The sequence below is a fragment of the Hyaena hyaena genome, unplaced genomic scaffold (assembly GCF_003009895.1).
Source record: "Hyaena hyaena isolate Hyena2069 unplaced genomic scaffold, ASM300989v1 scaffold_41, whole genome shotgun sequence".
Lineage (NCBI taxonomy): Eukaryota > Metazoa > Chordata > Mammalia > Carnivora > Hyaenidae > Hyaena > Hyaena hyaena.
In genome coordinates this window covers 1,589,783-1,646,551 of record NW_024080673.1, presented here as the reverse complement: position 1 = coordinate 1,646,551, position 56,769 = coordinate 1,589,783, and the positions used below count along the sequence as shown (strand labels likewise).

The following is a 56,769-nucleotide window of genomic DNA, read 5'->3' as shown; positions in this document are numbered from 1 at the left end:
CAGTCAGAATATAGAGTTGGGTGTTTAAGCGACTGAGCCCCCAGGCGCCTCTGCCTTGGGTACTTTCAAGTTGACAGAATCCCCTGGAAAGCTGTTTATTGAGCAAGGTTCTACATTACATAACTGCTTTAAGCTGAATTGCAAATGCAACAAGTGTGAGGACTGAAGATGGCCCTGTAGGTGATGGAGGCTTTCGACTGCTTATTGAGCAGATTATGTGACTTTTATCTTGGAGCTATTCATTACTTTATAGAAGGCCCAGGACTGCTGTAGTGGTCATGCAGGAGGAAATGGATAATGGAATACTGTACTCTCCCCAACCCCATACTCCATAGCTTGCTCTTTTCCACTGTGGCATCTCTCCTCAGCCACTGAGAAGACGTCTGCTGTGTGAGGGCTGAAATAGGTCACATGTAGGAAAGTGCTGTAGAGTTGGAACTACTCTTAGAATTTTACCTGAGGAGTTAACATTTCCTTTGGTGGAGCTTGGGGCCCAGGGCATACAGGAAGATTTAGTACATAATGACATATATTTTTGAATATGATTAAAAACTTAGGGGCGCCTGGGTGGCTCAGTCGGTTAAGCGTCCGACTTCGGCTTAGGTCATGATCTCCTAGTTCGTGGGTTTGAGCCCTGCGTCGGGCTCTATGCTGACAGCTAGCTCAGAGCCTGGAGCCTGCTTCAGATTCTGTGTCTTCCTCTCTCTGACCCTCCCTCACTCACATTTTCTCTCTCTCTATCTTAGAAATAAATAAAACTTTAAAAAAATAAATGAAACTTGCATTATGTGTGGTGAAAAGGGAGATGGTCATAGAGAGGAAGGCAATACTGTTGGTAAGTGAAAAATGAAAAGCTTTTCACACCATTAAAGTAACCAGATTCACTAACCAGACTGGTGGAATTTGTTATCAGCCTCCCAGTGGGGTTTTCTCTGAGTAAAACTTGATGTAATTTTACTTATAAACCACACATCAGGGAAAGGACTGTAAAGTCACACAAATCTAGGTGGCTGTCTCAACTTCCACCTACAAGTAGGATGGCCTTGAGAAAGTCACTTAGTTCTCAACCCTATCTCACTAATAAAATGAGAATGATACTACAAACCCAAAAGGCAACCAGAGCTTTTTTATATTAAGAGCTCAGTAAAGGCCCTTCCAGCCACTACCTGTCTGCACTCCCAATCTCCTCAGACCTTCCTCCTCCCAAAGGAACATAATAAAGGGAGCAAACATCTGGGCAATAATAGCATAATCCGACCAGGTATGTCTTAAGCACAGAAGACGTTAACAAAATGATATTTTAGGCTATGTTAATATACAAGAGAATAAGGGACCTATCTCTTAAATTCTTACCAAATATGAGAAAAGAACTGTCCAAATTGGAAAGAAGGAAGGCATACCCACAAAGATCTATCTAAACATGTTGACTAAAGTAAAATCTTATCTCCACTTTGACTGCATTTCAGTTACTTCTCAAAAACTTCTGAAGAACCAGCTTCATTTTGACAGTCTGACAGTTGGTGTTGGAATACACCTAAAGTTAGTTTGTAATTGTTCCACTTTAAAATGATAGCCAGGGGCGCCTGGGTGGCTTAGTCGGTTAAGCGTCCGACTTTCGCTTAGGTCATGATCTCGCGGTTCGTGGGTTCGAGCCCCGCGTCNGAAACTGCAGCCAATTAGTTTGCCTTGGTAAACTTGACGATTCATACGTTTATCTCATTTGTTTAAAAAGAATTCATATGGGGGCGCCTGGGTGGCTTAGTCGGTTAAGCGTCCGACTTTCGCTTGGGTCAGGATCTCGTGGTTCGTGGGTTCGAGCCCTGCGTCGGGCTCTGTGCTGACTGCCAGCTCAGAGCCTGGAGCCTATTTCAGAGTCTGTCACTCCCTCTCTCTCTGACCCTCCCCTGCTCACGCTGTCTCTCCTAGAAATAAATAAAAAATAAAATGATAGCCAATACAAAGATTATTCTATAGAGAGCTTCCACCAACAGCTCTAAACTAAAAATGTTTAGTCCACCAACTTAAAACAAAGCCTTCTAATAATTTGGACAAGTTGTCCTCTCTTTCTGGTGAGGTTTACTGTTGTTCTGAAGATGGAAATGAATGACCTCAGTGGAAATGTCCATTCAAGTGAAGTTGATATGCTGACCCACACTCCCCCTTACCAGATCCAGCTTTTATTCTACTAGCTGGCTTAGGTTTGGCTAGTTCTAGATGTGGCTGTAACTTAATTGACTCTACAAATAAGTGAAGTCTTCAAGTCATACTAGAAATTTCAGGGGAATCAACCTGAGGTTTATGGGGCCACCATGAATAGTTATAGCTTTTTACAGGTAGAAACTTAGTAGGAATTAGGGGACTCTCTGGGAATGAAATGCCAAGCTCTTCCTGTTAACTTTGAGGCTCCTGTAATCTACAAAGATTATGGCTAAAGTAAACAGAATCTAACATCTCTCCAGTCTTAATTTATCACTTTCCTCTAGTTTCCAAGAATTGTCTTTACCTGCCAAGCAAAAAATACACAATTTTCTTTTTACAATTTATTTTACAGACATTAAAATTGACAGGCCAAAAGTAAAAGGAAGGATAACAGAAGGCAATAGAGAATGTATTCCTGGATAGTCAAAACTGTAAACACTGCAATAGGTTTTTTGTTTTTACTGTTTAAGAAAATGTTCTCATATACATGGGTAACCATACCTGAAGCTTAAGACTAACATTTAACTAAAACATTTTAGTTAGTGACACTGCAGGATCTGGTTAAATTGGGTTGAGTTGTTTTAACAGTAAGAAAACAAAAGTCCTTTAACCATCATTCCCACAATGAAGCAATCACGGTGTATATCTATAATGGAGCTGGAACGAAAAGTTGATGTATATTCAGTGACTTCTCATCAAGAAAGAGTGCTTCAGGAGCTGGGCAGCAGAAGGTCGCTCGTGCTGGTCTCTAAGAAGGGAATAATATGTTAGAAACAGCACCCGATAAGTGCCTCCCAACTGGACCTACTTGATTCAAAATGCCAACTTAAAAATGGAAGTACAAGGGTGCCTGGGTGACTCAGTTGGCTCAGTGTCCAACTCTTGATTTCAGCTCAGGTCGATATAGCCCTGCATGGGGCTCGGCACCTGTTAGCTCTTGGGATTCTCTCTCTCTCTCTCTGCCCTTGCTCTGCTCACCCACACACTCTTTCAAAATAAATAAAGAAATGGATCCACTTACAAGTGCTCAGGGAAATAAAAATAGAAGCACAGTCTTGGCCAAACAGACTTGAGGTGAGTCCACACTTCAGTTTTGGTCCATATGATCTTACATAAGTGACACAAGGTCTTCTCATTAGTAAGATGGAGATAATAAAACCTAACTCATTGGGAGAGTTAGATAATGTACATACAGGTTTTGAACAGTGTCTGGTACATAGCAATAGCTCAAAAAGTAACTAGGCCCTACTTTTCCATTTTACTTTTGTTCAATTTGGGGTATAACTTACACAGTAAAATTCACACTTTTGGATGTACAGTTTAATGCACTCTTAATTTGCATTAAATTTACATTTAAAGTGTAGAGGCATTGGAATCCAGAATTGAAAAGCCTTTAAAAAGGAGGGATGCCTGGGTGGCTCAGTCAGTTAAGCATCTGACTCTGGCTCAGGACATGACCTCACAATTCATGAGTTTGAGCCCCACGTGCATCGGTCTCTCTGCTGTCAGTACAGAGCCCTCTTTGGATCCTCTGTCCCCTTCTTTCTCGGCCCTTTCCCTACTCGCTTTCTCTTTCTCAAAAATAAACATTAAAAAAAAAGCTATTTTTAAATGTTTATTTACTTCTTGAGAGAGAGAAAGAGTGTGAGTGGAGGAGGGACAGAGAGAGAAGTAGATGCCGAATCTGAAGCAGGCTCCAGGCTCTGAGCTGTCCGCACAGAGCCCGATGTAGGGCCTGAACCCACATACTGAGATGATGACCTGAGCTGAAGTCAGATGCTTAACTGACTGAGCCACCCAGGTGCCCCTAAAAACAAAATAGCTTTTAAGAAGTAGACATTTAAATGTGTTTTGGTTTAGGGGCACCTGGGTGGCTCAGTCGGTTAAGCATCCGACTTCAGCTCAGGTCATCGTTCTCACTGTTCGTGAGTTCTAACCCCGCGTTGAGCTCTTGAGCTGAAAGCTCAGAGCCTGAAGCTTGCTTCCGAATCTGTGATTCCCTCTCTCTCTGCCCCTCTACTGCTTATACTCTTTGTCTCTCAAAAAATGTTTGAAAAAAATGTTTTAATGTGTTTTGATGTTTAATTGAAATAATCCCATTGGGGCACTCTTGGATGAACATAAAATAACGGGAGACAGACACTTAGTACTATTTTGATTTAGGTTAGTTTTGGGGCGCCTGGGTGGCTTAGTTGGTTAAGCGTCCGACTTTCACTTAGGTCATGATCCTGCGGTTCGTGGGTTCAAGCCCCGCGTCGGGCTCTGTGCTGACTGCCAGCTCAGAGCCTGGAGCCTGTTTCAGTCTGTGACTCCCTCTCTCTCTGACCCTCCCCTGCTCACGCTGTCTCTCTCTCCTAGAAATAAATAAAACATTAAAAAAAAATTTTAGGTTAGTTTTCCTCAAGAAATTAAGCTTTTGCCAATGAACTAGTCAATGAACCAGTGAACCAGTCAATAGTTATCTGCAAGGACCTATTAGGCATTATTTTGGCTAAATTGGTTATCTTTTGATAATCTATGCGAGGGGGATTACTACCAGGAGTAGCCCAGGTGAAAATGGACATAAAAATAAAGTAACTATAAATCATTTTGAAATAAAAGCCCCCCCCCCCCGCCTTTTGGTGGCCCTTTCTCTTATCTTGAAAATATGCAGAAATCTCCCCTCTCTCCAAAGATTCTTTCCTTTACATGGCCAAACCCAGTGACTTTTTTCAACCTTTATTATTCTAACGCCTTACTCTCTGTCCCACTGCTCTCTAGAAATTGCCCTCTTAAAATTTACCGTGATCTTCTCATTACCAAGTTCAATGAGTTCATCCTCCTATCACCTCTAATAACATTTGAAGTGTTCACTACCCTCTCCTTTCAAAACAATCTCTGCATAGACTTAGGGGAAACTTCTCTTGGTTCTCCTGCCTTGGGTCAACTCCCTTCCCTCTTTCTTTCCTTCAGCCATGTGCTAGGCATAATGCCATGAAGGTTGTTACTTCTCCCCTGAGTATTTTCAAAAACGTTTTCCTGAGCCCTCTTAAATTGTTCACAACTATAGCTACCAACCTTAGGATTTCTAAACGTGTACTTCCAATCTTCCTTGCTTTCCTGAACTCCAATTCCATAGCTTCGAATGTTTCCTTAAATGGTGGATCCTCTGGGGCACCTGGGTGGCTCAGCCGGTTAAGCATCTGACTCTTGATCCTGGCTCAGGTCATGATCTCAGTTCCTGAGACGGAGCCCCACCTGGGCTTCAGCACTGAGCATGGCCCTGCTTGGGATACTCTTTCTCCCAATCTCTCTCCTTTGCCACACACCCGCATGCCTCTTCTCTTTCTCTCTCTCTCAAAATAAACATTTTTTTAAGTGGTGGATCATCTTCAATCCCCTCCCCTGCTCCTCTTTCACAACTTTCTACTATTTCTTCATTATCCCTACTCAAAACTATGCAGCCTTATCATGCCCCATCACTAAGTCCTGATTCCCCTTCCCCTGGAATGTTTTGGAACTCTTCTCTTCACAGTTCACACTGCTCCTACCACAAAGCTCTTGATTCCTGCATGGCCTTCTAGTCTCAAACAGCCTCCATTTGAGGTCCTTTGGTACACTGCCGTCTGACCTCCCTTCCCAAAGTCCATTTTCTTTATGGCATGATCTTTCCCAAATTCATTGCAGTCCCCTGCTCTTTGCTGCATGTTGCAACAAAGCTAAACTCCTTGGCCAACTTCCCCAAACTTTCAACCTGCCCATAGGAATACCCCCTCTGCTCCCCAAAGTTCATTTCTGTTCTATTCAGGCCTTGTTCCTTCTGAAAACCTAGTCATCTATACTTCCGGATCTTTAAGAATGCCTTCTCCCCACTTTATTTCTGACTATGCACACCTCCAAGGAATACTGTCACAGGGCAAGATTCTAGAATCTTTAGGGTCTTTTCCATAGAATTTCAAAAGATAATTTTATGCTTGTATGTGACACTAATTCGGTAAGATGTATTAGTAGTCTCCCAAATAGTTATTAACTATGGAGCCCTAATTATGTACCCCATACTCTGCTAAGTAATTTACATATACCAGTTCTGTTAACCCTCACAACAGCCCTATTAACTGATCCTTTGTGGTGTGAGTTGTTTATTTCTTAGTTTATGAAGCAATGGTTCAAAAGAAGAGTCATAAAAAAGATTTCACCCTTTCTCTTTAAATCTGTGTGTGTGTGTGTGTGTGTGTGTGTGTGAGTAATGATGACTTGAAAGAAAATGAAAATAGCATGTAGTTTCAGTGGCTCAATAATAGAGAACTGTTCAATTCAGAACAAAGCAACTATAGTAGTCTTAAGAGCTAAGACCAATCCTAAAACTAGTACTGGTTCCTATGACCTTTCTAACAGCTTTACATTTCTTTTGTGAGGTTTATTTTGGGTGAGCAAGGGGGTAGCTCTGTGCCTGGGGCTCTGTCCATACAATCCATGCTGGAACATGTCTACATCCAGGAATGCCCAGAACTGGAGTATGAAGTATGTATTCCTGCCTTGGCCTATACAATCCCCTGATATGAACCAGAACACTCTGACCCATGTGCTGGGAGAGAGAGAGTCTGCAGAGAGAGGCACATCTTTCAGCAGACAGGGAGAACTGTGGGTCCTGAGATTCATTAAAAAAGAGAAAAACCCATTTTGCAAGCTGGGAGGCACTAGAATTTTTTCATCTAGGAATAAGAAAGCACACGTCTCAGAAAGCAAGAAATTATTTTATGTCTCAGGCCGTCCTCACCCTGTACATATGACTAAATGTTGAGCCTCACCAGGGGCACAGAGGCCAGGTGGGTGGGCCCCAGCCCCTCCCTCTACTCTTTAGCTATCTCCCTCATCATACACATACAGTCATACTTTAACCAGAGCCATCCCTCCGCTTCTATGTTTTATTCTTTTCATTACAATTTCATGTGAGTAAAGAGTGTCTGGTCAAGTTGAAAACCACATGAGTGGGTAATCTCTAAGGTCCCTTTTAACATTTTACCCAAAATTTTATTCCATATATACTAGGGAGCATCAGAACAGGAAAAAACAAGCAACTTTCCGGGGGTTTTCTGCTTCCCCAAATACTCCACACACATGATGCATGAAAAGCTTCAATTAGATATTTGTTCCTTTGACTCAAAATGTTTCCTTTCATTTTAAATGCAAGTATTTTGGGGGCAGGGGGACCAAAACATTAAATTTGCCAGTCATCGATCAATTAATTCACATCAATCCCTCACTATGAATGAATTTCTCACATACCTTCCCGAGAGCTGGTTTTAGGAAGGAAATGAGACACTGGTTCTCGGATAGGGAAGGCAGCTCAGGAAAGGGAAATTTAAGGACAGGCAATGTCATTTCACCATGACCAGTACCTGGGAAGATGTCCCTCTCATAGCCATGTTCATACCCCCATTGATTTGGGGAAGTATTGTCTGTCTCTGATAAGTACTGTCAAACATTTAATTAAGGCACTTCCTACTTGAAGCATTACTCCCATACCCTGATGCAACGAGGAGCACAATCACCCAATATGGCTAATTATCAAAATCACTCCCTACTTGCCTTCTTTGTGGGCCATAAATTTCAGGGGAAATGTCAGCAATCTTGGAATCTCTGGGGATTTCTCTTCCTCCTGTTTTCAGTTTCTTTTCTTTTTAATTTTTAAAATATTTTGTTTATTTTTGAGAGAGAGAGAGAGAGAGAGAGCGTGAGCAGGGGAGGGTCAGAGAGACAGGGAGACACAGAATCTGAAGACAGGCTCCAGGCTCAGAGCTGGCTGTCAGCACAGAGCCCAATGTGGGGTTCGAACCCACAAACTGCGAGATCATGACCTGAGCCGAAGCTGGAGGCTCAACCGACTAAGCCACCCAGGCGCCCCTGTTTTCAGTTTCTTACCTGGTCAGGCACACACGCACAAAGTCCACTGCATTTTCTGAGAAGTGTTCTGGCAAAGGAGGCATCAGCCCTCGGTGTGCTCCAATGTAAAACATGGCTGCCATCCTGTCCATGGAAGCCAGTGGAGGCTTCCCTGTGGCCATCTCAAACACAGTGCAGCCAATGCTCCAGACGTCCGACTTCCTTCCATATCCAGACTCATTGATGACTTCCGGGGCCATCCAATATGGAGTCCCATGCATGGACTTAAGCATGTCACTGTGGGTGCCATTTAAGCCAGCCCAAGCCAAACGCTTGGCACAGCCAAAGTCAATTAGCTTTATTATTCCAGTTGGCATGAGCATAACATTATTTCCTTTGATATCTCGATGCACCACACAGTTCTCATGGAGATAAGCAACACCTTGCAAAATTTGTCTTGTATATTTACAGAACACCATCTCAGGCAATGGCCCAAAACGGTTTATAATACTAGAAATTGAGCCACCAGGAACAAACTCCATGAAAATGCTTACGATGTTCTCTTCCAAGCATGTCCCCAAATAGGCCACAATGTTAACATGTTTCAGTGCTTTGAGCAAATCTACTTCTTCCTGTAGTTTCTGGTATTCTTTTTCAGTAGCTAATTTATCAGAGGTATCCAAAGCCACCTGTTTTACAGCTATTAGTTGTCCTTGGCTAGTAAGACCGCAATATACCTAGAAGCAAACCTTATTATCAAACATAAGTGATAGAACTTGTTCACAAAATCCCTTAGGTGACACTTGTCTTTCCCTTCTCCTCCCAAACCCTGTCTTTCTCTAAGTTGATTCGTCCCTATCTAAATGCAAAGTACTTAAGCAAAGTCAATGAGCAAAGTTTCAGTGAGGCCAAAATGGGGATGAGAAGCATGGTCAATGGATATCATGATGGCTTGGAGTCTAGTGGCCTGGATTGGCTAGAATCCGGGCTTTACCATTCCCCAGCTATGTAACTTTGGGTAAGCTGTATAATTGGCTTGACTTCAGTTTTTCTCATCTATAAAACAGGAGTAATAATCCCTCACAGATATCTACATGACTACACTGGCAAAATCCCTCACCAAATAAATGAAACAGGGCTGTTTCAATGCCAAAGCTCTAAGGAGAGAAAGGAAGTCAGGTCCTCGGGCAACTTGTCAGTGATCCCATCATGTGTTTTCAGTGGTTTCATGTTTTCCCACCTTCTCGCTGATATGTCCCCAGCTAGAAACATAACCTATCTTCTCTGGGGATCAGTCTTCTTTTTACTGATCCATGTAAATACTATCTAATGTGCTAGGACCTTAGATGGTCTTTCATGCAATTCAAAAAATGTAAGGAACAGCTTTTGTTATGGCCACTCAGCAATGAGTCTCCCAACTTCTGGTAACATCCTAAGCTGTTGAACAATTAGACATCTTTCCCACCGGACTCAGACCCAGGAGAATGAAAGACTAGAAATACAATGGTCATTGTACCACCACATGAACCCTGAGAATAAGACCTATTAGGAGAGATACAAAGAGGCCAGACCCTGGTAACATGTCTGAAATCATGAAATCACCTCTGCCCAGAGCCAGACCTACTCCAGACCCTTCAGTTACATGATGCAGTGAACATCCTTTTCCCTGAGCCAGTTTGGGTTGGGTTTCCTGTTACTTCCAACTGAAAGAGTTCCAAGTAAAAGAGCATAGAGGGTGGGAAGGGTGCACAAGAGGATTAGGGAGGAAAAGGCAGGTCAAGGAGGAGTAGGGATTTGGGATTTCATCATGTTTCCCATTTAACTTACTGTGCCATAGGCTCCCTTCCCAAGGACCTCTCCCTTAGTCCACAGGATAGATTCTTCATACTTTAAGCTATTTTCAGAAAATGTCTTCTTTTCATTTGAGGTAAGAAATTTCTTCTCCTTGTCACATATCCCGAACCCATTACTATATCTCTGGGACAATGAGGCAAAAAGAAAAGTCACCATTAAACTCTGAGTCATTGGGGTAGGGAAAGGGGCTGCAGGGTAGAGTCTTCCTTTCTTCTAACTTGGGACCAACTAGAGAAAGCCAGATATGCACCCACTAAGTAATCATATATGATGCCACTTGTTAGCCTGCCTACAGCTTCCCCATGCCAAGAGTCTTCAATCAGGGCATACTAAAGCCTTCCCATTAGATTTCCCTTAGATTTCCTGCTAAGAATCTTGCCCACTCCTCTGCCTGCCTTTGAGTCTCTGCCAAACACAAGTGATGGTGGCTGACTCTTTAGCTATAGTAAGTTCTGAATAACCTTTGTTTGTTCTTCAATTATTTCCACAACACAAACATACAAACACACATGCAAGCCTATATGCATATACATACACATATACACTTACACACAAACACGTACAGATACTCTCTCACCCTCTCTCTCTCACAGCCTCGACAAGCAGGTCTGGCGGTCAAGACCAGCTGCAATACACAGAAGGTCCATGGTCAAAGGAGAATCTGCAGACAGGTGTATCAACATCACATAGGAGCTTGTTAGACATGCAGAATCTCAGGCCCCAGACATACTGAGTCAGTGTCTGCATTTTAACATGATTCCCAAGTGATTTGCATTCACATGAAACTTTGAGAAGCTCTGCTTCTCAACAAGAATCTCTTTGAAGAACTTAGACCATGTTTTCCAATTGGTTGATTGGACCAGAAATGCCTTGCTTTGATCTCTCCACAAGTTCTTAAAATGTCTGATGGTGACAGAGACATGGTGAGGTCATTGGAAGCAGGACTTCCTGCAGGGTCACCTTCATCATGAATGAAAGGGGCATTTGGGTTCCTCCTCCCTATCCTTTCATTGTTTCTATCCCAACTAAATTTTAAGGACTGCTTGGGGAAGAAAAGGCTGCAAAAAGTCAGTTTTGACCTCATCGTTGTAGGATGAGGTTACAGGCTGATGATATTTAGTAGCTTGTTAGGTTTTCTTAAATTTAAAATGACAGGGTGGTAGACTCATCGCTGACACACAGATGTCCACACACATATCCCCATTTCCTACCAAACCTGGAGGCCTCCCTGGATCACTCTCTACCCCCAGAAGAGACCAAATTCACCAGGAGGACAGGGTTGGCATTTCAGGACAAAGAACAATCTCACTGTGTCATGATTAAGGGTGTGTGCTGGAATCAGAATGCCTGTTCCCACCACTCTAGCGACTGTGTAACTTTCTAAGCCTCAAATTTCTCATCTGCAAAATGGGAACTTGTTATTACCTTTAGTACTTATCTCAAAGAACTGTTATGTAGCATATAAAGAAGACAATATAACATGCCTCACTCCTACATGGTAAGTTCTCAATAAACCTAGTTATGATATAACTATATACCTTATGTATCCTTTGATAAACTATCTAAAATAATTGTCCCTGATCCTGATATAGTCATACACGCTGAGTCAGTGTTCAATAAATAATATTTCAGCTAAGCCTACTGTTTCTGTCTTGAAAATCTGAGTAGGACAGGAGGCTCAAGTATTTCAGCGAGAATTGAAACAAACAAAACAAAACCCAATGATCTGTTGATATTCTTCTTCCCCACACCCACTTCCATGCCAAACAAACTTTTAAAACACTTCTCAGGATTGTTGCTTATCTTCCTAAGAGCAACGGCTAAGTTTTGTTCCCCATCATGTCTCTAGTTCTTAGCCCAGTGCCAGGAATACAGTAACCACCAATGATATTTTTGTGTTAAAGTTTTCATATTTCATGTCTTCATATGTTTCTTGGAATTAGGTGGTGATCTACTCCAGGAGCTATATTCAGTTCTTTCTATTTCACACACCACCTAAAGCAATGCTTTACCCATAATTACCTCTCTGTATTTATTGACTGAACACATATTCACCAAACAAAATATTGACCTACTTTAAATAAATAGTTTTGCTGTATTAATGTACCCAACGTAATTCCATTGCAGTGTCAGGCTAGCTGAACTCCAGAATGAAGGCAACATAATGAAACATCTTAGCCTGCAAGTCAAGTAAACTGGATTCCAAACTTGCAACCAGACAGTGAGACCTTGACAAAGCTCTTTAGTTGTTTAGGGTTTTGGATTCTTTGTTTGAAAATAAGGAGTTTTGTTTGTTTGTTTTTTAATGTAATTTATTGCCAAGCTGGTTTCCATACAACACCCAGTGCTCATCCCAACGAGTGCTCTCAAAAATAGGGAGTTTGAACCAGACTGTCTCTGAGGTCCCTTCCTGTCCCTAATGAATCACTGATTCTATTTATACTAACCTGTATTTTAACATTGGTTGTCTCTCCGCCCAATTCTTGTGTGGTTTGTCCTCTCCTACTGAAGACAAGATTTAGGTTTTCAGGATCTGTTTCATTTGCCATTATTTGGCAAGAGGCGTTACCTCTCTCGTCAAGAGCTAATAGTTCTGCAGCTAGACATCCTAATAGTTCATCTGTCAATTCATCATTCTTTACAGAATCCAGAATTTCTTGTGAAATTGAATTTGCATAACTTAAAGTTTGTCCAAATGTTTGATATGTAATTGATTCATTAGCTAAACTATCATGATCCAAAGAATGTGCCCAATGTTGATATGCTTGGGAAGATGCACTCTGTTGTTTCTCTTGGAAAGAGAAACTCATAAGTCTCTCAGACTTATCTAAAACACTTTTGAGCCCTACATCATTAGTTAAAATTTGGTTGGCATCTATTTTACCAAGAGATGCTGTATTCTGCTTTTCTTGCAGTACATGCTTGTTGGAATTCTCACTGGGCACTGCCCAGCTGTTTTCTGAAAGGACATATGGGGTCTGGTGATGTAGTTCTTCAAGTTTCTGCAGATCTCTGAGGCTCATGGCAAGTATTTGATTGTTAGAAATATCTCCTTCATCAGCAGACTCTTCCATAGAGACTTCTTCAACAGTGGACAAATCTGAAACAGGAATTAATTCATTCTGTTCAGTGGACCGTTCATGAGGCAGAGCCAAGTTCAAGGACTGAACTTCATCATTAGAAGAGAGAAAGTCATTTCCTGAAGACTTTATCTGCCACTCTGAACCTGAAGTATCATCACCATTTTCAATGTCTTCTAAGTTGCTACCTACAGCTTTGTAACCCTTTTCTTTAGAAATTAAAATTTTGTTCTTTTGTTTAATGCCAAGCGAAACCTTTGTGGGTTTAACATGTGGTCTTTTCTGAGAAAATCGTGTTCTGCTATTGCCACTCCTCTCACTGTGTGAAGATCGACATTTATTGGTAATACATCTGCCAGATGGAGCTGAGCATATCTCTCGATAATATTTGCTCTCATGACGTTCAGCCTCTCTCATGTGACAATAAACAGGGGTCCCAAACATTTCATAGATTCCAGGCCCATTAGCAGTTGAGTTGATTTCTTTGAACATGTCACTATACTTAAGATCTAGGTAATTTAGTCTTGGCTCTGTTGGTTGAGCAGAGAGAGGAATAGAAGACTTTTTTATTCCTGGATTCTTACCAATGCAAGGAAAAGATTGCTTTTTAGGTTTCAGAGCCCGGTAAGTTGATTGCTTCTTTTCTGTCTGTGGCATTCTCCGCTGAAACTTGGGTGGTTGCCGATGTCTGGGGTCACCAAGCTCCAAAGCAGGGAAAACTGGAGTTTTTATGCTGGTTTTATGTATGGTAGGCTTAATGGAACCTTCAATGGAAATCATGAAATTCTGGGGTGTCCTATTACTGGTCTTAGTCTTTGACTCCAACTTATTTCTGGGGTTTTTCATCTTATGCCTGTCATTTTCTTGATGTGCAAGGATATTGAAGTTATTGTTGCTGGGAAGAGTGCCCTTTCTTTTTTGGAGGCTTGGTTTGGCTATCGCTGGTTCCTTGGAAGTTTCATCTCCAGGGAAAGTGATGTGGATAAGAGGCACCATCCCATTCATTTCCGGTTTGGTTGCCTCTGCCCCTGACATTTTTATGTTTGTCTCTGTGCATCTCGGACCTTGTGGGAGCTTTTCAATGGGGCCATCAGGGACTACGTTGGACAAACTCTTAAGGACAGTATACTCTTCTAAAATATGATTTGGCTCAATTGCTTTACCTTTATGTACTGAAGTACTTTTTAAATCAGGCTTATCATTTCTAGTCAATTCATCCTGACTTAGAATATTTTCTGAAAGCTGGTCTTCTTGGAACTTGATTGGCATGGCACATCCAACTTCAAAATTTATAAACACGTTTCTGGCTACTGAATCCTCTTTCTTTCCTGGTGAAAGATGTTGAGAATTCTCTTCTGCTTTTCTCATTTCACAACCAAGGCAGTCAATATCCACTTCCCTATCTGTGGGAAAACTGCTTTCCTTACAATTCTCAAAGGACACGAAAGATTGTCCTTTCTCAAAGTGAGAGACTGCAATTTTGTCACTTCCTTCTGTTTCCTTGGACTTCCTGTTCTCCATCTCCATGTGTTGTCTGTGATGGTTAGCCTTCCAAAAAGAGCACATGTTTCTGGACCAAATAGAGCTATCAGAGGACCTGAAAGTCTGATCCACAAACACCTTAAACAGAACTTCTTCCTGCTTGTTTGATGGTCTAAACTCATCAGATTGACTTCTGGGCTCTGACAGCTTAGGTTTGCAAGATACAAAATTCAGAATATTTCTCTCTCTCTCTTTTTGATCCTTGTGATTTTGGGGGACAGTATGAAGACCAGGTTTCATGGGCAAAAGTGATAATGGTGGCAGAGGGAACTAAAAGGCAAGAGAAAACACTAATGAATGCAGAAACATACATGCATATCATGTTAATTGGTTTAAAGTAATTCAAAGAGATTCTAAGATTCTCTTTAGGGGGGGCTATCTAGAGATACAAGGCTATCCTAGAGATCTCAATTAAAAAAAAAAATAAAACCTCATTCCCAGTACTTTTGGTAAAACAGTACTTTTAAAAACCAAGATTACTGGGGGCACCTAGCTGACTCAGTCAGTAGAGCATGTGACTCTTGATCTTGGGGTCGTGAATTCAAACCCTACGTTGGGTATAGAGATTACTTAAAAATAAAATCTTTAAAAATGAATAAATAAAAAATAAAACCCAAGACTATTATAGATATAAAGATTCATGTTTATATATTCAAAATAAAGGCCCTACAATGTAAACATTAAAATTTAAGATCAGACATTTTATTTATCTTTTCTTTTGCTTTTCCTTTCCTGAGAATTGATCTAAGATTTTTTAAATTCCCACTTAGAACGGCTTAAAATTTCTGTTACATTTACCTTAACAATGATCGTTGGCTTACAGACTAACTCAGAATTTGTATCTGGAACACAACTACTCCATACTGTTTTGCTGAACTGCTTTGTAGGGGTGTGATTATAAACATGCCACACCATACACCTGAAAGTTAGCAACCCTCAATGGTGTTACTTCATCCTCCAAACTACTTTCAAATTAAGTTAGTTTTTGTTACCATTAACCTCTAGAGGTCAGTGTAACGCAATATATATAATTCAGCTTTCTGCTCATTAAGCTATAAACTCTTAAGTTTTTTCCATTGTGGCTTTTTCCTGTATACAGATTTGATATCTAATTATATTAGAATATTTCTTAAATTTATAAATGTTTTTATTTATTTCTGAGAGAGAGAGAGAGACAGCGTGAGCAGTGGAGGGTCAGAGAGAGGGGAGACACAGAATCTGAAGCAGGCTCTAGGCTCTGAGCTAGCTCTCAGCACAGAGCCTGACACGGGGCTTGAACCCATGAACCATGAGATCATGACCTGAGCCAAATTCAGACTGAGCCACCCAGGTGCCCCTATATTAGAATACTTATGAGCATGGTAATTGAGAACTATATGTTCACTTTTCATTGTATTGCCACCTGTGTGTAAGAGAATAGGAAACTGACACTAGAGATTTAGGCGTTAGAAGTAAGTAAAATGCAGTGTAATCTCCCAGTTTTATTGCCATGATGATTTTCCATCACTGAAAAATAACTTTGGAAATAGAGATTCTGCCAGTGCCTGAATGTCTCCCTAGTAGCAGCCATTATTTTTTTTCAAGGCTAATAAACTGCCTTTTACAACACTAAGCAGGACTCATGCACTTTCTCAAAGGCTCATAGGATACAGAAGAGGCAGACAGCTGAGAGGTTTGCAAGAATCTTTCCAAAAGCTGTACTTACTAATAAGACAATTGGGAAAATCTTTCTACCACTGGAGAAAAATTTTACCTAATTTCTAGACATGTTAAAAGAAGACAAATTAAAATATGTCTTAAAAAGTTACTCACCTCATTATGTAAAGAACAGAAAACAACCCAGAAAAGATATGTACATGGCAAAGAATAACTCTCCCAGAAGTTATTTGTGACTCTACAAACTATATGTTGTTTTCCAAGCTGAGGATTTTGGTTCTGAGTTCTTTCTCTATCAAAGATAACAAAAGTTCTTGGTTTTAATTCTTAAGTCAGAAATGCTAAAACTAATCTTACCTCAATTCTTCGGCTACTATACTTCATATCAGAAGTAGAAAACTCTATAACAAGAAAAAATAAAATAATTAGATACTCTTAGTAGTAGAGTGAATACAGTCAGCCTTAAGCCCAGAGTTTGGAGATGGAGTGATCTTGGTGCTAAGGTCTGAGGAAAAGTTAAAATTAAGAGTTTTTCCTGTTGTAATCCATATGGAGTTGGATATAGAATGATTACACGAAACTTTAAGCTACTGCCACTGAAGGGGGTTGCTGTTTTACATATAATGTTGTCTTTTTTTTTTTTTTTTTTAAGTTTAGTTACTTATTTGAGAGAAAGACTGACAGACAGACATGGAGGGGCAGAGAGAGAGGGAGAGAGAATCCCAAGCAGGGGTTCAAACCCACGAACTGTGAGATGGTGACCTGAGCTGAAACCAAGAGCCAAAAGCTTAACCGAATGAGCCACCTAGGCACTGCTATAATGTTGTCTTTTATATACGGTTGACCCTTGAATAACACAGGTTTGAACTGTGTGCATTCACTTCTATGTGGATTTTTTCAATAAATACAATTCAGTACTGTAAATGTATTTAACCCATAATTTTCTTAATAATATTTCCTTTCCTCTAGCTTCTTTATTGTAAGAATACAGTACATAATACATGTAACATACAAAATATGTGTTACTTGACTGTTTCTGTTATGGATTAGGCTTCCAGTTAACACTAGTAGTTAAGTTATACATGGATTTTCTACTGCACAAGGTCAGTGTTCCCAATTCCCACATTGGTCAAAGGTCAACTGCAAATGTATATTATATATAACACTTATGTACATATGTTTATGTTTGTATATTTACACTTACACTCATACTCATAATTATATTTATGTTTATATTTGTATTCTGGTAGGAATTACAAGCTTTCTGGACCATAGAGCAGAGTATTTATTACTCACAAAACAGCACAGCACTAGCTTCCCACACCCCATTTCTCCCCACAGGGCAACACAATGAGCACCAGATGTTTACCTGTGGGTAATCACCACAGGAGTGAACCCTGAAATTATGAGACTCAGAAATTATATCAAGTGATTTGCACTCCAACTCATCCTTCTTTCCCAATAAAGAGAGATCTTTACTATGAAAGGTAAGCAAATATTTCCTGGAGAAAGGGGAAATGTGTTTCTGGGTTTTATAACTCTAGAATGTAAAAGAACAGCTCCTGAGGAAATAAATGTCTGAATCTCTCTGGAGCAATACATGAACTCTAATTTCTAAGACATGTTTATCATTCAATAATCTTTTAACCTAGTTTCCTAGCACTTTTTGTTCACAAAGCTTGGATGTACAGGCATGTGAAAATATTCACATATAACTGTCTCCCAACAGTTGTTTGAGCTCAAACATGAAATAGATCATAGATGGGATATACTAGGTAGTATAAAACCTGGTTGTTGTCCTCTTACAAAAAACCCCACCCACAACCACAGCTTGAAGTTGAAGTGAAAAGCTCCCATGTGTCCACATAGATAGATGAAGTGGGGCCAGTAGACAGTAAGCAGTGAGCTGAACTTTGTGCCAGAACAAAAGGACACATCCTTTTTTACCCAGTCCCAGGTGTTGTCCATCCCAGAAGGATAATCTAATACTGCTAGATTCTCTAACTGTCAAGAGAAACCAGAGAGCTTGAGACATTATGTGAAATTTCCCACCCACCCCCTTTTTTAAAGTGCTTTGAAGGCCAAACAAAATGTATCACAGGTCCATTCTAGCCATAGGCTGCCATTTTGAAATTTGACTTTGAAACAGACCTCTCTAACATGTAGCACAGGTAAAGAAGACATTCACAGGGGAATGGTACCTAAGAAGATACTAATAGGAAGGATTCGAGCATTCCCCTTGGCCACAGCTAGCAAAGGCACCTCCCCCCAATTCTTTTGCATTTAATCAACAAATAATAATTGAGTGCCTAATGAGTGACTGAGACTGTTCAGAAGATGGCAATACAGTTGTGAGCAAGAAAGACACAATTTTTGCCCTCTAAGGTCATATTCTAGAGGTTGAGCTTTCCTTGTTGAAAGGATGCCGCAAGTTAATACCAGAAATTCAACTGAAGGGGCTCCTGAGCATCCGACTTTTGCTTAGGTCATGCTCTCACACTTGGTCAGTTCAAGGCCACATTGGGCTCTGTGCTGTCAGTGCAGAGCCTGTTTGGGATTCTCTCTCCCTCTGTCTCTGCCCCTCCCTTCTTTTTCTCTCTTTCTCAAACTAAATAAATAAACTTGAAAAAAGAAGAAATACAACTGAATATAATGTATAATTGGGTGCATATGTATAACCTGATTTAAAAAAGAAAAAAAACCTGGGGCGCCTGGGTGGCATTGGACTTTGGCTCTGGTCATGATCTTATGGTTCATGAGTTCAAGCCCTGCATCAGGCTCTGTGCTGACAGTTTAGAGCCTGGAAGCTGCTTCAGATTCCGTGTCTCCCTCTCTCTCTGCCCCTCCCCGACTTGTACTCTGCCCTGTCTCTCAAAAATAAATAAACATTAAAAAAGGAGGGTTCCCCTTTGAAAAAGAAAAAAACTTTCAAGTATTATAAATATTTGGATACATATTATCCAGTGTTGGTAAGAAATGACATGAGGTAAAAAGAAACTCAAACATTTCTGATGATAATGTAGAAGTGAGATCTTGGTTATGGGTAATTTGGCAATATAAGTGGAAAGCCTTTTACAATGTGTATGACATTCCAGTTAAAAGATCAAATGCACCAGTTTTTCGCCATTTCATAAACCTCCCTAAAATGATAGTAAAGGCAAGTAAAAAGGAGTAAATTAAAAAGGAAATTAAAAGCCCAGAGGATGAGACAACAGATAAGTCAAGTCAAAAAATTTTGGATGGTGAAAATTTTATGATGAAAAATAACTGATTAGCTGTCATGCTTCTCTGTTCTGCTCTGTGCCTGTGGGGGGAGAACTTGACAAGAAGTAAGAACTCCAGAAAGGAGCAGGAACTGATGATACCAGGTACCTCTGAAGGTGAGGAGGAAGCTAAGACGGAAACCAGGGTTTGCTTGTAAACCTGCAGAAGAAGTAGTTCGCATATTCCCTGTCCTGCCCCATGAATCAGGAGTTGCTCTTCTCCATTCCTGGCAGCTGGCTGGAAGTTTAGTTTCCAGAGAGTTTGGAACAAAGATGCTAAGGAGATAGGTATAGCTGAGAGTAGAAACAGGATGCTGGAGTGAAAATAAAAGGATTAAGTGAAAGCCTGCACATGGACAGGTGAGTCTCAGCCTTTCAACCCACAGTCGGGAGCTTGGATTATCCCTGCATAGGGAAAACTAGCTAAGAGAAAAGTCTGTCTATGCACAGTGACACTTGGGGACTCCCTCACTCAACCATCTAGGTCATTCTATGCAATCTCCCTGGAGTCTGCAGCATGTTTTGGTGCTACCAAGAAACACAAATAGTTTATCACACAACAATAGATATGTGAGAAAAGTCTCTAATGTGAGAATACAGAGTATGAAACAAAAAGAATTCAGGAGAAACAAAGACAATAAAAAATTAACATGAATATACTTCATGCGCCTTTTCTCAGGAAGCTACTGGAAATGTACCCAACTAAGTACCCTACCCATACAGTTTCTCTGCTGTGCGATCTCTGTTATTGCAGTAAGCCAATAAATGTACCTGGTTGGACCACCAGTTTGTCCCCAGAGGGCTTAGGCCAGTTGGTTTAGGACAGTAGTAAGCAAATAGCAAAGACAGCAATGCCTGGAGGGGAATGTGCTAGCTACTGATCAAGTGTTGGGCTAGAGAGAGTGGCCAATTCAAATCCTAGAGGAAAGCATCCTCCATGTGAGCCCCAAGATTCCCACAGGTAAACATCAACTAAATGGGAGTTTGTGGTAAAGATTTTTCAAACACTCAAGAAAAGGATAGATGGTAGATAGATAGATAGGTAGAAAATTTGTTGACAAAAGGATAAACAAATCACTGTAATTAAATGAACTCACCTTCAGATTTTCTTTGCTGCTCCTTCAGAAAGTGAGGAACATCTTCTCTGGCTACAGATGTTGAGATGCTTGGTTCTAGGCAAGGTCTTGGAAACAAAAAGCCCACCTTTGCATCACAGAGATCCTTGGAAATTTCCTCTTTCTTCTGACCCATTTTCAGTGTCTTTGATCGGAAGTCTAGCATGTGAATTTCATTTGGAAGAGAAACAGAATGTGCTCGTGCCCTTTCTCGATTCACTGGGGTTATCTGACTAGAAGGGAGGAGGACATGGTTTCATTCAAAACTCATTCCCTGATTCTTCTGGATCTCCACTTCTCTGTCGAGACTGAGATCATGAGAAAACCTGGAGAACTATTTCCAAATGCTGCTGCTGAGTGGAAGAACTGTATTCTTGAAAGGACAAGACCCCTCTACCCTCCTACCCGCTCCCCACCTCATCTGTCTTCTGCACTCCACAGGTTAGTTTCCCCAGTCCCTATTTCCTTGAACAGAGAAATCAGATGGGCAAAGTGCAGGCATAAAGGATGCACTCTTTTCCTTCTCCAAAGGTTTTACCCAGCCCAGTACTTCTCAAAGTAAAAGACAGTAAAAGACCAGTTTAAAAATTTTCCAGTCCATTGTGGAATGCAAGTGTTGTAAAACATCTGCAATAAAAGTGATTTACCATAAAAATAAAGCAAAATATCAAAAACATGAACATAAACCCCAAGATTTTTATTATCAGATCAGTAAACCTGGGATTACTTTGTCATATAGTAATACAACTCTTTAAATGTTTACATTTTCGAGTTCTTTGTTTTTTTAATATTTTTATTTATTTCTAGGAGAGAGAGAGAGAGAGAGAGATAGAAAGAGACAGCGTGAGCAGGGGAGGGTCAGAGAGAGAGGGAGTCACAGACTCTGAAACAGGCTCCAGGCTCTGAGCTGGCAGTCAGCACAGAGCCCGACGCGGGGCTCGAACCCACGAACCGCGAGATCATGACCTAAGCGAAAGTCGGACGCTTAACCGACTAAGCCACCCAGGCGCCCCACATTTTCGAGTTCTATCCTGACTTCATCATGGACTGGTAACAGAAGGACCACAGAGTCACATTTCAAGTGGCACTGCTGCAGAGTCAGCAAACTGTGTCCCCCCCCCCCCCCACCCAGGGCAAAATCTAGTCTTCAGTCTGTTTGTGTCGTTTTATTGGATCACAGCCATACCCATTTGTTTTCATATGGTCTGTGATGGCATTCAAGCTACAATAGGAGAGTTGCCTCATTGCAGCAGAAGCCATATGGCCTACAAAGCCTAAATGGTATTATTTGGCTCCTGCCACAATAATATTTACTACAACCCCTGCATTAGAGTGTTTTTTTGGGAGGTGAATTACTAAAAATGTAGGTTATCACACAAGTATCACTTCATATTTAAATTTTAATCTAACCTTTCAAAGTATATTCCTTACTTGTTTTCTTGTAAATCTTCTCTGCTTATTTCTTGGGGATAAGTGGCATCTCTTGGAAAAGTAACAATAATCTCAACACCTATAGAAACACATGACAATAACAAAAAGAAGAAATTTATGAATTCCAATGGCAACTGGGAACTGAGTATTTTATTTCTCATTATGTAGCTAATCTATTTTTTAAAATGTTTATTTTTAAGAGGGAGACTGTGCGAGTGGGGGAGGAGCAGAGAGAGAGAGGGGGACACAGAATCTGAAGCACGCTCCAGGCTCTGAGCTGTCAGCACAGAGCCTGACGCAGGGCTTGAACTCACGAACCACAAGATCATGACCTGAGCCGAAGTCAGCTACTTAACTGACTGAGCCACCCAGGTGCCCCTAGCTAATCCATTTTTGAACAATACAGAATGTGGAACAGAATAGAGAGCTCATAAATAACCCACAATTATACAGTCAACTAATCTATGACAAAGGAGGAAAGAATATGCAATGGGAAAAAGACAGTCTCTTCAACTGGGAAGTGTTAGGAAAACTGGACAGCTACACGCAGAAGAATGAAACTGGACCACTTTCTTAACACCATACATAGAAATGAACTCAACATGGATTAAGAACCTAAATGTGAAACCTGAAGCCATAAAAATCCTATTGGAGAGCATAGGCAGTAATTTCTCTGACATCAGCTGTGGCAACATTTTTCTAGATATGTCTCCTGAGGCAAAGGAAACAAAGGAAACTATTGGGGCTACACCAAAACAAAAAGCTTCAGAAGAGCAAAGGAAACCATTAACAAAACTAAAAGACAAGCTAGAGAATGAGAGAAGATGTTTGCAAATAACATATCTGATGAAAGGTTAATATCCAAAATATATAAAAAATTTATAAAACTCAACATCTGAAAGCAAATAATCGAATTAAAAAATGACAGAAGACATGAGCAGACATTTGTCCAAAGAAGACATACAATGGCTAACAGATACACGAAAAGATGCTCAACATCACTGATCATTAGGGAAAGGCAAATCAAAACCACAATGAGATATCACCTCATACCTGTCAGAATGGTGCCTGCCAAAAACACAAGAAATGACAAGTGTTAGCAAGGATGTGAAGAAAATGAACCCTCCTGCAGTGTTGGTGGAAATGCAAACTGGTGCAGCCTCTGTGGAAAAAGTACGAAGGTTCCTCAAAAAATTAAAAATAGAGCTATCCTACAATCCAGTAATCACACTACTGGGTATTTACCCAAAGACTACAAAAACACTAATTCAAAATAACTTATGCACCCTTATGTTTATTGCAGCATTATTTATTATTATAGCCAAATTATGGAAGCAACCCACATGTCCACTGATAGATGAATGGATAAAGAAAATGTGGTATATGTACACAATGGAATAGTTACTCAGCCATAAAAAAAAGAATGACAGCTTGCCATTTGCAACAATATGGATGAATCTGGAGAAAATAATGCTAAGTGAGTCTTGAGAAAGACAAATACCATATGATTTCACTCACATGTGGAATTTAAGGGGGAAAAAATTAACAAAGAGAAAAAGAGACAAACCAAAAAACAGACTCTTAACTATAGTTAACAAACTGATGGTTACCAGAGGGGATGTGGTGGGAAGGGTGGGTAAAATAGGTGATCGGGATTAAGAGTACACTCATCATGATGAGCAATGAGTAATATATAGAATTGTTGAATCACTATATTGTATACCTGAAACAAAAAAATAATAATAATAACAAAAAAATTACTGAATGGTATCAGGGTAATGCTGGCCTTGCGGAATGATTTTGGAAGTTTTCCTTCCTTTTCTATTTTTTAGAATAGGTGGAGAAGAACAGGTATTAACTCTCCTTTAAATGTTTGATAGAATTCACCTGTGAAGCCATCTGGTCCTGGACTTTGATTTGGTGGGAGTTTTTGATTACTGATTCAATTTTGGTTTTGGTTGTCAGTCTGTTCAAGTTTTCTATTTCTTCCTGCTTCTGTTTTAGGAGGTTATATGTTTCTGGGAACTTATGCATTTCTTCCAGATTGTCCAATTTATTGGCATATAGTCTTTCATAATAGTCTCTTGTAACTATTTGTATTTCTGTGGTGTCTGTTTTACTTCTCTTCTCTCATTTGTGCCTCTATTTTACGGGTCCTTTCTCTTTTCTTTTCGATAAGTCTGGCTGGAGGTTTATTAATTTTATTGATATCCTCAAAGAACCAGCTCCCACTTTCATTGGAAATACTAATTCAATGGTGTATATGCACTCCAATGTTTATAGCAGCATTATCTACAATAGCTGAATTATGGGAACAGTCCAAGTGTCCATCAGCTGACGAATGGATAAAGAAGATGTGGGGTATAAATTACTGACATGTACTGTAACTTTACAAATTAAGAATAATGGTCATACCTTAGATTTTTAGGATGTTAACTAGTCTTATAAAAAGGAAAATGTTAATTGGAATTGAATTAATGTGCTATAAAATGCAAGTAGCAATGTCAGAGATCTAAGACTGAGGACTCAAAAAAAGTACAATATATGTACTGTCAATGCCTTTTTGTTTAACCATTTGTCTAATTATTTCATTTTAAACACGATATATCTTCTATGGATACAAAGTAGACATATTAATCAGGTGACATTGCTTTATTTGGCTCTGTAGATGTTGTTAATCAGTAATTAATTTCTGTTGCAAAGAATCTGTTAACAAATCCTGAACTCATGTCTGATGGAGAAAAAGAAACCCTGACCATATTTTTATACTTAAAAAAAAAAAAAAAGATGCGGTGTATGTACACAATGGAATATTAGCCATAAAAAATGAAATCTAAGGGTACCTGGGTGGTTCAGTTGGTTGGGTGTCTGACATCAGCACAGGTCATGATCCCACGGTCTGTGGGTTCAAGCCCCACATCAGGTTCTATGTTGACAGCTTGGAGCATGGACCCTGCTTTAGATTCTGTATCTCCTTCTCTATCTGCCCCTCCCCTGCTTTTGCTCTCTCTCTCTCTTTCTCTCTCTCGCTCTTGCTCTCAAAAATAAATAAACATTAGAATTTTTTAATTAAAAAAAAAGAAATTGTGCCACTTCAATGACCTGGATGGATCTACAGAAAATAATGTTAAATGAGAAAGACAAATACCATATGATTTCACTCATATGTGTAATTTAAGAAACAAAACAAATGAGCAACGGGAAAAGAAAGAGAGAGAGAGGAAAACCCAGAAACAAACTCTTAAGTATAGGGAACAAGCTGATGGTTAGCGATGGGAGATGGGTGGAGGGTGGGTGAAATAGGTGACAGGGACTAAGAGTATACTTATCATGACGAGCACTAAGTAATATATAGAATTGTTGAATCACTCTATGGTACACCTGGTACACTAATATTATATGTGTGTTAACTAACTGGAATTTAAATTAAAAACTGTAAAAAATTACGGAAGGGACATTAACCAGGGACTGAGGTTCAGCCATCTTTATATTTTCCCTGCCTAGCATATGCTTGCTTAAAGAGCAAAAAATATATATAACAAAACTTTTCAGATACAAAATTAAGTTTTATGATGAGCAATGTTTCTCTTTAGATGGAGAAAACAAGCCCTCCTCCTATATATTGTAACTAATGATACCTACTTCACAGGACCATTGTGAGATTCAAATGAGATAATTTATGTTGCCCCACAGGAACTTGCTTGTATATATTTTGGTCAACTTCTTTCTGATTCCATGGAATGATTCCGAGTATAACCCTTAAGCCGGACATTTCCAACTTGAGGTATCAATGCTTGCTTATCATATAACATGTTAAATTTGCATTTGAAAAACTAGTGTGAGCCATGCCCCTTAAGGTTTGTTCATCTCTTCATGTTTTTCCATTCAACAAACTTTTTTTTTTAATGTTTTATTTATTTCTAGGAGAGAGAGAGACAGTGTGAGCAGGGGAGGGTCAGAGAGAGAGGGAGTCACAGACTGAAACAGGCTCTCCAGGCTCTGAGCTGGCAGTCAGCACAGAGCCCGACGCGGGGCTCAAACCCACGAACCTCGAGATCATGACCTAAGCAAAAGTCGGACGCTTAACTGACTAAGCCACCCAGGTGCCCCTCCATTCAACAAACTTTTATTAAATATATGCCAAGCCCAACTCTTTGTGCTGAAGATACAGAAATAAAAAAGGTGCAACTGTGACCTTAGTAAAGACCATAAATAAGGAAGTAAAGAGTATATCAATTTAAACATTGTGATGGGGGGGGCCTGAGTGACTCAGTCAGTTAAGCGACCGACTTCGGCTCAGGTCATGAGCTCACGGTTGTGGGTTCCAGCCCCGTGTCGGGCTCTGTGCTGACAGCTAGCTCAGAGCCTGGAGCCTGCCTTCAGATTCTGTGTCTCCTTCTCTCTCTGACCATCCCTTGCTCACACTGTCGTCTCTCTCTCTCAAAAATAAATTAAGATTTAAAAAAGAAAACAAAAAAACCAAAAACATTGTGATAGAACTGTACAAACGGTGTTATGGGAACACAGAGGTATATCCTTTCCAAACAACCCAGTGCTTGTCCCAGTGTTCAGTCCTATCCATGTATTTCTCAGGGCCGTTTAGGGAGTCTCCCTATGTCTAGGGAATCTAAGATTTTAATTAGTCCTACTGACAGAATGCTAAGGAAGAAGTAAAACAGAGAAGATAAAAGGGGGGCATGAATCAGACAGAACTGGATCTACATCCATCTTCTGCTTTTTACAGGTGACCTTGGGAAAATTCTAAACAATCTAGCTTTGGTTTTCTTGATGTTTTTCAAATATGACAACATGATTGGATGCTCTCTAATACTATAAAATAGCAGGAATCACATCTCTAAAAATGAGGTTTCCTTGGAATGGTCAAAATATTTTTTAAAAATTTTCAAACATCCTACCAACACACTATTTATCAGCACAAAATAAAGGTTTGGAATTGCAGAGTTGGAAAGAACTTAGAGATCATCTGATCCAAGCCCTTTATTGTATAGACAAAGAAACTGATAACCATGAGGTTGTGTGACAGCCTCAGGGCTGCTCTCATACTTGAAAGGAAGATGGATGTCTTTCATAATATTTTAGTAGCCATCTTCGAGTGCAAAATCCTAGGTGACATGTTAAAGTAAGAAAAACATACAGCATATGCTCCTAACAACTTAAGTGTCAGTGAAAAGGATATTCTATACAAAGGCTAGCTGTAGTTAGTACTTTACTGTGGAAGCTGGAAAACTGTGCACAGTGTATTCATGTGAACACATTCTTAAGAATGACTATACTTTTTTTAATTATTGAGAACTAATAAACCTAGAATGTTTTAAAGCAAATTTAATGTGTTCAGTAGTTTGTTAATTGGTTGATTTCTTTTTCAAACCAAGGAACAAAAGATACAATAAGCAAGTATAAGAAATACCTGCCCTTCACAAAAACAGACACATAGACCAATAGAATAGAAGAGAGAACTCAGAATTGGACCCACAAATATATGGCCAACTAATCTTTGACAAATTGAGAAAGAGTATCCAATAGAAAAAAGACAGCTTATTTCTTTTTTCTGGGAGAACTGGACAGCAACGTGCAAATAAACTTTCTCACACCATACACAAATAAACTCAAAATGGATAAAGGTCCTGAATGTGAGACAGGAAACCATCAAAACCCTAAAGGAGAAAGCAGGAAACAACCTCCTTGATCTCAGCCGCAGTAATTTCTTACTTGACACATCCCCAAAGGCAAGGGAATCAAGAGCAAACATGAACTGTTGGGACCTCAACAAGATAAAAAGCTTCTGCTCGGCAAAGGAAGCAAACAATAAAACTAATAGGCAACCAACAGAATGGGAAAAGATGGTTGCAAATGACATATTGGATAAAGAGCTAGTATCCAAAATCTATAAAGAAACCACCAAACTCCACACCCAAAAAACAAACAACCCAGTGAAGAAATGGGCAGAAGATATGAACAGACACTTCTCCAAAGAGGACATCCAGATGGCCAACAGACATGAAACGATGCTCAGTGTCCCTCCTCATCAGGGAAATACAAATCAAAACCACACTGAGATACTACCTCATGTCAGTCAGAGTGGCTAAAATTAACAAATCAGGAGACTCTAGATGCTGGCAAGGATGTGGAGAAACGGGCACCCTTCTACACTGTTGGTGGGAATGTAAACGGGTGCAGCCCCTCTGGAAAACAGTGTGGAGGTTCCTCAAAACATTAACAATAGAACTCCCCTATGACCCAGCAATAGCACTGCTAGGAATTTACCTGAGGGATACAGGAGTGTGTGTAGGGGCACATGTACCCCAATGTTCATAGTAGCCCTCTCAACAATAGCCAAAACATGGAAAGAGCCTAAGTGTCCATCAATGAACGAATGGATCAAGAAGATGTGGTTTATCTACACCATGGGATACTACATGGCAATGAGAAAGAATGAGATCTGGCCATGTGTAGCAACGTGGATGGAACTTGAGGGTGTTATGCTGGGCGAAATAAGTCAGGCAGAGAAGGATAGAAACCATATGTTTGCACGTATAGGTGGATTAGGAGAAACTTAACAGAGGACCATGGGAGAGGGGAAGGGGAAAAATAGTTGGGGAGAGGGAGGGAGGCAAACCATGAGAGACTCTTGAATACTGAGAACAAACTGAGGGCTGATGGGGGTGGGGGAGAGGGGAAGGGGGGTGATGAGCATGGGGAAGGGCACTTGTTGGGATGAGCACTGGGTGTTACATGGAAACCACCTTGACAATAAACTATGAAAGAAAAAAAATAAAAAGAAATACCTGCCCTTGTGGAAACTGTTCAAAGCTAATGGCCCCATCCTAGGGGTGCCTGGGTGTCTCAGTCAGTTGAGCATCTAACCCTTGATTTTGGCTCTATTTCTCTCTCCCTCTCCCCCTCTCCCCTGGTCATGCTCTCTCCTGCTTCCTAAAATTAAAAAAAAAGCTAATGGCCTCATCCTAGTCATTGGTTATAAATGGGGGGCAACTCAGAAATAAATAAAACATTAAACAAACAAATAAATAAATGGGGGGCAAAAAGGTGAGAGACTGTGCTGACTCTGAAATCAACTGGAAACATACAAATGTTCTCCATTTTGTCTTTTCTTTTGAATGTGAATGGTCATGGGAGCCTCTGAACCTACCAGGTTCCAGAACTACCAGGGAAGATGATGCACTGTCACATGTAAAAATAAAACACTTGCTCCTGAGTGCATCTTTCCACATAAGAAGAGGTAAAGTAGCCCCACCAGAAATTTTCACAGTAGAAAGAAATTAAGAAGCAGCACTTAAATATAGCCAGAAACAATTTCACAGATGAGGTGAAAATGATATTCAAAGTGGGAAAACGATCCTTAATTTGTTCATGTTAAGCCATTATTAAAATGAAAACTGAAAACTGGCCCGGTCTAATTCATTCAATGAAGAAAAATTATTGCTTCCAAGACAATCTCACTTTCCTGTGTTTTCTGCTTGTTCTGTTTAAATTGATAGGCATCAAAGTTCAAAATATTTTGATACCCTCTCCACATTTTTATAATTTCTTAAATCGTGAATCTCAACACAGATTTTTTTAAATGTTTATTTATTTTTGAGAGAGAGAGAGAGAGAGAGAGCATGAGTGGGGCAGGGGCAGAGAGAGGGGGAGACACAGAATCCGAAGCAGGCTCCAGGCTCTGAGCCATCAGCACAGAGCCCAATGTGGGGCTCAAACCCATGAACTGCAAGATCATGACCTGAGCCGAAGTCGGACACTTAACCAACTGAACCACCCAGGCGCTCCTCTACTCTCTTTTAACACTTTCTTCATTTCTAACTCAACCAGAGTAGATTCTGTTATCTGAAATTAAGAATCCTGAGGGATACACACTGTGTTAAAAAAATGTTTTTAAGCCCAGTAATTTTAGGTAATAGATTCTTATCCATTCATGAAAAGAGTAATTTTACATGCTCAATGCAGTCTATGGTGTTTGCATCCGATAATCGTTCTAGAAAAATAGCTGAGTGAGGAATGCAAGAAGATTTTTATACTAAGGAAAAGGATGAGTGACTCTTAGGGGGCCATAAATTGTATTTTACAAATTATCATCCATAAAAGCCTATAATTAAGCCAATGCACACAGCAGGAATACTCAGTTGTTAAAGACTGTGGGTGTGACCCAAACATTATATATATTTTATTGATGCTCCTTTTTGAATAGAATACAATGAATAGAGATAAATTAAACAATTAAATGTGTATATCTGCAACAGAATAGATACTCATACAGCATATGCATAAAGTTTTTATAACATGTGCAAGAATGTAAACATTAACAATTTCAAGTATGTTAGAAACACGTAAATGGGGTTTCAAGAAATTTATTGATACTTAAGATGAATACAGTGCACAATAGTGCCCCAAACGTTTATATTTTGGACTTGTGACTTAAGAGTAACTACTAAAGACTATGAACTATGAGAAGAAAATTAATCAGACACATCATTGTTTCTTTCGTATTTGTAACTGAAGTTATTAAAGCTCAAATTTTAAACAAGAACTTAGTGGATATGCTACATAAATGCTATGGCTCCTATACGAACATCTTCTACTATAAAAAGTTATAAATTATTTAAAAAGAATTAATTGCACCTCAAATGGCAAGTCATGTCTGAACTCAGTAGAAATAAACAAATTATTTAACCTCTTGGACGGTGCTTGGGATACATCTATTCCTAAAACTCTGCTTTGAAGCAGTTGAAAGTCAAAGTCAGACCACAAGGGGTGTTTGGAAGGAGGCCAGGATTTTTAAATTTTAATTAGGATTTTCAGGTTTCGTGGTGTTAATTATTTCAAATGTTACTAAATTATTCTCTGCCCTCAGCCTGGAGAATGGAGATTCCAAGTGAGTTTGAGAGAGGCAGGAACTCCCCAGGAGAGGGCAGCATCACATAAGGCGACAAAGGAAATGGCTCGGACAGCACTGCAGCATTTGGGGGAGGTTGACTGGGTTATGGAAGAAAAGACATCCAAGAGGACCACCTCCCTGGGGTGTTAGAAATGGAAGTCAGAAAATTGCCAGAGAGAAATTGGAACAGTGATAATAAACATTTAATTTATGAAATTTAGGGGTGCCTGGGTGGCTCGGTCGGTTAAGCATCCAACTTTGGCTCAGGTCATGATCTTGCAGTTCATGGCAGCTCAGAGCCTGGAGCCTGTTTCCAATTCTGTGTCTCCCTCTCTCTCTCTGCCCCTCCTCCACTCATGCTCACTCATGCTTGCACGCTCGCTCTTTCTCTCTCTCAAAAATAAAACAAATATTTTTAAAAAATTTTTTAAATAAAAAGTTTGTAGGTGAGTAGGTGACAGATCATTGTGATTGCTATGGAGACTATTTTCTCAAGTGAGAATCTGCAAATACCTTGTGGTCTGTTAAATGAAAAGGCTTTTATGGATATGACAGGATAACATATTTGGAATGGGTGTTGTTCTGGAAAATTCCAGACTTATGTACTCATAGAATAAAGGACTGAGACTTGGGGCTTTAGCACTTTGTTCAGTCTCCCATCTTTCCCTGAAGAGAGGAACTCAGGGATAACAGCTGATGGAGAAATGCTTGGTTCTGGAAGAGAACAGATCCCTGAGGCTGATGGAAGATTCTGAGAGGAAATAAACAGAGGGAAAGATGTTATTAGAGAAAAAGGAAAGGGGCAAAGGATGGCTGCTTGAGCTAGAGCAGGGTGGAATCAATAGAGACATAAGAGAGACAGCCATTTGGGCCAACAAGTTGCCAAGAATTGCTGATTGAGATAAGGACTAAAGGATAGGATGACAAGCAGCTGTTCTTTTCCTTTGTGCTGTTCTGTGTTTTCAAGGTTCTGCACCAAGCACTACTAAAATTGGGGTGGTGGCAGGAATCCAAATAATCAATGTTAGCTTTGTGAACGTCTCATGGACAGAAGCCAGATACCTTCTATCCTGGGTTGCCAATCTTGTCCATCACCACTTGGGTCTCCTCCTTCACTAAGCAATATGGAACGACTGCAATCCTCATCTTGGTCAAACTCCTGCAATATCAGGAAATAGCAACTCAGTTATTCAATGTATTTTGTTGACAGAGTGAATATCCATTTTTCTAAGCCAAAGTTTCACACCGTGGATTCCTTTTAAATTGTAGAAAGTATTTAGGACCAAAATAATGGGAAAAGTATCTGCTCCTGGAGCACCAGGCTCAGACAGATGTGGACATGATTAATTGCATAATTGAAAATGAAGATCAAAGCTGAAACCACAGAGACACATAGAGACTTAGTATTTTATACCTTTTATCATGTCAGTGTCCAGGCTGCTAAGCTGCCACAAATTTCATCTGGGTGGGTAACTGGAAAGAACCCGTTGGCCACAGCAGTGAACAACCCCAAAGGAACATGGTCTTTTCCATAATGCCTCCCTGGGGCATCATTCACAGTTGGTGAGGGTGGAAATCCCTGTCCCATATGGAAGCTACAGATATAACTCTGGACTTAAAGGAGGCAGCAAGGCTGATTAAACTTTTCAGTATGATAGCTTTCTGATCTAATGATGGTGTGCAACTTTTCAGAGGAAGTACTTCCTTTTTACCCTCTAGAAAATAATCATGATGCTAAAAATATAACACGGTTGAAAACCAACTTGATTTATGAAAAGTACTCCTAACTTTATAAGTAAGTTTTCCTTATTAGAATTCATTGTTGTTGATAGGTTCCTTCAGGAGAAGTTGTTGCTGCTGGTGATTTTGCCCTATTTAATGTCTCAAACAGTGATAGATGCAAATATTAGTTAAAATACCCCATTATGCCCCAGAAGTTACAATTAGTTCTCTGGTTTCTATTTTCTGTTATCTATTATCCCTGTTGGATAAAGTCTATGCCCTAGACTGAGATGCCTGTCATACAGGTGGGAAGTCTACCATTCTGATATTTCATTCATTCATTCCCAGTCAAGCTTGGGAAACTTTTCCACTTTGTTCATTTTAATTATCACAGAAAATAGTCAAAATAAAATCCTCTATTTACGCTGCCATTAAATACTTTAGGTATTCAATCATAACTTTATAGTCTTGCCTTTTACACAGCAGCAGTACCTGCTTTTTTAAAGCTTTTTTTTTTTCCTCTGTAGCCTCTATGCCCAATGCAGAGCCCAACCTGCAGCTTGAATTCATGACTCTTGATCAAGATATGAGCTGAGATCAAGAGTCCGACACCACTTTTTAAGCCACCCAGGTGTCCTTTTTTAAAGCACTTTCTGAGGTTCCTGGGTGGCTCAGTCAGGTGAACGTCTGACTCTTGATTTCGGCTTAGTTTATGATCCCAGGGTTGTGGACTGAGCCCCACATCAGGCTCTGCACTGAGCATGGAGCCTGCTTAAGATTCTCTCTCTCTCTCTCTCTCTCTCTCTGTCTCTCTGTCTGTCTCTCTCTCTCACTCTCACTCTCTTCTTCTCTCTCCCTCTGCCCCTCTTCCCTGCTTGCACTCTCTCTCTCTCTTAAAAAAATTTTCTTAAATAATAAAGCATTTTCTATCTGTTGGCAAAGGAGATACCCTGTCTCAGATAATCCCGGTTGTCAGTGGCAAATAAGAGATGGAGGCTGGTTCACCCTAATACTAGACTTGTAGATTTCACTGCTTGCTCTTCTCTGCATTTCAAAAATTATACCACTGTGCGGCAAATTTCTTATCCTTCCCATGCAATTACAATGGGGAAGGGGGTACTGTTTTTAGACTATATACAAATACAAAAAAGCATTTTTAAAAATGCACTAGAGGTGTGCCTGGGTGGCTCAGTCGGTTGGACATTGGAGATCAAGCCCCATGTCTGGCTCTGCACTGGCAGCATGGAGTCTGCTTGGGATTCTCTCTCTCCCTCTCTCTCTGTCCCTCTCCAATAGCACTCTCTCTCTCTCAAAATATATAAATAAAAATTTTTAAATGCCGTAGGAAAAAAATTCCTGTCAAAAAAGCAAACACTATTAACATAGAAATAATATTTCATCTTTTTCTCTAAGTATTTAAAAATACAGTTGCATCACATATTATTTTATCCAGCTTTCTTGCTTAAGGCAAGTACAAATTACATAGCAATTTACTAAGTAAACATTATTTTAATGTAATTATAATTTCTTTCCCTCAGTAAATATCTATCAGAGGGTCACAATAATGTTTAGTAAACCCCATGAGTCTTACAATAGAAGCCCCATCGTGTTTATTAGTCTGGTTTTAATTCTTCATTATTACACATAGTGCTGTGGACATCCTTGCAATTAATACCCCAATTTTTATTATTTCTTTAGAGTAGGTTTCTAGATATGGAATTATTGATCCAGAGAGTATGAACATTTTTAAGTTGTTTTACACACATTACTTTAAAAGTAAAGTTTCCACTTAATGCTTACACTGTACCAGCAGTGCATGCAGGTGTTTCACTACATCTTCTCCCTGATTTATCAATTATCATCACTTTTCATTTTTAGTAATGTAATGTATGGAAGTGGTCATCTTTTTGTTGTTTGAATGTACATACTGTGATCAGTAGAAAAGTTTGGAGATAGTTTCACATGTTTATTGACCATTGAATTTTTCCTTCTAATAGATGCAGTTTTTGTTCAGATTCTTAGCCTGGGACACTGTATGAGACCTCAAAATATATTCTATCATTTCATATAATTACAGGGATTCAATTAAATTTTTATGACAAACTTTGGGAAATAGCAACCTTCATGTGTCATCGTTAATATACAACTGGGGGTGTCTGGGTGGCTCAGTTAGTTAAGTGTCCAACTTTGGCTCAGGTCATGATCTCATGGCTCGTGAGTTTGACCCTGCATCGGGCTCTGTGCTGACAGCTCAGAGCCTGGAGCCTCCCTCAGATTCTGTGTCTCCCACTCCCTCTGCCTGTCACCTGCCTGTGCTCTGTCTCTCTCTCAAAAATAAATAAACATAAATACATATACATACACATATATGTATCTATATCTATATATACATACACAACTAGTTCTCATGTCAGGTGTCTATGTTGATTAATAAGCTGTGATCAGTCACAACCGCTCAGCTCATTCATTAGTTGGTCCTTTAGGAAAAGTTGAAAGATGCAGTGTGGGCACACCTACCTAGAAAAATCCATGTTGATGACTAGCATCTACACATGTAGTGTCAGACATTCCTCTATGCAACTTATACATATTAATTAATTTAATCCTCACACCGACTCTAAAGGTAGGAATTACTGTTTTCTTTTCACACGTGAGGCCAGAGAGGTTAGCCAGTGGTAGAGCCAGGATTCACACCCAGACCCTGAAATCTGGTTCCAGAGGTCTTAACCCCTCTGCTTTCTTGCCACCATGAAAAGTTTGAAACAAAGAATCTCAAAAAGAACCAGAAAGAAAAGAATCAATGACAGGAAGCAAAATTAAGAGAAAGGATACTGAAACTTAATTTATAAGTTTTGCATGGGAAAAAATAAAAGCTCTGCGAGTGTCTGACCAAAATTTCTTCAACAGAATAAACTGAAAAACTGTAAACATCACACATACACAAAAGGATGTAGGGAATAATACATGTCTTGAAGGATTATCACGGAAACAAAGACTTTAAAACAGAAACAACTCTAGATTTTCTAATTTATTTTAGAATGTTAAATATGAAAGACTTTAAGATGTACTTGGGTGCCACAAGGACAATTGAAATAATGACACTCAGTCATGAGTGAAGGAGAGAAAATAATAGAATAGCACATCCCCAGTATAAATGGATTTCATAAGCCACTGACAATGATGCAGGAGGCAACAATACACTAGAAAAAGAATACAGCATTCTAATCTGCAAACAACAGAATCCCAAACATACAGAAAAGAGGCATAGAAATCATATGTAATTAAATTTGGAAGGAAGATTCTCCTTAGATGAAAGAAGATCGGGAGAGGCTGTACAGTCTCTCAGAGGCACTCCTACAATCGAGGCAGCTGCTTATATTTGTAAACTATAAAAACCCATTGCAGACCACCAAAAAGAAAAGCTTTCATTCAAAGAAAAGAAGTGAAGGATGACCTTGGGTTTTATAATTTAAACCCTAGAGAAAGCACTAAAGAGGAAAAGACAAGTTCAATAGTCAGATGCTATTTCTCCCTCAGAAATGAGCTCAAAGTTATTTCAACCATAATAACAAAAATACAGAGTCAAGTTTCAATAAATGTTTTTAAATTGGATGAAAAAAATGTACTAATATAAAGGGACGTTTAGTCTTTTTACAAAAGAAAATTACTTAAATATGCCATAAAAAACAAAAAACAAATGTGTTTTTATCAATTTCTAATGCATGACAGTCACTTAAAAAAAAGGTTTTTTAAACATTATTTACCTTTGAGAGACAGAATGTGAGTGGAGGAGGGGCAACAGAGAGGGAGACACAGAATCCAAAGCAGCTCCAGGCTCTGAGTTGTCAGCACAGAGCCCAGGGCAGGTATGGAACCTACGAACTGTGAGATCATGACCTGAGCGGAAGTCGGATGCCCAACCAACAGAGCCACCCAGGCGCCCCAGAAAGTGAATCTTGAGCAGACTCCATGTTCAGCACAGAGCTCAGATGTGCACTCAATCTCAGAACCATGAGATCATGACCTGAGCGGAGATTAAAAGCCTGATGCTTGACACTTAATTAGTAGAGTCTCCCAGGTACCCCTCCATTACTTTCAATTTAAGTGTAGCATACTCTCAGAAAGTGCACAGATTAATGAATTTTTATAAACTGAATATAATTGTGTAACCAGGACCCAGATCAAGTAAAAGAATTCTTAGACATGATGCAAGAATTAAGACCCATAAAAAATAGATCAATTGATTTTCATCAAAATGAAAAACTTGGGGCAGCGGGCACTTAGGTGGCTCAGTCAGTTGAACATCCAGCTCTTAATTTTGACTCAGATCATGATCTCACAGTTCATGAGATCGAGCCCAGTATTGGGCTCTGTACTGTCAGCATGGAGCCTGCTTGGGATTCTCTCTCTCCCCCCTGTCTGCCCCCCTCACTTGTTTGTGCTCTCTCTGACTAAATAAATAAATAAGAAAAATTTCTGTTCAATGAAAGACCTGTTACAAAGGTGAAAATAACAAGCCAGTTCTTCTTATTGACTAATAGAAAATATTTGCAAATCACATATCCAGAATATATAAGGGATTCTTTAAATTTAACAGTAAGAAAACAAACAATCCAATCAGAAAATGGATAAAAGTTTGAACAGTTTATGCTGATGAGGAATAAATTCATGGAAAAATGATGTTCAATATCAGTCATTAGGGAAATGAAAATTAAAACCACAACACAAGGGGCACCTGGGTGGCTCAGTCGGTTAAGCATTTGACTTTGGCTCAGGTCATGATCTCACTGTTCGTGGGTTTGAGCCCCATGTCAGGCTCTGTGCTGACAGCTAGCTCAGAGCCTGGAGCCTGCTTCAGACTCTGTGTCTCCCTCTCTCTCTGACCCTCCCCTGCTCACACTGTCTCTCTCTCTCTCTCTCTCTCTCAGAAATAAATAAAACATTTAAAAAAACACACACACAACAAGGTACCATCATACATCCACTAAAATGGCTAAAATAAAAAATACTGACACTGCCAAACGACGGCCAGGCTACAGAGAAACTGGATCTCTCTTCATTGTTGGTAGGAATAAAAAATGATGGAGCCACTCTGAGAAACTGTTTGCCAGTTTTTTAAAAAGCTAAACATACATTTACCATATGATCCAGTAATTGGATTCCTGGACATGTATCCTAGAGAAATGAAAATGTATGTTTATATAGAAATCTGCACACAATTGCTCCTTATATGTAATAACCCAGAACCGGAAACAAGGTAAAAGTCTCTCAAGAGGTGAACAGTTAAGTAAACTGTGAACACCTGTGCCATGGAATGCTACTTAGCAATGTAAAGAAACTTGATACAACATGGATCTATCTCAAAAGCATTATGCTGAGTAGAAAAAGCTAATCTCAAAAATTTATACATATGATAAATCCATTTATATGACATTCTCAAAATGATAACATTATGGAGATGGAGAACAGATCAGTGGTTCCCAGGCATTAAGGAAGCGGGAGAGTGTGGCTATAAAGAGGTAAGGGGTAGGGTAGGAGGGGATTCCCTTGCAGTGACAGAACAACTTTGCATCTTGATTGTGGCAATTCAAGGGATAAATGTCACAGAACTGTACACTCATATACACACAAACAAAACATGCAAATACTAGTGAAATGCCAACAAGGTCTGCAGCTTAGTTAATTGCAATGTGTCAGTATCAATTTCCCAGTTTTGACAACCTGCTGTAGTTATAATAGCTCCCGTTGGTGGAAGCTGGTGAAGGTTACACAGGACTTCTTTGTACTATTTTTATAAGTTCCTGTGAATCTATAATAATTTCAAAATAAAAAGTTTTCTAAATTAAATTTTGTTTTTTTTGTTTTCTTTGTTGTTTTGGGATGATTTTTGGAAGGAGAAATGAACTAAAAAAAAAATCTTTACTTCACCATCTCCAAAAGTCCTCATTATCATTTGTATTATAATCCATACCTCAATAACTTTGTTAAATAAATAATTTGTGGCCATATTTTTTCTTACCAACAAAATATAGGGTAGGAAGACTTTTAACTGTCTGGGTGATGTTAATTTTTTATGTTTTATTTTATATTTGAGAGAGAAAGAGAGAGAGGCAGAGCACGAGCAGGGGAGGGGCAGCGAGACGGAAACAGAATCTGAAGCAGGCTCTGAGCTATCAGCACAAAGCCTGATGTGGGGCTCGAACTGATGAGCAATGAGATCATGACTTGAGCCGAAGTCAGACGCTTAATAGACTGAGCCACCCAGGTGCCCCAGGCCTATGCTAATTTTTATAAAAATTCACAAGGTACAAACGGATACACAAGGCAAAGTTCATCTCCAGTTCTCTCCCTATAGGCAACTTTTGTTACCATGTTACCAGTTTGTTGTTTATCTTGGGTATTGGTCCCCAGTTTTCTATGGATTACATTGTTTGTTATTAGTACTGTTACTGTACTGTGAGGGACTTTTTGTGGAGTCATTCATCATGGGCAGGGGGTGACCGGGGCCAAGAGGAGGCACCTTCTTTGTGATACCCTGTGATGGATTTGACATGATCAGATAAATGATCTTCTCCTTTTCCACATTAACACACATAAACACAAGCTGCATTTTATTATTTAGTATGGGTTCAACTGCAACAGTATTCTGTGGCATTAGATATATGCACACACAAAATGCAGGAGACTCTGAGCTGACTAGCTAATTACTGCTCTCAGATTAAGCTTATGGAGCACTGTCTTAATAATTTTGCTTTTAATTACTTTATGATTACATTTAAAAATGAATTGTAATATATAATTGCTATAAAATATTTAAGCAACACAAATGAAGTAGTAGATGGAGTAGGTTATCCATTCTTTGTTAGTTTCTTTTTTTATATAACTTTATTTATTTATTTTGAGAGAGAGAGTGAACAAACAGGGGAAGGGCAGAGAGAGAGGAAGAGAGAGAGGGAATCCCAAGCAGGCTCTGCACTGTCAGCTCAGAGTCCAACACAGGGCTCAAACTCATGTGACCTGAGCTGAAACCAGGAGTCCGACACTTAACAGATTGAGCCGCTCAGGCACCCTTTTATGTTAGTTTCTTAAAAGAGAACATCTTACCTCACTGCTGCTGATACTTTGCAAGGTTATATTTTGGTTTGTAGTAACTGCCATCATATCAGTGGGAGAAGAGTTAGTATCATGACAAATGTCAAGCAATGATTCAGCATGTCTTTCTGGCAAAAGAAACAGAATAACGTGTTTTGATAAGACTCATCTCTATCAATTTCATCGGAAGATCTAGCTCTAGGTTCTAAAATCGGTTCCATTTCGTCAAAGATTTTCCTAAACTAGTGGTCTGGGATCCTGATGAAGCTTCAGGTAATAATTTTCACAGGGATGGATGTGAGTGAAGAGAACAAGAGACCACAGAATGGATGAGTTTTTTGTTTAAAAGAAAAAAAAAAAAAGGTTAGGCAAAGCTGCCAAGTGAAACCCCTAACAATGGGCTGGAAATAACATTTGCTCTATTGTTACCAAAGACAAGACTGTCCGGCACTTGAAGCTGCATTAAATTGGCAGAGTTCTGAGCACAAATGAACTCCCAGTTAGTTCCTGGAGGACACTGCTCTCCTATCATCCCCCTCCTGCTACTGTGACTCTTCAAATCAGCACGGGCTCATCGATGAAAACGTCTTCCTCTTCCAATGGCTCTTCCATTTATTTTGTAACTGATAAAAAATTGCGCAAGATTATCTCTACTCAGATCGTCCATTTCATCACCATATTCTCCTTTCTCACTCCCTGAAATCTATTTCCTGTCTCTAACCCATTATTGAAACTTCCCACTTCCTTAGCACATCTCCTTTGTAACCTCTTTTCCAATTTGACATTGTTTCCCTCTCCTTGTTTCTTGCAACTCTCTCCCAATCCCCTCCTCCCTCTCAGCACTCCAAGTTGCCGCGTACATACCACCCTATAACTGCGGGTACACGTCCTTGGATTGGCCCCCTACAGATCTCCCACCATCCTCAATCTACTCGTGATCTTACCCACTTCTAGGACCTCACAATCTCCCTTTTGTAATGAACTCCTGAACTAACATACCAACCCATCCCTTCCCACAGTTCTGTCCGACAGACACTACTTGCAAGTCCCAAGGTTCTATCCAAATGCAATGCTTTAGAACCCATTACCTTTTATATCCTCACCAAATCAGAGTGGTCTTCTATTTTATTGATTGTATTTCCACCTCCCCACTTCCCAGGGCTGAAACTTTGGAATCAAATTTAACTCAGCTCTCTCAAGGTTTGTCTTTGTCAGCTTTACATCACTAAGTTCTATGAATTCTTTTTCTGGCTCACCACACCCAGCACCTGTCAGGCACTCTCCCACACCAAGCCCAGGACTTTCCTCATCCCTATTACCACATACAGGCACTTCTACAGTTTCTTAATAGAGCTCCCTGCCATGATTCTCTTCGAGTCCATTCTACACCACAACAACAGCTTAATTTTCCTAAAGCATGGTTTTCATCATTCCCTGGCTTAAAATTCTTTAGTAACTCTATTTTACTGAGAGGAAAAATCCTTCATTTAATGAGTTTTCAATGGGCTCAGTTTCTTTATGTATTTAACCTCATGTATTCCTTTTCACCAACACAAACTTTCTAGTCTCTTCTTTGCCCCAATGATAAGTGAGGCTCACTTACAGCACAATGCCTTTGCTCCCAAAATTAAATCACATTGTTTTTCAAGGACCAGATTGAGTCTTACCTCTTTCATGATACCTTCCTGGGAATAGCTTTGTTCCCTACCTAGAAGCTTCTAATAAAAACTAATCAGACAATAAAGTCAAGCAGCTGTCACAAGGTCACACGTTGCAAAGTGGCATTTTCTTCATTTCACTTCTCTCTGTGGCTGTTTCTATGTCTTTGTTTTCCACCTATATCAAACCTTCTCTCTTAATACCCAGCATTTAAGGAACATGGTAAGACCCCTTGTCCTCTTTCAAGCTCACAACAACCTCTTTGTCTACTGACTTACGTGTCCCCGACCCTATTGAACACTTTCGGGAGTTTGGACCATGTTTTAGATTTCTTTACAACCCTAAGAGTACCTAGTCATGGACCTTGTATATAGCCACCACTCAATAAATAATTGTTGGCTTGATTTCTTTAAATGAATCCATCAAACACATGTAGAAAAAGAAAGATTTCTAATAAGGCTTTTATAGTTTGGGCATTTTGAAGGTAGAATAGAAGTACTTACCTGGTTTTGGCATAGAACTCATTAAAATGTCCAATAACTGCTGTTTCCTAAAACTCTGTATTTGTGACACATAATATATTGCTGATTTTCCACTGAAATCACAGAGTTTAGGATCTCTAGGAAGAATAGAATTAACATAAAAATTATTTAGTTAAATCTATTGAAAACATATGAGAGAAAAACATTGACATCAAATAAATAAAAGTAATCATGTACCTTGGGGCTAACAAGAATAACTTCAAAGTGTATGTGATGGAAACTCTTAATTTTTCAAGATTTTTAGATAAAAGGAATATGCTGTATATCTTATTTCCATCCTAAAACCATTCCAATATTTGCAAAAATGTCCAACTTTGAACCATACTTTTCATAATTCTTTAATGATGAATAAACATCTTGATAAGCTATTGTCTTATTATTCCAAATATCTGACCTGATTAGCTTTCTCTTTCCAATGATTTAGCTAACTACTTGCTTTCTTGATAGTTCTTTTTTCCCAATGCTAACAGCTAGGCTTTTTGCCATCCAAAATAGTACAACAGCAAGAATCTCTCTTGAAAATTAAGCTGATATGCTTATTTCACAGGGGCTTGGTCAAGTGGAGCAATCTTGTCATAAAATCCCTCTGCATGATCTTTTCATCTCTCTTTGCCTTGCCCTGTGATTGTTAAGTCCAATTGACTGATCTTAGGGCTCCTTGCAACAGCACAAATATTCTCTCTATGTTGTGCTGAATTCTAGGATTAGGTAACAACTCAGAACGATACAAGGGGCCAATAATAAGAGCCCTATTGACAGATTATGGTGAGCAAAACAATGATGACACTTGCTGCACTAGTCACATTCTGGGACAAAGAACACGTTGAGCATAGTCTCCAACCTAACAGCTTTGAATTTGAATCTCTTTATTGCTTTAAGACAGGAAGATGTTTTGTCCTCTGCAAAAATAACCCCTTATGACCTTTTCTCCATCAAAGGTCATGATTCAAAAGCAGTAGGATAGGACCAAGAATCAGGGAACTGCTCCTGCATTGATACGTGGCCTTAAGCAAGTCACTTAACTCCTTGGGACTTCAGTTTGCTCATTTGCCTTGATTAGTGTTTCTCAATGTGGCATTTTTGATTTCCTGTAATCTGGACCCCACTCCAGGCCTACTGAACACCATCTCGGAGGTGGTGTCTGGTACTATCCATGTTCAACAATCTCCTTCGTTGTTTCTTAACACTAAAGTGTAAAGTAGCTTCAAACTTTCATCTTAATACCATTATGCTAACTGATCCTTTTACAATAGCTCATGTTCTTGACTATGCTTTTGTTCTTGAAGCTCCTTTTTCCTTTTTTTCTCTTTCGAAAACAAAATCCATATGAAATTCTGAGAAAGAGCTGGCCACCTGTTACTATTGGATGATAAGATATCTAGGTAATAGCTTTAGGAAACTGCAAGTCTAACATGAAAAACTGCTTATTTTTTTTAAAAAAACTGATTTTTTAAAAAAGCTAATTGTTTACTTCCCCTTATCCTAAAAGAACATGTTGGCATACAGTAATTTTTAGATAATTGGAAATCACTAGTATAAATTGCTTTTAATAACTGACAATGCTTTCTGAAATAATTAGTAACATCTTGGGGGTAAGGAGCTACATACTCAAGAACTATTTGACATTCTAAAAAAAAAAGAAGAAGAATTATTTGACATTCTTCATAAGTACCAAAAGAGTATTTACACAAATAAAACAAAATAGTCAATATCATAAGAATAATAGATAGCAACATTTAACATCTGTACATCACTTTGCAATTGCTTAAGTCCCTTTTATGAACAATGTATGTACATTCAATATATGAAATTTTTTAAAGATTTTATTATGAAGCAATTTCTACACCCACTGTGGGACCTGAACATACAACCCTGAGATCCAGAGTTGCATGTCTGTAAAATTACAAGTGACTTCTGACAATAACAATGACATAGACTCTCTTCCACTGGTGCCAACTGACCACTCATACTCACGCATGATGCCTGAGGAGCTGAGACAGAACCTCCACAGGTCTGTAGTCTGTTAACATATCAAGACTCTCAAACAGATCCACATCCCTCACAGCCAGCATTAGAGGGGTCAAACCATGTTGGTTTGGGAAATTTACATCCAGGAACTCTTCAGATGCCTTTGAAAACATGAAGCGTTATTTTTATTATGGTTTTATTGCTATTACGTTTTTACTATTTATACTAACCTTTGCATTTTCCTTGCTTAGCCAAATTCTCATTTTAATTTTAACACATTCGTTTTTTTTAAGTTTATTTATTTATTTTTGAGGTGGGGGGAGGGGCAGAGAGCTGGAGAAACAGAATCTCAAGCAGGCTCCATGCTGTCAGCACAGAGCCTGATGTGGGGATCTCACAAAGCATGAGGTCATGACCTAAGCCAAGATGAGGAGCCAGACGCTTAACTGACTAAGCCACCCAGGCACCCCACCGTCAACACGTTCTTTCTCAATATCTATATTGACAAGAAGCTGATGAATTGAAAGAACACAGGTCTGAGAGACAGACAGACCCAGGTTTGAATTTTACCTGCTTAGGCTCATTATTTTACCTCCCTGATAGGATTATATCAAGGGCACTTGATAAGATCACCCTGGTAAAATAAAGGATATCCAGTTAAACAATAATTTTTACTGGGCACATAGTAATACTAAAAAATTTATTTGGTATTTATCTGAAGCTCAAATTTAACCAAGTGTCCTGTATGTTTGTTTATAAAATCTGGCAATCCTACTCACTGACTTTCAGATCCTCACTTCTAGAGTAGGAATAAAAGTGTCTTCTTTGTGAGGTTGTTTTGATGATTGGTGATAGAATATGAAAAGCACTGAGCAGAGTGTTTTACACATGCTCAGTAAACATTTCTGGAATGAATGAACGAGTTAGAAAAATAAGGGAGGTCATTTAACTATATATTTAGTCAAATGCATGTGGATATATCGATAATATTCATTGTTTTAATGAAAGTAACATTTAATTTGGATAATTCAGAACTGAAAAACCACTGTTTTATTATCTGAATAGGCCAAATTATCCGAATCATTTATTTTATTGACCAAAATAATTTGCTACTTTCCATCTTTATTTCACTTTGTGCCACGTAAGAATAGTCAGTGTCTCTACCTCAGTTTCTCTAGGGACAAACTAGAGATAATGATATTACCTCAGAGGGGTGTTATGGGAATTAATTAGTTATTTTTTTTCAGTCTCTGAAAAGAAGCCACCTCTTATATCAATGTTTATTATTAGTTAGAACCAACATGAAATATTTGAACTGAGAGTAGTTTTGCAATAGCATATTAATTCAGCATCTGCATATTAAACTTTGGATTCAGGTATAGGCACCAGTTCCTCAAAATGTGGCTGCTAATCTTTATAAGTGAAAATGTGGTTATGAAAACAGCTATTAGATTATAAGAACTGTTATGAATATCATTAAAATAAAATTTATTGTCCTTCAAAAAATTTCTTAAAAAAATTTTTTTTCAATGTTCATTTATTTTTGAGAGACCAAGATAGAGTGTGAGGGGCAGAGAAAGGGAGACACAGAATCTCAAGCAGGCTCCAGACTCTGAGCTGTCAGCACAGAGCCCATTGCAGGGCTCGAACTCACGTGCCATGAGATCATGACCGGAGCTGAAGTCACACGCTTATCTGACTAAGCCACCCAAGTGCTCCTAAAAAATTTATAAGTTTTAGTCATGGCATATGGCAATTTTAGACTATCATTTGGTACAACAAAAGTGTTTAAAGAGTCCTTTGGATTTTGTTGTAGATTTCCTTGAACTCTAGGTGACCAGAATATTGTTCACTTTTTCTTTATCTGTTTGCGTCTCTACCATAAGGGAATGGAAGAAACTGTTTCCTAGCAGCAATTGATTTTCTTTCAGGTCATGTGATCTGGCAGTATCTCTGAAGGTAAATGCAAAGAGTAGACAGTTGCTGGTCACCAATAATTAGAGTTCTTGGTTATGCATATGGTTTTGTAAGTCACTTCAGGAAAGAGTATCTATGTGTAGAAAATCTAAATAAGAAGATCAATAACTTGGGGAAAAAGCATTTAAAACAGATATCCTTTTCACTCCTTTAGTTACAACTAAATATTATGTAAAGTATAAGCTCTCTGATTCCCTTTTCAAGCTAAAATAATAAGTGCAGCTGGTCCAAAGGGATCTAAACAGCAACTGTACAATAGACAATGATGTCAAGGGAACTCCTCTGAGCAAGTTGACAGCAGTTCTCTGGGGACATCCTGGGATCATATTATTACCCATGGGTGCTATGTAACTTCATCTAGCATCCAGCTGGAGGAAGGCAGAAATAGCCTGTTGCAGTGTTCTTTTATTATCCTTTTTTTCCACCCCAATGCCCTGTTTGATCCTGTTTCTTTCTCCTATTTCCTGCCTGAAACTTTCTGGGACTACATTTGAAAAGAACTTATTTTTCTTTAAAATGAGTCATATGTAGTCTATGCCTTTCATAGCACTCACCCACCCACCAACCTATCCAAAGGCAGAAGCAAACATCAATGTCACTGACCAGCAAGTGTTGAAGTTGTTCAAGATTGCCTTGCCATGAAGTTTGTAGAAGTTGCATTTGGGGGGTCTGGATTCCACTGATCACCAATAGTTTTCTTTGGATGTCACAATTAGCCACATGAACAGCAGTTTGATTGCTGTAATTACAAAGGGTTATATCTGCTCCCTTTTCCAGAAGAAATTCAACAACCTGCAATGGCACAACATTCTTATGAAGCATCTTTGAGTGCAAAGAGTATCTTTAGAGCCACACAGAAAACTTAGTTAGACATGGCTTTGATTCATGATACAGAAAAAGAGAGTAAGAGGGGCATAAAAATGAAGAATTGATTTTGATGCAGGTGACTGCTATTTGCTCTTTTTAAGTTAGGGAAACAAAAATCTTCATTACATGGATGATTGGAGATACTATTCCTCTTTTTTTTTTTTTTCAAGATTTTATTTTTAAGTAACCTCTACAACCAACGTGGGGCTCAAACTTTACAACCTTGAGATCAAGAGTCACATGCTTTACCAGATAAGGCAGCCAGGTACTCTTTGAGGATACTATACTTTTCTTAAAACTAGAAGTCTGTGAGTATTTTATGTAAAACCCACATAAAGCATCAAAGTCCTATTAGTATCACCTATAACTTGGAATATAAAGCCCCCAAATTTAGATAGATCCTTGAATGTTGCAAGTATTTCCACAAGTATTTCTAGGGAGCAAATAAACACTATTGAAAATACTGAATGCATAATTTATTTAGGAAATAGGATCGAGTGATTAGCGTTAGTCAAGAACTGTCCTTGGTGCTGAGACTCCACCAATGAACAGGGCAGGGACCAGCCTTTAACGCATTTATGAACTAGTGAGGAACAGAGACAGATAAAAAGGCAATTACAACACAATAATAGGGTAAATATAGAAGGCTGAGGGTGGCACTTAGAAGAGGCATATTAAGCTGTCTTGGGGTGGGGGGAGGTCCAGGAAGACTTCTTGGAGAAAATGATGTCTAAGCTGAGAACTGAGGGATCAGACTCAGTTAACCATACATACACACAGAGGAATTCAGGAGAGAGATGTGGGTTGAGGTATGGAATCAGGAGCCATCCCCACAATACTAGGGAACGCTAATATTTAATGCATGAAAAGAAAGCCATAATGATACTGGAGAGATATTGCCTGAGAGGTGGAGTGAAAAAGCAGAAGGAAGCTAATGGAAGAAATAATTTAATGAAAACTTGGTGTCCAAAGCTGCTAAGATTTGATAGGTTACAAAGGACATTATAGCTCATGTTGGCAAGAGCAGTTTCAGTGGAGTAGTAGGGAACAATGCCAGACTGCAGTAATCTTAAAAAGGTGAGAAAGTGGAGGCAATGAGAATCAACCAAAGGAATACTCTTTACAGAGGCTGTTGAAAGAGAGTTCTCCAGGGGTCCCTGTGTGGCTCAGTAGATTAAGTGTCAGACTCTAGGTTTCAGCTCAGGTCATGATCTCTCAGTTTGTGAGATACAGCCCCATGGCAGGCTCTGTGCTGACAGTGTGGAGCCTGCTTGGGATTCTCTCTCTCCCTCTCTCTTTCTCTCTCTCTCTCAAAACAAATAAACATTAAAACAAGAAAGAAATGGAATGCCTGGGTGGCTCAGTAGGTTAAGCATCCAACTTGGGGTCAGATCATAATCCCATAGTTTGCGGGTTCAAGGCCTGTGTTGGGTTTTGTGCTGACAGCTAGCTCAGAGCCTAGAGCCTGTCTTCAGATTCTCCCTCTCCCTCTCTCTGATCCTCCCCTGCTCACGCTCTCTCTCTCTCAAAAAAAAAAAAAATTTTTTTTATTAAAAAAAAATAAAGTTCATGGGAAGTGGTAGCAAATATATTGACCAAACTGTATGTTCAATTGGGTAATAAATTATCCTCCATTTTATTGACTGTTAATGCCTGTTTAAGGAATTAGGAGGTAGTTAAAGGCTGACTGCCAGGAAAGAAGTTCAAAAACAACTGCTTCCTGGTTTTTGATAATTTTTCTATGGGTGCTATCTTCCTCACCAATCTGGCAGTCAGCCTCATGTCCATGCCATTATAACAAATAATACTAAGATTTGTCCTGGGTGGGCATAAGCTTCTACTCCCTTTCAGAAAACAGTTACAGAGATGCATATCTTTTCTGAGCCAGAAAGAAGGAAAATTCATGACTGATATGGGCAAAAACCAGGCAAACTTCGAACTTTGGCTCATTCATTTGGGATACGGGTGGTGAGATACATTATGCCTGGTAAGAAAGAGTGATAATAGTTATCTTAACAGCTCAGTCCTTCCTGCTGACAACCCTAGATCCATTTAATGATGATAGTGAGGTCTCAGAATTTTTTGCAGTGGGTTTCAGCCATTGTAAGGGAGCTTTAAACCTCCTGGGTAGATTTCCTTTAGCAGACAAATTCCTATGATAAACTACAGAAATAGTGTTCAGGTTCTTACTGGCCTGGATTGGGTTATAATATTGAAGAAGATCACCCATTGGTGAGAGAGAAAATGACACAAAGAAACCTAAAAATTAAAAAAAAAAATTTTAAATAAAGTTCTTTTTCTTTCATTTTTAAAATTTTCTTTTTTTAGAAGAAATTTTAAGCCTTGTTTTTTTGAGAGAGAGAGAGAAATAGAGAGAGAGAGAAAGAGAATGACTGGGGGAGGGGCAGAGAGAGAGAGAGGGAGACAGAAGATCCAAAGTGGGCTCTGAGCTGATAGCAGCGAGCCTGATGCGGGAGATCATGACCTGAGTCAAAGTCTGATGCTCAGTCAACTGAGTCACCCACATGTCCCTCTAGCAAATTTTTGTAATTGACCCCACTGTCCTGGAAAACCCTTCTATCCTTATGTTAAAACCAGATAAAAATTTAAAGATATTATCATGACAAAGGATTACCAAATGTGATTCAGACTCAGGTAGAATCCTTTAAAAAAAAAAATAAAGCCCTGCTATGAAAGCCAAGCCTGAGTCAACCAAAGGGTACAAACCTGGCAGCTCTAGTCAGAAAGCAATGTGCCTATGGCCACTGAGTCAAAGGATCTCTGTGGCTGAAATCGATGGTGTTAGTAATAATGACCTTGTACACCTGATGCAGGGCTTTGTATGGACCAAAAACATTGGAAATTCATTTTCTTTAACAAGAAGAAGCCTCAATTCTTCTGGAAACCAAAAATAAATATGCTTTGCTTATTGGTCTGGAGCCACTCTCTTTCACCATGTTCCTAATCCTTCCCTCCCCTATACCTCAATCTCAGCTGCTTTAAGGAAAAAGATCAATATAAGTGGGGCCAAGGATACCCAGTTTTCAAAGGGACTGAAGGCTATAGTTGCTCAATTATTCAGATTGAGTTGGGAATCCTAAGGCCTACTAGCCAGTTGAGAGATCACATGGAGACACTGTCAACCTGTGCACCTTGACTAATGTAGGTTCCACTCAGAGGGGCCCAACAATTGTAAACACCACCTTTTTGTCCCCAAGGAATAACCCCAGGATTATATTTCTTGTAGAGAAACTTGGCATTAACTTACATGCCTCTTGAAAACATGATGATTTATGCTTAGGGGTAGTCATAAGAGGCCCTCACATCTTTAAGTAAATACCATCAGTAGATGGCTTCAAAGCTCTCACCAAAATGAAGCTACCATTGGTTACTTGAGGGAGATTCCCAGAGGGATAGCTGACTTGTCATTTATGTGCCCTGTGGACAATTATGCCTAAGACAGATGTCCAATTAGAAAAAGTAGAACAAAATTTGTTCCTACCTTTATCTAAACTTATCAATGATATCACCTCACCTCTGCAAGATATTCAAGTCATCAGTCAATTTACTGGCCAGGGTTGTTATGAATGCTGGAATTGCACTAGTCTTCCTCCTTGATGGCCAAGATGAGAGCCATGCAATGGCTAATACAAACTTTTATACTTGGGTTGATTCCTTGAACCAAGTGATTAGATCAACAGAGAAACTTAAGGAGAAAGCCATCTGGTTTATGTGATTTGTTCAGCTGGAAGGGTTAAGTGCCATCGATGGCATGGTTGGCACTAGTATACAGTATGGCCTCATTCTGCTCCTTGAGTTCTATTGATAGAAGCTTTAACTGGATGTTGGTATGACACAAATTAATGGATTTGGTTCCAGTCTCTGTTGGTCAGATTAGTCAGAGTGGTGTGCTCATGGGAAAATTCACCAGAAGCCAAGACAATGTAGAAATGAAGGATAGATATTTTTAGGAGACCAGTATCCCTGGATGTCTCACATTTCCATAAATCTTATGAGCAGAGGAAGTGACTGCCTTTGTCCCAGACTTTCTTTTCAAGCTTCTTTCTATAGTGATGAGCCTTGGATAATATCTCCCTCTCGAGCAAGGAGTAGGTTTGCTTACTACCCCTTATAGAAGATTTGGGTTCCCTAAATTTAGAGTTCCTCTCCTACAAGCCAACCTACTGTCTGAGCAGGGGTCATCTGGTCCTCTTCCGACCATCCTGTGGGGATTATGACTGAGAGAAATAATACAAAACTGATAATACTCTGCCTAATGCTGTTGTTATGAGCAATAAACTGCCCTTTGTCCCTGAACCATTTTTGTCCCTTATGCCAAGGATCTAAGAAATTGGAGCAGGCTAACTTGTTAGCTTGTAAGTATGGTAAAGTCTTAGATCTTTCATGGTTCTTGACATGGATCTGTAGATGAAGAGGTATGAGAGAGGAAAGAATGTAGGATCAGTGGAGGTGTTTGTTTATATGTCATCAAAAAGGAAATATCTAAGCATATTAAGTTCTAATGGAAAGTAGCATCATTGTAATAACATAAATATGGATAGCTCCAATGTGTCCATCAAAGTAGGACAGACAGACAAATTGTGGCATCAACAGAATACTAGATAGTAGTAAAAATGAAAAACCATTGCTACATGTCTCAAAATGGATGAATCTCAAAAACACAATAATAAAGAGAAGGAGCAAGTTACAAAGGAACACATGTAGTATAAGTTTGTTTTCATAAAGTTCAAAAACAGGAAAAAGTAAATAATGCATTATTTAGGAATATAAGCACAGATGGCAAAACTAAGGAGATGATTACTCCAAAGTTCAGAATAATAATTATGAAGGGTAGGAGACACAATTCAAGGGGAGCACATAAAGGGCTTTTAAGGCATGGCAATGTTCTAATTTTTGGCTTGGATGGTAGGTACCTGGGTGCTACTATCATTTATCTTTAAGTTGTATATATGTATGTATATAAGCATCTACGCTACACTTTATAATTTGTTTTAAAAGTGTTAATAGAAAGGAGCCAGAAGAGGAAAAAATGCTAAGAATGCATTCAGGAGAGAGGGTAAATGAGATGGCCAGGCAGGGTTGAGGGTCCACATGCATCTACACTCTCAAGAACGTATAGAGGCATCAACCTGCTCTGTTGAGTGAAATTTGTCTTATTCATCCTAGTGTCCTCATTCTAAGCTCTTTCCTATCCCCCTTGAAGCCTGTCTTCAAACATTCTTTCATGGAGGTAAGTAATTATGTTATTCACAAACATCTCATTCTTGGAATCCTTAGCTTAGAAGATTACACATGGGCCCCAGGACATTACATGGTACCTCTGTTAGATTTTCTTCTGCTGCAGTAATGAGAGGTGTATTTCCAGTCTCTGGATGCTGAAAGTTCAGGTTTCCAAGGATGGAATGGACTTTAGTAATATAGTCACAGATGAGTTCCACATCACCCCCTGAAACTACTTCCAGGAAATCATGAATCACTTTATTTTTATTCATCTTGCGAATTCCATAAATTTGCCTGCCAAAGAAGAGAAACAATTAAATGAGAGCCAACAAAGCATGGATGGTTCAAATGTAACATAGTCTATCTTTAGTGTCACCTCTTTCCCTCTTCTATGTATAAAATATTATAACAGTTTTAAAGACGGTTATTGAGAAAAACTCAATAATCCCACCAGTCTTGGGTTTTACATACGTTTTAATTTAGAAATAACAATTTTCACCATCACTTTGTGAGATCTGCTGTGGTATAGAGAAGAAAGGATGGATCTATCCCAGAATAGAAAAAGCATAGGCTCTGGAGCCTGAATGAACCTGGATTTGAATCTCTCCTCCATACATTCCCAACTGTGTAACCTTGAGCATGTCACTCAACTTCTCCAAGCTTAATTTCCTCATTTCTAGAATGGAAATGATAATTCCCTCTTCAAATGGTTGGTGAGGATCTGAAGTACTACATACCAAGCATTGGCACATTATATTGGTGAAAATTAAAATTCTTGCAGGATTTTATTTTCTCTAGCATTGCTTATTAAAATCCCTGTAATTATTTTCTTTAGGGAAGTCCTATTTTCCTAACAATACTATAAACTCCTCAGTGGCAAGGACATTTCATGCCTTACACTTTTGTTTACTCAATGACTCTGGTACAATGTGAGTCATTCAAGAGCATGGCGGCCACTGTTCGGGATTTTCCAGGAAAGTCCTTATTTTAAATATCCCATTTTCGTTTTCCAAATCATTGAATATCTCTTAGACTGCAATTTCTGAAGTCAACAGATTACCATGGAGCCTCTTGGTGCTGAAAACAGCACAAAATCATGTGTCAGACCCTATAAACCAACTTCAGCTTCTGATACCATAGTCACTGCATGTAGACACATGCTATTTCATTGAATGGGCAATTTACTTACAATAAACTGGCATTTTGCTGAAAGCAAGAGAACAGAAAGCGCATTTTGTAGTACAACTTTGTGGATAAAAGTTAACAAAAATAAACAAGAAAATGTCTAGAATTGGTCTTTAATGTTCTAAACACACAAATGTCTTTGGAATCTGTAGACCAGACTACAGAGTATTTTTTTTCCCAAAGAGAACATGTACTTGACTCCAGACATAGTACTATTTGATAAGTTAATCCATTCATAGAAGAGGATACTATATGTCTTTCAGCTGATAATATAAAATAGTTAAGATAAAATGCAAGAAAAAATATACGATTAAGAGTCAAAGCAAGCATCAAATAATGAATCTTATGATGTCAGAGAAATGCGATGACCATGTAGCTGGAGCACTTCATGGGAAAAAAGGTATCAATAATATTTGGAGAGGTGGAGAGAAGAGGAAAAGACAGATTTGATGAGGGGAAGGGCAGGAACGAGGCTAGTACCCAGGGTTATTGAGGAGAGAGTGGACCAGATGGGAATTTACACTTTACTTAAAAACAGCTTGGGGGGCACCTGGGTGGCTTAGTCGGTTAAGTGTCTGACTTTCGCTTAGGTCATGACCTCGCGGTTCGTGGGTTCGAGCCCCGCGTCGGGCTCTGTGCTGACTGCCAGCTCAGAGCCTGGAGGCTATTTCAGAGTCTGTATCTCCCTCTCTCTCTGACCCTCCCCTGCTCACGCTGTCTCTCTCTCTCTCTCTCTCCTAGAAACAAAAATTAAAAAAAAAAAAAACCAGCTTGGAAAGCCCATGGAGAATTTTAAGTAGTGCATTTTAGGAACAGTGGGACTTTGGGAAGATTATTATGATAGAAAACAGAAAGGCAAAAATAAAAATTGAAAGTAAAGCTTAAAGGATTTATGACTGATCGGCCCAATGAAAAATGAGTCCAAGAGGATGTATTTGGGCAACTGGGGAAAAATTGATGCTGGGAGAGGGGGGTATTTGTTTTTACAGAATGATAACCGATGAGGTTAGCAACAGAGCCGGCAGATAAGTGGGGTGTCTTGTTTCCTTGGCTCTCAGAGAAATGTGGCCTTAGTTTAGTGCAGTTTCCTAAATGAGCTTGAGCATTAAGAATTATGCAGTCCTTTTGTTATGAATGAAGATCCCCAGGTTCCTTTTGATTTAGTATGTAGGGGATGAGGCTGGAGACTCTCTGCATTCTTTGTTTTAATTTAAAAAAATACACTCATTTTATTTATTTATTTTTAAATAGACTTGGGTTTTTTTAAAATGTTTATTTACTTTTGAGAAAGAGAGACAGAGAGAGACGGACAGAAAGAGAGAATAAGCAGTGGAGGGGCAGAGAGAAAGGGGGAGAGAAAATCCAAAGGAGTCTCTATGCTGATGGCAGAGAGCCTAATGCGGTGCTTGAGCTCACGAACAGCCAGACCATGACCTGTGCCGAAGTTGGACTGAGCCATGTAGACTCATTTTAAATAGACTTTATTTTTTGGAGCAGATTTAAGTTCACAACAAAGTTGAGTAGAAAGTGCTGAGAGTTCCCATATACCCTTTGACACCATGCATACACAGCCCCCCCCCCCCCATTATCAACATCCAGCACCACAGTGGTACATTTGTGACAACTGATGAACCTACATTGACACATCATTATCATGCAAAGTTCAGAATTTACTCTTACAGCTCACTCTTGGTTTTGTATACTCTAGGACTTTGGACAAATGTATAATGATATGTATCCACCTTTATATTATTCAGAGTAGTTTCCCCTAGAAATCTTTTGTGCTCTGTCTATTCAACCCCTTGTCCCTCAACCCCCGGCAACCACTTATTTTTTTACCGTCTCCAATGTATACCTTTCTTTGCGCAAGCATTCAGGTGATTTCTATCATTAGACAACCTCTGGAAACACTGACCTAGTGATTTTCTTATTGTATTTAACATTACCACATATTACTTTTGATTTAAACTTCCTAGGATAAATACACATTCTTTCCCCCTAAATTTCTAATAGAGAATAAATTGAAATAGAGAATCAATTCCTCAAGTCTCTCCTTACTTTTGTTCAAAGTACTGTTACACAATAATAATAATGTAATAATTACAGCAGTAATATCCAACATTTATTGAATAGTGACTACATGCCATATGTTATTCTAAATGATTTATATACAGTTTATCTATTTTATTCCAGACAACACCAACAGGAGAGGAAGATTATTATCCATATTTTACAGATGAGGAAAATGAAGCACAGATGTTGGCAAACTGAGATATCACAGGGAGACGTGTGGGCACTAGTGCCCCAAAAGATTTAACACAGCTGGTATTTAAAGGAACATTTGTGGGACACTTGGGTGGCTCAGTTGGTTAAGCAGCCGACTTGGGGTCAGATCATGATCTCACAGTTTGTGGGTTTGAGCCTCATATCAGGCTCTGTGCTGACAGTTCAGAGCCTGGAGCCTCTTCAGATTCTGTATTTCCCTCTCTTTCTCTCCCTCACTCCTGCTCTCTCGCTCTCTCTCAGAATTAAATAAACATTAAAAAATAATAATATAAAGGAACATTTGTAAAATAGGCCTATTTTCATTTCCTTGTTTGGGTGCTTGATAGAAAGGTTTGGGTTAATCATATCCATTAGCAGTACTGGACTGGGTCTAGCTTTCCAGACTAGAAAAGTCCTGTTTTATTTTATTTTTTCTTTCTTCAACCCTGATCTCCTTTCCCACTCCCCTCTGCCTCATAGGACCAAATCTAATGTGTACATGAGGAAGCCTCAGACACGCAGATATCTTTAAAGGCATATGGTGCTGTTATGTATGTGTGCCGGTTTTAAATTTACACAAATGAGGGGTGCCTGGGTGGCTTAGTTGGTTAATCGTCTGACTTTCGCTTAGGGCATGATCTCGCGGTTCGTGGGTTCGAGCCCCGCGTCGGGCTCTGTGCTGACTGCCAGCTCAGAGCCTGGAAGCCTGTTTCAGTCTGTGACTCCCTCTCTCTCTGACCCTCCCCTGCTCACACTGTCTCTCTCTCTCTCCTAGAAATAAATAAAACATTAAAAAAAATAAATTTACACAAATGATATTATACTATATAGATCTTTTTGCTTACTTTTTAACTTAAAACTTTGTTTTTAGGCTTTAACCTTGTATTTACATGAACCTCTGGTTGTTTGCTTCTAATGGCTGTATAGTATGCCTCTACCATACTTTATTATCCTGTCCCTTGGTTATGGACATCTTAAGTTGCTTCCAACCTCCCACTCCATAAACAACACTGCAATAAATACACTTGTTTGGGCCTTGTTATATACTTTGCAGAAGTTTATGTGAATGAGTCGAATATATGTAATTTCACTAAATACTGCCAGATTATTCCCCAGGATAGCTGTATCAATTTATACTCTCACTGGTAGGTCCTGCGTATTTTCTGTAAGTTCTTCTAAGGGAAGCAGACATTTGGTTGATTGCTGTCACTTAATCATCATTAACCTTAGCCTTCACATTGAATAAGCAGTGTACTTGGAACTTTGCTAAGGGTTGAAGGATCAAATGATACACTTGAAATCGGGACATAGAAAAATTTAAAACCAGTATACATATCT

General features: G+C 39.2%; 1 protein-coding gene across 5 annotated transcripts; it reads right to left on the bottom strand.

Annotated features, from left to right (window-relative positions):
* Positions 1-2,573: 2,573 nt before the first annotated feature.
* Positions 2,574-41,911, bottom strand: MAP3K19 (mitogen-activated protein kinase kinase kinase 19). Of its 5 annotated transcripts, XM_039229952.1 has the most exons (10): positions 41,890-41,911; positions 39,740-39,855; positions 31,976-32,072; positions 22,003-22,081; positions 20,554-20,804; positions 16,551-16,594; positions 12,363-14,807; positions 9,889-10,038; positions 8,101-8,798; positions 2,574-2,947 (listed from the first exon to the last, which is right to left on the bottom strand). In XM_039229952.1, the coding sequence occupies exons 1-10, from the start codon at positions 41,909-41,911 to the stop codon at positions 2,881-2,883; spliced, it is 3,969 nt and encodes a 1,322-aa protein (XP_039085883.1). In that variant the 3' UTR covers positions 2,574-2,880. The 5 variants fall into 5 exon arrangements, with proteins under 5 accessions (XP_039085883.1, XP_039085885.1, XP_039085887.1 ...); XM_039229954.1 differs by lacking the exon at positions 12,363-14,807; XM_039229956.1 differs by lacking the exon at positions 12,363-14,807 and having other exon boundaries at positions 8,101-8,693; positions 9,916-10,038.
* Between the last annotated feature and the right edge of the window lie 14,858 nt (positions 41,912-56,769).

Bases quoted from the DNA above. Each gene is read 5' to 3' on its own strand.
- MAP3K19 (XM_039229952.1), bottom strand. From the start codon at position 41,911: ATGAGTTCTATGCCAAAACCAG. The intron at 32,073-39,739 runs GTAAGATGTTCT...CTGATATTGCAG, and splicing joins AAAGTATCAGCAGCAGTGAG to GAGTTTGACCAAGATGAGGA. The intron at 22,082-31,975 runs GTATCTGGCTTC...GTGTTTCTATAG, and splicing joins TTGGCAACCCAGGATAGAAG to GTGTTGAGATTATTGTTACT.